The sequence below is a fragment of the Tympanuchus pallidicinctus genome, unplaced genomic scaffold, assembly GCF_026119805.1.
Source record: "Tympanuchus pallidicinctus isolate F22 unplaced genomic scaffold, pur_lepc_1.0 scaffold49, whole genome shotgun sequence".
NCBI lineage: Eukaryota > Metazoa > Chordata > Aves > Galliformes > Phasianidae > Tympanuchus > Tympanuchus pallidicinctus.
In genome coordinates, this window is record NW_026294768.1 from 378,419 (window position 1) to 439,366 (window position 60,948).

The 60,948-nt window shown below is 39.3% G+C and overlaps 1 long non-coding RNA gene across 1 annotated transcript; it reads left to right on the plus strand.

The window, feature by feature from the left end:
* Positions 1-19,344: 19,344 nt before the first annotated feature.
* LOC128090685 (uncharacterized) lies at positions 19,345-36,383 on the plus strand. The gene is made up of 3 exons (XR_008211059.1): positions 19,345-19,413; positions 35,894-36,006; positions 36,330-36,383. It is a non-coding gene; the product is annotated as an uncharacterized LOC128090685 (long non-coding RNA).
* The last annotated feature ends 24,565 nt before the right edge of the window (positions 36,384-60,948 follow it).

Below are 60,948 nucleotides of genomic sequence, written 5' to 3' on the forward strand. Positions count from 1 at the left end.
GAGAGTTTCTATGAAGATTTTGCTCCTGGCAAATACGTGAAACAAAATACCAAAACATCAATTTCATAGAGAATGTTTCTATAGAAAACAATAATGAGACTGAATTGCAAAATTCAAAATGGGATCAAAACTTTGAGAACATGGCTGTTTATGTGGTCTTCATTAAACAGTAATTGCATTTACCCTAATAGCAGAGGTGAATGTTCCAATAAGCAAGTGAAGCTGTCATGGTCTCTTGGATCCAAAGAATCTTGAAGCACTTTTACAGAGAGAATTAACTTTGCCAGTTGTCAAGAGAAAACTCCTTCATAACAGCAATGAAAAACAGCCATTTATAAACCTTTATAAGTAATGTGAGACTGATTTAAAATCTCTGCTCCAGGAGGTTCTTTAACTTGGGCCTCACACTGATAGGCAAAGTGTTGACAGTATGATGAGAATTATAAGGGTATAATTGGATATTAAAACATCAAGGAAGGAGGGATGCTTCACTTTTTTTGACTGGACTGGGTCCTACAGTGCTGAAACGTCTTGTTATATATTCCCACTACAAAGTAACTGAGCTTATTTATGACAGAGCCACCTACTTCTGTTTTGAAGAGGTTAAGTCTTCCACGTGAGCATAGTCCTGAAGGCTTCTGTGAGTTATGGAATGTTTTCAATTACCCATGACTTCAGTAGGACTTGACAGTATTGAACATCTCACAGGAGCTGTTTCTATTGCATCAGTTCTCAAATTTACATAACGCAGAAAGTGCTAACAGAGCGCCACAACATTCTGACAACTGGGTCAACTATATACCAGCATTTGAGTGTGCAATAGATTAGGCCCACTTGGTTTCACTAAATTAAAAAGACAAAAAAGAACTGGATAAAAAGCACCGCTTCTACAGAGTGACTCGTTCATTTCACAAGGACAAGTTGCCTTGCTTTGGGTTAATTAATATACATTTATGTAGCATTTTGCGTACCAACAATAGTAGAATAGTTATGAGTGGTATTCTGTAAAGCCTGTGGGAATCCAGAATAAGAAGTATAAACAAACAAAAAAAGTCTATTCATGGTTGAAATATAAAAGCAATTAAATGAGCAAAATGCAAACCAAGGTTGAATTTTAAACAGACAAGTTAGAATTCATCATATTACTAGGGTGAAAATAGCATAGCCAATTATTTCTGAAGAAGCTAGATCTTCAGTGGTTATAATATTTAATAAAATGTAATTTGGCTCCATCACACTGTGAAGCTTTAGCAGTAATGTGGACTTTCCAGTAATAAAGCACAGCTGATAATAAGCATTCGTTTACAGCTGCGGTCATTCATTTCTATCCAGTTCTTCTGTCTTAGTGCCTGAAGCTATTCAGCTAGACCAAGAGACACATTAGCCACTTTATTATTTATAACTTTTTTTTTCCCTGATAACACCGCAATACTGTAAACGCTGTTTCCATGGAAACTCAAACAGGAACTAATTACCATGGGTATTTGTGATTTATACCCCTAGGAATATAGGTATCTAAAGTTTCAACCTGTCTCTGATAACAAGAAAATACAGAAGTGAATGATATTTTTAATTACTGGATAATATTGGCTAAGTTGGAGAATTTCTTGACTCGCAATATAGCGTGCCATAATCATGCTGTCCAATTGCATGTCACGCTTTTCATTGAATTTATTTTCTCTGAAAACTATTCTTTAGAAAATATTTAGAAAATTAAAAGGAGTTCCTTTTTTCTCTAGACTTTGGTAATGCTAAATTTGCATTACATTTATGTGCTGTAGAGTGATAGCCTTCAAGGACTCAATAAGTAAAAAATGTCTGCCTGTTTTGTAACGCAGATGGATAAACCTGAGGCTGTATGAGAAACTGAAAAAAAAAAAAAAGTGAAGTGATGTGAGCTGTAGAGGTCATCCACAGGTTACCTAAGGCATAACTGAAAAGGAAATTATTTCCGTTGAGTTAATAGCTGTCTGGAAGTGTGAAGAACTTTATAGGAATTTTGACATTCCTTTGTTCCTTTTTGAATTTTGTGATCAAACCATGGGGTCTATAATTCTGTAGTCTAATATACAAATATGAAACAGTTGTAGCAATACCAGAAAGTAACAGTAAAGACTTCTGCTCTTATTTCGTGAAGTATATCTGTGATAAGTTCAAAAAATCTATGTATGATAGATAAAAACTGCACCACTTCTAAGTTTTGGGAATGAATGTTAGAAATACAGATGTAATCCTTAGACTGGAATTGCTCTATTACTACTAAACAAATATGCCCTGGACTCTCCACCAGCCCTGGGGCTAACTGGTGTGCAAAAATTCCTGTTCAAGCTGATGAAGGAATTCAGTTGCCTGCAAAAGGTAGCCACACACAAAATGTTCACTGACAATGTATGCAGGTGTGTGCTGGCTTCCCAGACGAACAGAACAAAAATCTGGGGACACTCCCAAGCCTTTCTGCTTCCTTCCTGTATCCTTTTTTTTTTTTTTTTTTTTTTTTTTAGCTTGTGGCCATTTGCATTGCATACCTTTGGCATTTTTTCATGGCTTCTCAGGCATGGGGAGAGAAATCTGCTAAGGTCTGGGAAAGAAATAACCTGAAACAAATAACATGACAAACTAGTGAAGAAGAGAGGATGGAAGTCTCCCTTTTTTTCATACTACAGCCACGTTAAGGAGAGCAGCCTTGAGATCTACCATTTTGTGTTTAGCTGACGAGTTGTGGTAGGTTATTCCAGCAAGCCTTAAATTCTTTGTTTTTTAATTCTCATTCTTAATCACGTGTGCTTTAATGTCATCTTGGTACATAATCATGAGCTGCATACCACCAAAGAGGATTTCTTCCCTTACCTTCTGTGAAAACATGCCATTTCAGGTCATTACTTCCTTAACAAATGTCAGCTTGGCTTCAGTTATTTCTTACAGAGGAAGAAATTTCATACACATGAAATGTGCAATAAGCTGGACTGCATTGTTTCCAGCAAACAGAAACAGAAGATTTCAATCACTTACTCATCTAATTACATTAGAAAAAAAACTAACAAAGGAGATCTCAGTCCAGCCTTATCATTTCAGCTCCTTATTCCTTCATACTTATCACCCATCCCTGAATCAGCAGTCCCACAAAGGCCCCAGGAGTGGCAGGGAGGAGATCACATTGGCTCTGGCCATGACTCTGGGCTTGGGCAGGGTCCAGGCTCAGGAAAGTGCCAGAACACATTTTTTGGTGGTGGCAGGTGAATCCTGAGGTGGCTGCCCCCACAGTGCTGCCCCAGCCTTGCAGCCCTGGGCAGACCACACAGTGCCATTGGGCTTGGTGTGGCCTTGGAGTGCTGCTGTTTGTATGCTGCCCTCTCTGGGGCTCTCTGTTCTCTGCCCTATGTCTCCTCACCAGCGCACACAGTGCCAAGTTCCCTCCAAAGGAGCAGCAATGTTCACAGAAACAAACGAAAAAGAACAACTGACACAAAAAATGTGCATTTGTGAAAGAGCAGCTTGCCTTTACTTCGGGATGCATCATGTTCTCACTCTTTACGATTTTCTTTCAATACAAGCGGTGGTTTCTTGGGTTTCATGTCAACGTGGTTTAAATTGTCTCTGTGGAAATGATTTAAATGCTTTTCCATCTATAGAGAAGGTCCAAGTCGTACTGGAGATTATGATACCTCATCGGGTTAGCCTCCATTATTCAGATTAAATAAAATATGATGTGACTAAGGATTGGTTTGTTTTCCACAAATTGATTTTCATTTATACTGTATATCCTCCACCTTGTTGTATCTCAGTGCTTTTGTATTTATATATGGTGAATAATGTGTAATTTCCTATGGCAGAATGGAGTTGGAGGTTGGGAATGTAAAACCTTTTAATTAATATTTTGAGACATTCAAAGAAGTTATAATTACAGAAAAAAATATGAGTTCTTTCTCATAACATTGCTTAAAATCTAAAATCCTCATAATTTTGTGGAATTTTGGGACAATTATGACCAATCGTTTTGATATACAAATTATCATTTTCTTACTGTCATCATGTTCCCTTATTACAGACAAAACAAGACACAGTTTTCAATGAACAGGCACCTGAGGGATATAGTACGCATCTTAAGAATGTTCCATATAATATTATTTCATTTAAGTCACTAAATTTTTCAGAAGGCAACTATGAATATTCCTGAATAGACAGCATGGCTCTTCCAAAAAGTTATAATTCAACTGGCAAATATTTAGAGAAGAATCAGAGATCTGGTCAAAAGTACGGTATGTCTTCCCCATAAAGATTGTCTTAGTGTTCTAGGTCTTTCCAGCATGCAAAGTAGCTTGCTGTTCTATCTTTTTAATTGCAAAACATAGAAGACCTCAAGTCAAGGTAGGAGAAACATTATCCAAATTAAACCAAGTAAGGTGTCTCTTTGGTCAACAGAGAGAACTCCTTGACAAGACATTCTACAATTTTGAACAGTTTGCAAAGGAAACTGAGGATAAATGAATGAATGAATAGCTCTCATACATAGCCAAGGAAATGCCAGGGATGAACATATTTGGAAGCTGATAGGTTAGGAGGAATTCTGATATGTACTTGACCTGTTGTTATTCTCCTACAGCTACTTGTTACATCTGCTGTAGAAGACAGTATTTACAGTCAGATAAATCTAAGGTCTATTCAGTACAGGCATTCTTATCTTCTCGGTTACAGATCTTATGAATTGTTCATTTTTTATTTTCTCAAGTGTCCTTGTACGGCAGTACAAATGACAGGGCTACTTTGGACACAGTATCTCAAGATTATTAAATACATAGTTCTTTTGATTCCTGAACATAATTGAAAATTGTATTTTCTTTACCCCGACTAAATGTTGTCTCACTTGTCTTTTGCCTCTTTTACTGGTATTTTCATGAGACCTGGAATTAATTTTTGAAATGCTTTCTCTAAGACAAAGAAGGAAGCTTTATAATCTGGGCAGCATTACTGTGAGGGAAAAGCTGTCATGGTATTTCTTTTCCATAATTGCCTTTCTGCTTGTTGTTTTTACACGGCTTTCCCCCCAACTCCCTTTTATTCGGGATTCTCAAGGTGTATGAAAGTCATTTAATAATGTGCACAGAGTGCACCCCTCTTTTTTTCATCCTACTCCACTGTGAATACCTTGAGTCTTTGAAGGTCATCCTAGCTGCCTTGCATTGAATTGTGCATGCTGCTACAGTAGACTTGTATGTTCAGTATGAGATGATTCAGAGGCTGAGCAGTGCTGCCATTGCTGTTGCATAGGTTCTAGGTAGTTAGCATGCATGATGGATGGGAAGTCTTTCTGTTTCAGTGACCTCTAATACGCATAGGGTAGAAATGGGCCTCATATGAGCTGTGTAAAAGGCAGTGATTTTTCCACCTGTGATTTGTGGGTCCCTGGAGGTGAGTGAAAAATTGCAGAAGTGCAAATTCATAGCACAGAGTAATACCCCTTCCAGAAAAACAAGGCTACACAATTTCCAGACAAGTTGAGAATCACTGAAATGGTCAGACTGTAGTTGGACGAGTTTCCCATAGCCCTCCCAAGCAGTTGCACTTATAGGTCTCTTTCACAGCAGTTCTTTGTCCGTTCATAGCCTCTGACAACTTCTGTGCAGGAAAATGTGAAAAGGACCAGAAAAAATGAAGAAAATTAGTGTACATTACAGAAATAGTGGAAGCAGAGATCTTTGTTAAAATGTGAAATATATATCTTGTTGATTCAGATTATGTTTAATGACATGTAGTTATTCAAAATTCAAGAGAGTAGAATTTTATATATTTTTATATATTGTTTTATATTCATTGTCATGACATCTGTCCTCCCCTCTCTGCTCCCCCTTTGAGGCTGTATGTACTTTGTTTAATAATAGAAATTTTGATAAGTTTTCCTGGAGAGCAAAACCACTGAGAGCACAGTTCATTCATAGCTATAACTGCTCTCTGAGTGCAGTGCTTTTTATTAATTCTTTGAAGCAGCAATCAATTATTGAGTCTTCAGATGTCTTTCCTCTTTGTCAAAGGACCACTGGAAGGCAGTGTATAAAGCATACCCTCTAACAATAAAGATATCTGAGCCGCTCTGTCAGAAAGGTTCTGTACCCAATTATTTGCAACCTCCTTGCAGATATGATTCTATGGAGTAAATGGAAACATACTTCACTCATTCTCTGCACTGATAGTAATTTAATAAAAATAAAAAGCGATTGATTTTTTTGTTAACTCTGCTAAAAGGCCACTGTAATATTGGCCTCACTCTGCTGTTGGCAGAGCATACACCTAGTAGATTTTTTACTTTTCCTAGAGCACCATATATTAAATGCCGTCTTAATGTGTACAGATGATTAGTTTAGCTGAAGCGGGGTAAGATTTATAATACCTTTCTGTTATTTAACTTCTCTTAGTCAATTCAGATATTTCACCATATTCAGCATTTGCAGAGATTTATCTCCTGTTCTTTGGAATTATTTTCTTCCATTTTTTAAGCCAAATGATTCCCTGAGATTCCTCAGCCAGGACTTTGTGAGCAGTATCTACTTTTGACATAAAAAATAGTATCCTACTTGTTATAATAACACCCTGGGATGCTAATATCTATCTTAGGTGAAAGAGGAATGTCACTTCGACTGTATTTTAAACCTCAACGTGAATAAGAGGTTTAATCAGTAAAGATGGACTCAGGGAAAATGATCTGATTTGTTTAAATGTGTGGCTCTACTACCAACTAACTACCACCAGTACAGAGACACATCTATAATTATTTGAAAGATTTTGAGCTGTTACTCAAGATTAGAGGGTCCATCTTTATTTCCATCCAAGATTTATTTTCCAAAGTTAAAATTAGAGAGGAAGTCCATGGGTGATCTAGGTGTCTAGACTCTATTATAGTCAGCTGCTAAAATCAATGGAGTGCAAACCTGAAACTGTTTACTTCAGAGTGGGTTAAATTCTTGTTCAGGCTCCACTGACTAGATCTGCATGACTATATTGAAAACTTAGATACACAACTCTCTTTTATGTAGATACAGTCTGATTCTGTCCTGTACCTAGCAATCTTTAACATTAGTCACACTCACATGGAGCCGGCAGGAAACACAGAACATGCATTATTTATGCAGAACACAGAATCACTAGGATGAAAAAGACCTCCACGATCCAGTCCAACTGTTCATCCACCACCAGCACTGCCCACCAAACTATGTCCCCATGCACCACATCCAGCCCTTCCTTAAACACCTCCAGGGATGGTGACTCCACCACTTTCCTGAGCAGCCTGTTCCAATGCCTAGCCACTCTTTCTGAGAAGAAATTCCTCCCAGTATCCAGCCTGAACCTCCTCTGGCACAACCTGAGGCCACTCCCTCCTGTCCTATAGCTGTTACTTGGGAGAAGAGGCTGACCCCCACCTTGTCACAACCTCCTTTCAGGGAACTGCAGAGAGCAGTAAGGTCTCCCTGTGCAGGACCATGCACTTTGTCCCACCAAAATTCATCCCATAGTCCCAACCCATTGACCCAGCACATTCAGATCCCTCTGCTGGGCCTTCCACCCTCAGGCAGATTGACTTTCCCCAAGCTTGGTGTCACCTACAAATTTTCTGAGGGTACACCTAATTCCCTCGTTCAAATCTTCAATAAAGATATTAAACAGGATGGACCCCAATACTGACTCCTTGTGGACACCACTCTGACCAGTCGCCAGCTGGATTTAAGTTCTGTTCACCACAACTCTGGGCCTGGCCCTCCAGCCAGTTCTTTACCCAGAAAAGAGTGTTTCAGGCCATGGGCTGCCAGCTTCTCCAGGGGAATACTGGAGGAGACAGTGTCAAAGGCTTTGCTGAAGTCAAGGCAGACTACATTAACCAGACTACATTAGCCTTTCTCTCATATTCCAGGCAGGTCACGCAGTCATAGAAGGAGATGAGGTTGGTCAGGCAGGACCATGTGAAACCATGCTGTCTGGGCCTGATTCCCCAGTTGTCCCACACATGCTGTGCGATTGCACTCAGGATGATCTGTAGCACAACTTTCCCAACACCAAGGTCACATTTACAGGCCTGTGGTTCCCCAGATCCTCCTTACAACCCTTCACAGAGATTCTTGTCACACTAGCAAGCCTCCAGTCATCTGGGACCGCTCTGACTGACCATGACCACTGCTGCACTGTGGAAAGCCGCTTGGCAACCACCTCTGCCAGGTCTCTCAGTGCCCTCAGATGGACCCTATCTGGCCCTATCTGTTGCTTTAGCCTTTCAGATTTTCTCCTTTTTACATGCATATTGCATATGCTAGCAAGTTCCTGGTACTTTCCCCTAGTTTCCCATTCCTTTTTGCAAAGGAGGTAAACTCTCTTTTTCTCCTAGAGTCTCAGAAAAAATTCACTGTTCAGCCATGGCCTTCTTCTTCACTGCCCGCCCGCTTCATGGCATGTGGAGACAGCCTACTCCTATGCCTCCAAGGCTTCCTTCTTGAGGAGTGTCCAGCCTTCTTGGACCCCTTCAAGACTGACTCCCAAGGGACCCATCTGCCAGCGTCCTGAATAATTCAAAGTCCACCTTCTAAAAATCCAAAGTAGCAGTTTTGCTGACTCCCATTCTGACTTCACCAGGGATTAAGAACTGTGCCATTTTGTGGTCACTCTGCCCAAGACAACTCCGAACATATCTCCCACCAGTGCTTCTCTATTCACAAACAGCAGGTCAAGTTGAGGCACCTCCCCTTGTAGACTCGCTTACCAACTGTGCCAGGAAGTTATCTTCCATGCACTCCAGGAACCTCCTACACTGTGTCCTCTGCTAGTTGCTCATAGAATGCCTTGTCTGTCTCTTCATCCTGATTTCGTGATCTATATCAGATCCCCACCAGGATGTCTGACTTGTTGGCCTTCCAATCATTTTGTTAAATGCAGGTGGATGTCCCAGGGTACCACAAATAACATCTATGTATGGTTAGGCAGCTGAGCTGTGCCTATGTTACAACTCTTAAACTGAACAATTTTCAGCCCAGAGCTGAATCAAACTCTTGCTTGTTTTGAAAGAAAGGAATTTTTCCATGGGTATATGATTAAGTTACATAAACACAGCTGTGCACTGACATGGAAGATTAATATCCAAAGGATATCATTCCTCATTTTCAGCTGCAGAAGGTACAGGTCTGCCAGCCTGTAAGGTAAGTGTCCAAGGTGGCTTCGGACATCTTAAATGCCATGACAATATTCATGTAACTAAATAATATTCTGAATTGAGATGGATTTAAGTAGAAAAAAATATTCAAATTAGGAAATATCTTGTTTGTATATTTTGAGAACTACTAGTTTGTGTGGTTTTACAGGCAACGATCCAAGGTTTTCTGAGCCACCAGAGCACTAGGAATACTTGTTACCAAAACAACACAGTAAGGCAATATTACAATTGTCTGATGCACTTTGCTGGTCCTTAGCAGATGAATTCTGGTTGTGAAGATCTGGTGGCTAAGGTAGAGACATTTGGAGTAAACCCTTGTCCTCCAAATGCCCATCTATTTCAGTGGAACTAGAACTGTAGTTTGTAACTAGGGAAGTAGACAATATAATCTCGTGTCTTAGTGAGATCCTGTCCAGGAGTATGGGAAAATAATGCAGATACAATAAATATGCAGAAGTGATAGTAAAACTAGATCACACCTAAAGATTAAGAGGATAACAGTCCTACTATAAATGAGGAAGTAAGGAAGATGATAGGAGTACGTAACTGAATTTCTTGATACATAAAATTGGGAATAGTGACTACTCTGCACAGCTCCTACAGAGGTAGGGTATGTAGTTGCTTTTGCTGCTCAGAAAATGAAGAAGTAACCGCAGTTATAATAGCCAATTCACAGCTGACATTTCTATCTGTCTTCTTGCACATGTTTAAGGAAGTACATATACTAAGTTGACGGGGAACTGCATTGTTCACTGGGGCAGAAAGAAGTCTCTCAACTGTGACTAAAAATGTGCCAGTAAATCCTAGAGTAGATATAAAATTATTTTGTGTTGATATTGAAGCCAGCAGCAAATGGCAAAGGTCACATCTCGAGTGTCACATGACAGATCTGAAGCCAGACCTTCCAAATTGGATCTACTTCAGTGCAGCCACTGCCTTCACAGGGGGGTCTGACACATCTCATCACTCAGTGGTCCATAGAGTTTCAAGAAAAGGGAGAGGTACATCTAGCTTACTAGCTTAATGTACATGACTAGCTTAATGTAAGATACCCAGTCATTCCATTGTATCAGGAAGCTTCTGGTCATCTCTGTATGGAAGCTGGCTCCACTATTTCTCTTTTCAGCTGTGGCATAACAGTTTGTTACTAAAAAGCCTGCTGGGATAATTGCTGTGATGAGTTATTCAAATTCCTATTTGTTGTTAGACCTGAACTGACACCACCAATGTGGCCACTCATATATTCCTCTTTCTAGAAATGTGACGTGCCCGACATCATATGGTCATCAAAAACTCCATCCAGTGCTCTCTGAAAGAAGCCAAGACCATTGTAATCATAAAGATTACCTTTGTGTCTGCCTTTGGGACATCAGCATTCACAATAGAATTTATGCACACAGAAAATGCACTTGCAGATCATGTCTGTACATTTTGGAAGCTGGACATTTTCCTCCAGAAATTTATGAGCACCATTTCCAACCACATTATTGATATCAGTGGAGCAAAGTTGTACATAAATTTCTGCCAGAGTGCTCATATCCTATGATGACTGCATCCCCAGTGAAAAGTCCAGTTATAGTTCAGTTCCAGGCAGTTATCCATAAATACATCCCATGATTTTACCCCTCTTACAGAAATGAGGATACTGTTACGACACATGGAAAGCAGTCCAAGGGCTAGTTGCTGTGGGTGTTGCTAGAGAATGTAGGATCTGACGGACAGTCAAGAAGGTTAAAAGAGAGAAGAATCATTTGATCTGACAGTAAAATGATAAGAACACCATTCTCAGTGTTTCTGGAGAAAAACAAAACCAAGAAAAACATCAGCACACCAGATGAATTTTGTACCAGCAACAGAGGTAGTACAATATTTTGTAGATATGGTGATTCAACATCAAATTTTGCTCTGGCCCTGGATCACGATTGCTATTTTTTACTTCTTCTAACATTGCCGGTTTGAAGAAAGAAAAACAGTGAAGATTTTAATAAATAATATGCCAGTGGTCAAACTATGAAATTTATACTTACTTCAGTCAAAAACCTAACAGCTTTTGTAAAGAGCTGCATTCATCCCTAAAAGTACATTAAAAAGAAGTGAGAAGCGGTTGGAACCTTTCCGTAGGCATTTCAAACAGAAAGCAGAATTTTCTTTAACTATTTCTGCTGGCTGTTTACTTCACTGAGGCAGATTACAGCTTTTATGAATGACGTACAAAGAAGTGCCCGTGATCACTACTGATCGGTAGCAATGATGTGATAGCCTTTTTTTGCCCTCTTACTGTGAGAGAAGCTGTGAAAACCGCTGCAGTGATAATGAATGACATACTTTCCAGCAGCCTGTAATTGTGAGAAGAAAGCCTTTCCAATAACTGCTCAAATTCACTGCTTTCCTTTGCTTTAACTTAATTTTCTCATTACTTTGGTCCCTGTTACTCTGGTTCTTGTTGCACAGTATATTTTTATAGCCCATCCCTAGTTGGGAGACAGTGTATTACCCTGACCCTCCTTATTGTTCAATGTTTTTCTCAGCAATTTTCCTTTGATTGCACCCAGTAATCTACCAGCAGTACCCTGCTTTGGTCTATTCTCCTTTCATTGCATACACCTATTATGTAGCCAAAGGGCTTTTAAAATAAATAGAGTTAGTTATTGTTCAAACCTTGTTCAAGTTCTAGTTAATAACTTTTAGCTGTCAGTAGAATAGATCACTTCTGCAAAACTTCTGACCCAAAAGTAAATGCTGCATTTTGGTAACCAGTCACTGAAGTCGTCATACCCCTTTAAAGAATGTATTAAGAATGTTTGCTTTGTTTAGAGGATCTCACTTATATTTAAAAATATATAATGTGGAGAACATTATTTTTTCACTGTTAATGAAACAATTTATGCTACTTTCACACCCTTCTTCCCAGAATGAGAAGGCAGCACTATAGACACATCTGACAAGATTCAGATCACCTAACTATACTTCAGAAATGCAGTTAACTAATTCAAAGGTACTCCCCTTCATCTCCCATCAAACTCTATGGTAAGAAAGGGGCATGACTCATCTGACTTACTTTAGACGTCTCCTTTGGGATGAAGTGAATCACACTGAAGTGCGAAGTGCGAGGGCTCCCGTTAACGACCCAGCAGTGGGGCGAGGGCAGAGCCAACGCTGCCGGCAGCAGGGCGGTGCTGATCAGGCACACCTCATTAAGGCTATGCGGTGGTGTTAGTGTGCCTGCTGATGGCGATGGCTGCACCCTGCAGAAGGCTATGGCCACGGAAACTGTGGAGACCCAGATGCTGCCTAGGCACTGAAATACTGGCCAGTTTACTTAGAAACTCATTTCCAAACACAGGCAGGTTATAGACATGAAAAATTCATTTGGGATTGTGTCAGTGAAAGTGCCTGCAGTTATCACACACAGGCATAACTTATTGTTCAGTTGTTGCCATGCCCAGTGGGCATTGTATGAAATGGCAACATTTAATGTGAACCTAATTTCTGTTTCAATTAGTCAAGTGTGTTTCTTTTGTGGATAGTTCTACTTGGAAAATTATGATACTAACGATTCACCTCTTTAGTGTGACTGTTTTCCTGCTTCCATATTGCTTCTCCTGCTTCCACATCCCTTTCTACAGAGTTTTAGTTGTTTCTTTGAGGAAAAGTCTGGATGAAGAACTGGCTGCAGGACTGAGTCCAGAGGTTGGTGGTCAATAGCTCAATGTCTTGCTGGGGATAAGAGACAAGTGGTGTCACACATTGCTGGGACTGATATTCTTTTATATCTCTGTCAATGACATTGACAGTGGGGTTGAGTGCCCTCAGCAAGTTTCTGATGACACCAAGCTGTGCGGTGTGGTCAACACACCAGAGGGATGGGGTGCCACCAAAAATGGACCTAGACAGGCTTGAACATGGCCTGGGAGAGCCTCACAAGCTTCAACAAACTCAAGTGCAAGGTCTTGCACCTGGTTTGAGGCAACATCCACCAGCAATACAAACTGGGGGATGAGAGGATTGAGCACAGCCCTGCTGAAAAAGACCTGGGAGTATTGGTGGATGGGAAGCTGAACGTGAGTCAGCCCAGAAAGCCAACTGTATGCTGGGCTGCATCAAAAGTAGTGTGGCCAGCAGGCTGAGGGAGGTGATCCTTCCTGTCTACTTTGCACTGGTGAGACCTTACCTGTGTAAGACATACTGTGTCCAGATGTGGAGTCCTCAGTACAGGAGAGACACTGACCTGTTGGACTGTATTCAGTGGAGGGCCATAAAAATTATCCAAGGGGTGAAACACCTCTGCTATGAGGACAGGCTGAAAGAGCTGGGACTGCTCAGCCTGGAGAAGAGAAGGCTCTGAGGTGACCTGATAGTGGCATTTCAGTATCTAAATGGGAGCTACAGGAACAAAGGTGACAGGCTCTTTATCAGGGTCTATTGTGGTAAGACAAGGGGAAATGGTTTCAAGCTTAAAAAGGATGGATTGAGGTTAGATATAATGAAAAAGTTTTTACATTAAAGGTGGTAAGGCAATGGAACAGATTGCCCAGAGATGTAGTGGATGCCCAGTCCCTAGTGACTTTTAAGGCAAGGTGCTGGATCAAGCCCTGGGAAACCTGATGTAGATGTAGATGTCCCTGTTTCATCGCAGAGGAGTTGGACTAGATGACTTTTAAAGGTCTGTTCCAACTCTAAGGATTCTATGATTCTATGATGAAAGACACTATACATACTCTCTTGACTTTGATTTCTATCTCTTGCCACTAACCCTTCCTTTCCTCCTGTCACTAATATAAACATCTCATTTGCTTTTCTCTATTTTGTTTCCATGTAATCTTCTAGTATTTTCGGATGCCTTTCTTGCACTCAGTTTCTTTGTTTCCTACACATAGGAAACCCACCCATGACCCCTCCCTCCACCCACCCTTCTAACTTCTTTCAAGGCATTCCATTCCTAAACTTACTGGTACTCTAAACTCTCCTCTGATTTCATCATGGCTACAGTCCATCCTCCATCCTTCTCATATCTCTAAAATTTTTCTCACTGAAGCCTTTAATGACTGCAGTTGAATCTCAGTCCACATCAGTATGCTTAGCTTTTTCAAATTATCAAACACCTGCCTCACATTTAACCAGGCTTTCCATACTGAATTCCTGCCCTTCCTCAGGGACTCTATCCTCTCTGAGCTTCTCTCATTATTCTCCAACTTTTTTTTTTTTTTTTCCAGTTTTTTTGGGGGGAGTGGGGTAGGAACAAGACAATTCCTTTAACTTCCTATGGGTTTTGCATAAATATTTTACGTCTCTATCTGCACGCACCGTCTTTTGGGTAATTTTGTCAGAAAACAAAGTCCGTTCCAGATGCTAAGACAGAGAAGCAGAATAAAACTTGGTGTTCTCTCTTTGGCACTTTCTTCCAAACATTCAGCAATCCACTCTATATAGCTGTGACTAAAGGTAAACTCATTTTCTCTTGGCCACCTGGCAGCTTAGTGTCCTGTTTGTTCAGTCCTTGGTCACTGAGGTTATGGCCTGTGACTTGAGTGCTGCAGCACTGTGACAACTAGAATAACAAACAGCCACAGAGTTGAATTAGATAGAAACAAGTCAGTTTTAAAATGAATGTCACGTTACCTTGAAGAACTCTTACGTGAGGATTTATTGTCATTAAAAACTAAGTGTTTGACTCCGTTGTTCAGCATTTGCATGCGTGCTGCATGGCCTGAATTCAGTGCTCTAAAAAAGTTTCTGTTGTTTGGCATAAAAGAGGTCTGGATCCTGTTCTTTGCCACCCTAGTAAGTCCTGGTTCTGCTGATACATCTCTTGTACCTGGAGCTGGCTCTCCATCTAGCTGAGACATCATCTTTAACTCTTAAAGAACAAGCTTAAGAAAAAAGGTTTTGGCGATGTGACATGAAAATAAACAGCACAAATATAGACCAGCAGTAACAGAAGATGTACATGCTAGGTGTTGAATATAATTTGGAAACCAAACCACAGATGAGAAGTCTTATTTTATTTGGATTATCTTTGCTAATCTCCTGGAGAAGTCAGTAGATGTAAACTAGAGCTGCATCACAGGGATATTCAATCAAGGTGATGCAACATGTATCTAATTGTTTTTTCATAATTACAATGATTAACAGATATTAACATGATAATGACTCTCTTCCTAGCTTAATGTATGTTAACACTAAATTTGAAAGTGGCATACTAATAAATAGGGCTTCTAAAAGAGGCGTGTTGGTAAAACCACAGTTCTATCTACTTGTTTTTCATTGTAATATCAATATATTGAAAACATTTGCACAGGTCAAGTAAGTAATTGTGAAGGGATAAAACAGCATATGAGGTTATAATTACTATGTTAGGTAAAACAGCATCTTCATTGTTGGTTTTTTTCCTTCTAATTAATTGATAGTCCAGGAAGTTTTTCACAGCTGAGCCATTGTGTTATCTTCAGAAGTTAGAAATAAGACTGGCAGATTTATGTCCGTATTCAGCCATGCAGCAAAGTACTGGAAGAACTGCATTATTTCATTCTACTGTTCTGTGAGTTTCTATTATTTACCATGTAAGAACAACTTCTTTGTAATGTCTCCCCTGTAGAAAACTGACAAGTTCATCTTCATTGCCAACCCTTGATTTCCAGTGTATGTTCAAAATAGTTGATGGGTGAAGGAATGCTGGCTGGTTTTATGCTAAGAAAAAAAGCCTCCTCAAGTTCACATTTAGTACAGTACATTTTTTTTTTGCTAGATGGTCTGTTGGTTTCTCCAGTCTTCTCATGTAACACAAGGGAATATTTTGTTTGAATTTCTACAACTGCCTATTTTCTGTGTTCAAAGGAATAGATTCCCTTACATATGGGGTATTTTAAACTGGATAATGTAACTCAGAGTAATAACATATAAAAACAATCTTCTGTGTTGGTTGTTTGAAAGAAAGTTGTTTATGCATTAGAAATATTAGAAACATAATAATCCCATTTGGTAGTTAGTTTTTCATTTGAATATTAAGTTCCGAGTAGAAAAGAAAATGGCACTTAAGTTTAATTGCATGCTTTAAAGAAGTTTTAATAACATATACACCTTTTTAAATATCCCTCAATAATGTGTGCTCTTATTGTCCTCAGAACTACTGGATGTCCTTGTCTTAATGGTTCAAAGCATGTGAAAAATCTTTATCTGGAGGAAACTGAGATTTTTTATTTGTACGTGGTAACACATTAAATTCTATCACCTTTAATTATCTTGATGCCATAATTCACTGCTGCAGATCTTAATATAAAGATTGCTGGGGCAATGGTTTCAGGGCCAAAACTTCAGCCAGACTGTTATGTGTTTTGAAGGAATTATGCAGATACTTACTATCTGAGGGTCTGGCTTTTGGCTGTCATCTTATGAAGTCATCGCTTTCTGTGGACTTCCTGGCATTCGCCTTAATCAAGAGCTGGTGAGGGATAAAAGCCCTTGGCTGATCTCATATCTGCACTTCTTGCATAATCTTTGTACTATGTGTCATCTTTAATCTAACATTGTAAAACAGTTTAATTTATAATGATTTAAAAGATGCAAAAATACATCAAGCTTTACATACATTTGGAAGATCATAGCATCATATAATGGCTTAGATTGGAAAGGACCTTACAGGCCCTCTGAACCCCTGCCATGGGCAGGGCTGCCCCCCACCAGCTCAGCTGCCCAGGGCCCCATCCAACCTGGCCCTGAGTGCCTCCAGGGATGGGGCACCACAGCTTCTCTGGGCAGCTGTGCCAGTGCCTCACCGACCTCTGGGTACAACATTTCCTCCTAACATCTAACTTAAATTTCCCCATTTTTAATTTAAACTCATTTCCCCCTGTCCTATTGCTAACAGACTGTATAAAAACTTGTAAGCTCCCTTCAAGTACTGGAAGGCTGCAGTGAGGCCTTCCCAGAGCCTTCTCTTCTCCAAGCTAAACAGGCCCAGCTCCCTCAGCCTTTCTTCACAGGAAATGTTCTCCAGCCCTCTGATCATCTCCATGGCCACCTCTGGACCTTCAGGAGCTCCACATCCATACTGTAGTGGGATGCAGTACTCCAGATGGGGCCTCCAAGGTCAGAGTAGAGGGGAGCAATACCTTCCCTCTTCTTCCTGGCCGGCTCTCTTTTTATGCAGCCCAGAATGTAGTTGGCCTTCTGGGCTGCAAGTGCACACTTGCTGGGTCATTTCCAGCTTTTGGTCCATCAAGACCCCCGAGTCTTCTTCTGCAGGACTGCTCTCTATGAGTTCTTCACCCAGTTTGTAGTCATATCTGAGATTGCCTTGACCCAAGTGCATTGCCTTCCATGTTGTAGCTCATTAGATTCCGATGGGACAGCATCTCTGGACAGCATCCTTCTCTTCTACTGTATCAACTGCACCACTCAGCTTTGTGTCATCAGAAAACCTGCTAAGGGTATGCTTATCCCACTGCCTGTGGCATTGATGAAGATGTTGAAGAGCACTAATCCCATTATGGACCCCTGGGAGATGCCACTTGATCTTTAGATGATGTTGCTTGCATTGTCCTCACTAACATTAAAAAACTGTGTACTATCTGAAGAAATGAATAATATTGAAGATATTAAAAAAAAAAAAAAAAAGGAATCTGCTACAAATAGCAATTTTGAGCATCACCGTTTTTGTGTTCCAATCAGTTTTTCAGGGAGAGTAATATAAGAACACAAAGCTGCACAGCACAGAGGAAATACTCTTTCAGCATTTTTCTGTTGACTTATACCACACTTTAGCTCCCATTCTTCTAAATCTAGAATGATTTTTTATTATTATTATTATTATTTTTGTTATATCAGCCAAGAATCAGGTAGAATCAGGTAGTATCATTAGGCCTTGTGTTGTTTTTTTTTTTTCTTTCTTTCTCGTTTTAATCTGGGAGAGGTATTTTGAAGAGCTCGTAGCCATAGCAACCAAACTTGTTTTAAAGGCTGCAAAAGGTTCAGCTGTCTGTAGAACTGACAAGATGGCACAACTACAGACAGTGGCAAAATGAACTGTGTGCCTTTTGGGACTGCTGCATGGAAGGACAGACTGTTTTTGTTTGAGTCACTTTTGAGCATGTGTATGGAAATATTCTTTTCTTCCAGATGTGAGTATGAAATAAAGGGTCTCTAGTAGTAAAAATGAATGACTGCTGCTGTGAATTACACTGTAGACTATATTGTGAGCCTTAGTTTTGTGTTACTGCAATCTTTGCTGTGGTTGTGTTTGAGCCGTGAGGAAAAGTGAGCCCAAGTAGGGTGTGGAGGGCACCTTGAAGACAGCTTTGTCTCCCACTAGTAACACTGCAATTGAGTCTCAAAGGTTGTACAGATGAGTTCAGTCCATGAATGCACACAGTGCTCCTTGCACTCACTGTTTGGCTGCTGCTGGAGGAGCTGGGTACAGTATATACTGTCTTTCTTTTTGTTCTGTTGTAACGTACTCAGATGTGTAATGAATGTAAGTCGTCAGTAAGCCATAGCTCCTCGAATGACTGTAATCTTGAGATTTTCTGGTCTGCAAATTTCTGTGATTGCTTTTTTCTACTTGGATGGGAGTATTTCAGGGAGGGTCTTAAGTCTCATTAGGCTTCTTTCCCTTTTCCTGGCTAATATTTATATTTTTTCTAATCTCCTAGCTAAAATTCAGTATTTCCACCATATTTTTCCTTTTCTCTATAGGGTAGGATTAACTCCCTTTTTCTGATTCTAGTTCACCAATGAAAATTGTCCTGGAAGCACAGAGGAAGGTTTAAGTGCTGGGCCACTGAGCCCACTTCGTTTCCAGAGAAATAGTATGTGGTAAATGTAGTGTTGCAATCAAAAGATGCTTAATAAAAATCTGTTTGGTCCATTGCTTTCTTGCTCACAGGGAATTTCATCCTCATTTTATTTTCTTTTACTTTATTTTATTTTATATCTTGGGATAAAGATCAAATCCTTTTCTTACTTGCAGAAACTGTAAGGGGAGCAGAGGTGCAAAAAAATTAGTATTTGTATGGAAACTGCTGAATCAAAGCCTGAACCTCTGATTGATCACCTGAGATGAGCAATGAGCCAGCACTGCAAGTACAGGTGAAGGCAATTCACCTGTGCTGCTGGAAGGGGTGGAGCCTGGCTGCACCCCTCCTAGACCCATTTAAGAGCTGACTACCAGTGGGGAAGGGTCTCTTTTTCTGGACATCCATCCTTTGGAGTTTTGTAGGGAGCCCTGAACAGGGGTAAGTACTCTTATTTATTCTCTTTTAGTGTAATAATTGATTAGCTGAACTCTCTTTTTTATTTCATAATTATAACATCTGTATGTTCATTGATTATGAGGTATCATACCTCCATTGTCAATTTATCTTCCTTAGCTTCTTCTGAAGTCCGTTGTTACCCCCAAGTACCAATGTGTATAGGGCAATATGTTCTCAAGGGTAAGATGTTGAGCATCCCACTAGATATGTGTTTATATGTTGTGTAGATGGGACTTGCGAGGGTTGAACATACAGCAGTTTAGGTTCCCAGCAGACATTCTGAACTCAGTCCTTCTCCAGCCTGTTAGGGTTGCAGTGATGCAGTGACCCAAGTTCAGGTTGGTTAAAACCCAGCATCCTGGCTGAGAAGTGCCTAGGCCATGGAAGCAGTGTGCTTACATGTATTTCTGAAGCTGTAGTTTGATTGTTATGGTATATGTAAGTAAGGTTTTCCAGCACATGTTCACTGTAGTTGAGAATTATTTGAGGCAAACATGGAAGCCTGGCAAACTGTAGCATTGTGGAATAAAGAGGAATCCTGCAGTAGAACAACTTCAAAGCAGAGGAATCTAAGCAAAGAACGAGTCACTTGATTGTACTTCTCTATCATTTGGTTTCTTGAAAGCAAGAAGGAAGAACTGAGGACAAGAAGTAAGAATGAACGTCACTAAAATATCACTAAGAATTTTTGTTCTAAAAGTAAGCTACAGAAGGAGACTATAAATTCTTATGATTAGAGGAATGTGGAATTGTAGATTATTTTTCTTGAGTTCTTATATTCAAGTTTATTTAAATAAGAGGTTGACATAATCTCTATTATGCTTGTGTGTGCATAGCAGTGTATTTGGATATGCTCAGGTGGTAGAAAATGATGGGCCAGTAACTCAGTCACTCTATTATAGCAAGAAAGAATTCAAAACATCCCTATAACATTATAGAAATAGTTGCTAGTCAAAAATGGATTTTCTGGTTTCCAGTCCTGTCAAGTATTCGTTTCAATGTATGTATCTCTGTGTGTGTCTATGTAAATATAGAGATAGTTGCAGATACTTTTGTCTTAGTTCAGGATTAAGGACTCTATGTCCATAAGGCTTCTGGCAAGTGCTTCCTTCCCCCCCAGTGCCTCCCTGCCTGCTCTTCCTCAGGTGTGCAGCAGCACTCTACACTTGCAACAGGAGTGTACACTTGTGGACTTGGTGCTCATCTGAAAAAAAAGTAAGCTGGAATATTGACTTAAGACCTAAGCTAACATAACACAGTAGGTGCAGCAAATACAGTCCCCCTGTATGCTCAGAAGTGTTAGTCTTTTATTCTTGTCTACTTTAGCTTCAATCCTGTCTGCAATGGATTTGTACCAGCTATTTGCAATTCAACTGGCTTCTTGCAGAACACCCTAGTGTCCTGATTGTGCTGATGAAATTAAGGCTGTTCTTGGGAGATAGATCAATTGCCTGCCTCCCATTCCTAAGTAGTTCTTGAGACCACAACAACTGCTGCAAGCATAAGGAGAGCACAAGTGGACATTTAAAGAAGCAGATTTTAAAGGCCAAAGACAGAGCAATGCATTTCTCTGGTCTGGTGCCAGCAGATGGGTCATTCATTACAAGATGAAGAAAATTCTGAAAAACCGTGTGGAACAAACTGAGGGCACAGCACAATAAATGGATCATCAGTACCAGATGGATGCATGCATTTCTCAAAATTCTCATCTTACTATATAAAAATATAGATGGCTGTACTTATCTTGTCCTTAGTACACTTCAAATACTTTGATTCCAACCTGTTCTGACTTCCTTGTCAGTGTAAACTGCAAGTACTAATCGCCTCACTTGACATCAAACCCGTAACACTTAGGTGTGAAGTTAAACTGGCTGAAGATCAGGTTGGCTGCTATGGACATTTTAAATGCATCTACAGAGGAAGCTTAATCTTTGCCATTCCAGATAGCTGTCTTAAAAAGGGATGGATTGCTATCCTTAATCACTCCTTTCTCCTTGCTGAATATATAGAGAATCTAAATGTTGACTTAAGATGATATGTCTAACTCTTAGATGGCTGACTCTAGAGAATGGAAATTCTATTTTAAGGAGGCATGCAAGTCCTTCCATGCAGTACTGTTCTCGTAGATAGCTTGTAGTTAACAGAGTGTAGCTCTTGTAGGCCTGGGATGTAGGTATCTAATGTATTTTGAGGAAGATAATTTAACTGCTCTGTCCAGTACTCTTGGTGTGTATGTTTGGTGCTGGAGGTCTACTGGTCCATTAGGATCCCAGTATGAAAGGCACTCAGAGTCTGTAAGATATTCTTTGAACTGCTGTTTATTAGATCTAATGCTATAAGGACATAATAATGAATAACTCATGTCCCTTTAGATGCTGAGAACCCCAAGTTATGCAGCACCAAAGAAGCATCTGACCCATGCCAAACACTGTGCAGACCCCTTTATTTGAAGGGTACTCCCATGTTGATAATTTCCCAACATGCCAGCTCTTTGCTGTACTTCTAGACAAAGGCAAGATAACCCGAGTGGCGTAATCACTGGTACTGAATGGAGCTGCCAGCAGGCTCCTCTGGTACAGTGAAGCAGCTGAGTTCATCCTGTGGCCAAGGATTTGGGCAGAACAACACAGACTGAAGGCCAGGTGGGATATGCAGTGCAGGAACGTCCTGCGTAGGTTAACTGTTGACTGCTTATGCCTAATGATCTTCCAGTCAGGATTGTGACTGTATCTTCAGAGCATTTTCTTAACAGGTAGCCCCATCTGCTTTTTGGGGAAGCTCTGCAAAGTGCATTAGCTACAAACATGCATTATTCAAGAGCACTTCTGTTCCTCATTGCTTTGCTGTATGTCCTGGTCTCCTTACTCAACAGTTGCTGTCCTGGAACAAGTTAGTGCATGCTGAACTGAGGCATTGCAGAAGTCCTGAACATGGAGTTTTTGTGAAGGAAACTTAAAGCATTGCAGTACTGAATCGACATTTGAGAATAATGCATAGAGCAGAGATCCACGGCAGTCCTAGCCTAGCATAGGAAAGTTATGTTAGCTTGTAACCTTTAATGTCAGGAAAGGAGTTCAGCGTTGAACTGTGCATGCTCTGTTTTTCTGAGAGTCTCAGCATGACTTACTGAGTCAAACTGACATCTCTTCCTGGAAGGCAGGTTCCACTTAAGACTCCTTTGTGGCTCACACACTCTAGCTTGCACACGCGCACATTTAAAGGTGAATGAATGGCTCTGTGTCTTTTGAAATGCTACTTTCCTACCTATCTACTTCAACAAGTAAATAGTTTTGTGTCAAGTTAAAGATCAGAGTGCATTATTCTGCACTATCGTATTCATGGCATGGAGACAATCATTATGGCAGATTTCCTTCTCTGAAGACTACTGCTATGGCATTTAGCTAGGACACAGAAATTCTATTGAAAAGACAGACTTCTTCTGTTACTGAGGCTTACTGTCTAGAAGTGCTTTTTTGGGAGAGCAATTTGAAAGAAATCATCCTGAGCACTTGAGCCATTTCTAACTGTAGACAGCTGTTTAGATCTATTTCTGACCACCACAGAGCCAACAGGAAAGCGACCCTGACTCCTGTGCAGGGGTCTTATGTGACTGATGATGGGGCCAGGCCAGGGGCCTGCTCCTGTTACCTGTCCCCCTGTCAAGGAAGAAGCATTGCTGCACTTGTGTTTTCCAGAAGAGGTGATGGGCCATGGCAGTGGGACATCTGGGATGCCAGCAAGGAAGTCAGGTTGGCCCTAAGTAAAAGTGAAAAACATCACCTGGATGTAAATTGCCTTTGTAACCTGGCGTTCACTTATTGCATCTGTTTGCAGAGGGACTGGGCTTTTTCTTGGTGATGGACTGACAAATTAATAAAGAAGATTCAGTGTGGATCAGATAGAATTGGAGCTGAAGGTTTCAGCAGCAGCGTGAGAGGCCTGAACAGTGCCATCATGTGAATTCAGAAGGCTCAGGGTGCATTACAGTCATACAGGAATTCATGGAGTTCTGTAAAAGACTCACAGTAGGGTTGCATGGTGAAGGCATTTGGCTTTTGATCTGAAATGTGCTGCATTTAACACCCTACTCAAACTGATGGTATGGGGCCAGAGCAATGGAAATCTGTGCCCTAATATGCAATTAAGTCATATTATGGGCCTTGCAGCCAAATTTAATGTAAACAGAAAGATCAGAATTTCCTTTTCCAATATTAGAAGCTTTTAGTAGAAAAGAAAATAAGGCCAAAAATCATACTTATTTTTAATTATTATTATTTGGAAGAGAATATCAGTGTACAGCATGGCAAACACAGCTGAATGAGAGGATTTTCATTTGTAATTGGCTTGAAGCTTTTTTTTTTTTTTTTTTTTTTTAACTAGGATCTCCTCTACCACGGTTTGGTAGTAGTCAGAGGCTGAGGAGTGAGGAAGCTGCCCATGCTTTTTATTTACAGTAGCATCTGTAGCGTCAATTTAGTAGATTAGTAGGTGAAGTCTGTGCTCTCAAATCCCTGGGTACTGCCTGCCTTTTAACTACATTTCTGGCTTTTCATCTGATATTCCTACCCTTGTTTACAGATTCTTGATTTTTATTTTGGTAATTCATTTTGGCTTCAGACATTATTCTGGACTATGAGCTTTGATCTCTTACTAGGTTAATAAGAAAGAAAGCATGATTTTAGGTTTGCTCAAAGAAAGCTTGGCCATGATTATGTGGGGACGTCTTAGAACTCGAAGTTTTAGTTTCATTTGATGTTTTTCTGTATTGCTTGCCATCTCTATCTGTATGTTTGGTGGCACAGCTAACTTAATCTTCCCAGAGTCACTGATTCATTCACAAGTTTATTGCTTGGATGAATCTCAGCTGTATTCACTCCTCTCTATGCCTTATTCTCAGACTTGGTCATTTCCTCCTCCTTTTTTTTTTTTTTTTTTTTTTTTCCCCCCCCCATGCATTTATTAAAGTGCAAACTTTAGTCCTTTCCTTCCTTTGGTGACCAGACAGTACTACCTCCTCTTCATACTGAGCTGATGAGATTTATTGCTGCCCTGATTCAATCTGACCAGGTAGTCAAGAGCTTTCTTGTTGTTTATGGAATTTTTAAAACTTTCCTAACTATACTTTTTAAGTGTTTCCAGTCTCTTGAGTTTACTTTTGCAAGATCAAGGTTCTCGGAATTCTTTTATGCCTATTCATTATGAATAAAAATATTTTTCATCTGTGAACTGAATACATGCTCAGATTGCTGAGTAAACATATACAACAAACAGCCAGAAGGCTAAGCCTGTAAAATCCCCTTCATTTGCTGTGGTTTGTGACTTTTGTCTTGTATTTTTTGAGTTTTGTAGGACTTGTATCTAACCCCCTTACCCCATGTCATTCATGCAGATGTTGTACAGGTCAGAGCATAAGTCTGCATTTGTATTTTTGAGATTTGCTGTAGATTGAGTCTAGCTTTAATATATTGATTCATTGTATGAAGTACTGATTCAACTTTGATGTGACTGTTAAACTGCAGTAGATAGAGACCTTGACTACAGCTTGCCCATGAACTTGGGCTTGCTTGAACTTGGCCATCAAGATCACTTAGGCACTACTCCTGGAAAGCTGCTGAATATAAACTTAGCCTGAGAAGATGAACCTGCTGAATTAACTAATTGTTAACAGATGGACTTACTTAAACACAGAAGTCTTTGTTACTCTATGGGAAACACCTTTCAAAATTGAGGAAGAATGTAGGAAAAGGAAAAATATGTCAAATTCCCATTTTTGTTTGGCTATGGGACACTCAGAACAACTTCGCAATTACAGTTGGTATGTATGTAATATGAAATAAGATGGATTTTCTTGAATCTGAAGCTTCCAAAAGCTCTTCAGAGATGACATAGGTGTTACTGCAAAATAGCATAGTGATTACAAGTGACATGCTTTTTTACCCCTATAACAAGCGGGGGAAAAAAAATCTTTTTTTTTTTTTTTTTAAGAATATTTCAAATAGAACGAGAAAAAATGCTTTATGTAAGCAAGAATGAATTTGGTATTCCAAGCACTATCATTCATTATGGAAAATTCTCGGTGCTCATGTACCCTAGAGATCTACTGAGGTACTTACAAATACATGCACTTAGGTACAAGACATAATATTTGCAAACTAATGAAGATCATTTAGTTCAGACACTGAAACCTAGTGAAAAGCTATTAAATAAACCTTAATAAAATAGAATAACCCCACAATTATCAACTGCTAGGAGTCTAATAGGCTTTTATAACAAGTCTTTGTCTTGGATTCTAAAAATAACTTTGGAAAAGACAGATGAGAGGCTATCTGTCTGATTCTGTGAGAAGTCAAAATGTGCTATGAAAAGGAATTTCTTCCTGTATGACCTGGTGCGCTGATGTCCAGCTGCAGCTCATTTCAGAAGTGTTGCTGAGCTTGTTAATGGTGCTTTGAGACAGCTCTTCCTTATCTGAAAGCACTCACTAATGATACAAAGGGTCTAAATAACTTTCATTGCTTTCAAATACCAGTATACTGTGCAAGCTCAATTACATAAACTTGATTTCTCTTCATTCTTTGGAGATAATTTGATTGGAAGTCTTCGAGTTAGCTAAAATGATCCCATTCACCCCTGCCAGTGTAGGTGTTGCCATGCATGTTTCTTAGATAATCATAGATTTCTGTGAATTGCAGTTATTCAGGATAAGACAGCTATTACATTCTCCGAAGTGGCTCATATTGCATGGTGTACCTCAGTGTTTTTGAAACATTGCTCATACTTCTGCTGACAGCACTTTTGTATCTTCAAGATTAACCTTCTGTTGAGCGCAGTGATGCCATGGTTTTCGTACTGCTTTACCTCAGTCTATGCGCATCTGATTGCTATTGTGGGTCATTCCTTGTACAGGTTTGATTTCACACATCTGTATCTGCCTATATTAAATTATATAAAACCTTTTGCTTGAAGAGAAATAAATGACTTTACCTCAGAAAGAACAGAAATCTCCCTCCCTCGTTCCCTTACTGCTTTGGCTTATTTGGAAATGCAAATCTCTGGAGATCTTATTTCAAGTGTTTCAAATATTCTCTACAATACTTGTCATTAATTCATGTTATTACTTTTTTGCCCACATTCTATTTATTATATGGAGCTGGCCTCAGTATGAACCTTGAGAGGTTGCCATCCAGGAGCATTAAAGAGATTTAAATCCCTTAATGTTCAATGCTTTAAAAACTTTTTTATGATATGGCAATTAAAAATGACATGCTGCAGAAAGCAGGATCCCACAGAGTATGTCACAGGTATGGCTCAGCAGAAAATAAGCTGTATGTCCAGTTTCTTCCCTTGGCCTCTCTTTATCTCATAAAAAACCATAACTTTCAAAAAATAAAGGAAACAATACAGATCTCTACTGGGTTGAAGGATGTTTTGTTGCAGCATGGAAAGTTGCAAGTTATTAGAAAACGATGACCATTGAAAGTGGTCACTTCATGGTGCAGAAAATCTGATTTCTGGAACACTGTGTGCATGTATGTTCTCACTTCATAACTGTTTCCAGATAATGGGGCTACAAACTCAGGCTGTAATGGTAAGGCTGTCATCATTGGTCTCAAAGTTCAGATCTTCTTTCTGACTTTTTTTTTATAGCTCATGTGAGGTGTTTGTGGCAATGGTCATGGCATTCTCTGTTTGGCTGCAAATCACAGAGTCAGAATCACAGAATTGTAGGGGTTGGAAGGGACCTCCAGAGATCATCGAGTCCAACCCCCTGCCAAAGCAGGTTCCCTACAGCAGGTTGCACAGGTAGGCATCCAGGCAGGTCTTGAACATCTCCAGAGAAGGAGACTCCACCACCTCCCTGGGCAGCCTGTTCCAGTGACTAAATGGAATAGAATGGAAGGAAAATACAGAAGCTGATATTCTCTGGGCAAACCTGCATACCAAATCCACCTTTAGCAGAAGAAAGATGCAACTTTTCAGAACTCAGGAGAGCTGTACCCGCATGTACTACAGGCATATTTGATGAGCTTGCTTTCCCCTTCTGTTGACTTAAAAATCTGGGCTAAGAAAGAACTTCAAATGTAAGGAAAAGAAGAGGATAGAACACATTCCTTTCAAGGCTTGCTTGGGAAATGCTAGGTCTTTCTAAAGGCACCATTCAGCCACGGGCCTTTTTTTGCCAAAAAAATAACCAGACAGGCAGCACTGCAGAACTGAGTATTCTCTATGTATTTACCTATAGCCTGAAGTAGACTATGGCAATTGTCTTTAAGATCATCAGTATACAGTTAAGAAGTAAGCAGTTGGCAAAGGTAAGGGCATACCAAAGAGTCTTTCCATTTTGAAAGATTTTCATATAGTCCTTGCTCATCTCTAAGTATTAAAGATTTATCACAGTCACAAATCCCATCTGTCTTTCATCATCACCATAGAATATTCCATGGAATATGGAATATTCCAAAAGCTATTGAGCTATTGGAAATTGACCTTATCTGAGGCCTGTTCTTTTTCTTTTTTAACTTGAACTTCTTATTATGTATTCACGTATCTCTTATTTTTGCCCTGCCTCAAGCTGGAAGTCACTTTAAGAAAGCCATCTAAAAAACTCTCTGTATCTCTATTTTGTATGTCTGTACATCTTGGTTTGAGTTGTAGGGTATGCCTATCTTTGGTTCACCTCCTGTACTCCATAATGTGGCAGTATGGCTTTACTCTTTCCAAAACAGTATGCCTTTTCAGAAAGCACTTCACTGCAGCTGAAGTTGTTCCTGTGTTTTTGAAATGTAAGGGGGATAAGAAATGCCATGTGGAAGGAGCAGCTGTGGTGGCTGCATCTCCTCTGTTGTCTGGGGAACATCTGATAAGGTGCCCATCTTGTACCTTATCTGTGGCTCCAGTGGAATGTAGCAAGGCAGAAGCAAAAGACTTGAACTTTGCAGCAGGGAAAGAAGCCTACAAAATAAGACAATTACTCACAGATTGAGATAAAAGTGACAGATGTGAATAGTAAAGAAGTCCACGTAATATCTAACCTTCTTCCTCAAAGCAGAGATTTGCTGTCAGACAGGCTGCTTCAAACACTGATCTCATATTGTCACACAACTGAAGCAATGACAGCGTTTGCTTACTGCTTAAAGGGAGACCTCTAAGGCAGAACTCCATGATAAAACACATTTAGTAAAGTCTGTTTAAGAGGTGAATCCTCCTAGTTTCTGATTTCCATGAAGTTTGTGACTCCTTAATAATGGAATTAAAATTTGTATTATTGAAAACCATATGTTTGGTTACTTTGATCCAACGATTCAGTTTTAATATTTACCTTCTTGTCTATCAGGGTACTTGAGTAATTTTAATCTGCTACAACATTATACAGCTCCTCCCTTTAACAGAGTGGTGTAGACTGTTATCAACTTGGCTGAGGGATCTGGGATTGTTCAATCTGCTGAAGAAGGGGCTCAGGGGAGACCTTGTAGCTTTCTCTAACTACCTGAAGGAAAGTTGCAGTGAGCTGGTCTTGGCCTCTTACTTATCCCATGTAACCAGTGACACGACCAGAGGAAATGGCCTCAAGTTGCACCAGGGGAGATTCGTGTTGGGTGTTAGGAAATACTGCTTCTCTGAAAGGTGGTCAGGGACTGGAATGGGCTGCCCAGGTAGGTGGTGGAGTCACCAATGCTGGAGGCATTCAAGGAATGCTTAGATGTTATGTTGAGGGACATGGTTTAGTGAGAATTACTGGTGATGATCTTGCAGGTCTTTTCCAACCTCACTGATTCTATGATTGCAGGAGAAATAGTTATTGCATATATATTTTTTTTCTATTCTATGTCTCTTCATATTTGGGCTGCTGCTTGGGATCTGCTCAGGAGCATGGGTTATCTTAGGTACTTTTGATCAGTAAAGATGAAAATAAGAATGAAGATCATGTGGATTTTAATATTAGCTATTGGGTGAATATCAAGGATGTAAAAAGCGATTTGAAATATTTTGATGGATTGAGATAAAAAAAATCTAGTAGAGATCATAGTGAATTGTCTTCCCTTCTTCATGCCTCAAATTTCTTAATGGAGAAAGTGCTCTTCAATATCAAGTGAAAATGACAAATTTTAACTAAATCATATCTTTACAGACTTCCTTTGGTTCTCATGAAATCATCTAAAAATGTTATACAGAAGAATGCAGCATTTAAGAGGAAGAGTGAGATTCCATTTCTAGTTGATTATTTTCCTGAACGTAGGTGTCCACATGAGAGCTAGGAACTTGACTCAGTTTCCCACGTAAAGGTACCTGATGAAAATTGAGGTGCTCCTGAGTGCTCCTTGTTTCCTGCTGCTGGTGCAGATGAGTCTGGGTGTTTCTGGAGCTGCCTGTCACGTTCAGCAGTCCTGTATGTCTTGAACTGCAGCACAGTTCTGTGCACTTCTAAGGCCATGCTGTTGGATAAGGTGATGAGAGCACTTGACCAGTATAGGACAATACAGGAACACAGGATTCAGTATTGTCTTGAGACTTTGGAGAGAAGAAATAAAATTCAGCTACAAATAAGCCTAGAACTGGGAAAGGGTCTTCCTCCCAGGCAGATCCTGCTGATGAACTGCTCAGCATAGAGTTGTCTCATGCTCACCAGGAAACATCAACAGGAGCAAAGCTGAAAGCCTCATGGTCAGGGACTTTGCCTGAAAGAGAGTTAAAAGTTACTCTTAGTCTGAAAATCATATCAACAACTTATTCAGTTATTATTTATAACAGAAGTAACTACACAGGCTTACAATCCATACAGGCTCCAGGAATGTCTTCTATTTATGTGGATTTTTTTTTGTTTGTTTGTTTTCCCCTTGATCTCCAGATGGGTTCTTCATTTGCTACGTGAAGAAAAAAATGAACGGAAGTAGAGAGGTGTGACTTGAGTGTGTGTACATACTTTTACATCCCTTTCTTCCCATCCTCAAAGCCCTGTGCTTCACATCCTCTCTGGGAACGTAGGTGACCTGGATGCAAACTCTATAAGGCTACAGGGGAAACTGAAATATATCCCTGCTCCCTGCGAACTAATCTATCTGTAGATTTTTGCAGTAAAAATGAGAATCATAAACATTACCTTCAGGAATACTATTTCAAATATTTCTTAACATTGTTGTGTTTCCTGGTTGTAAGTGAGATTGGGGAAAAGAAGTCTCTTTTTGGTAGAACATAAATGCAGTGATTTGAATGAAATCAAATGAAAGAGTTTTCTGCATTGGAATAATACTCTACAAGTCGTTTTGCTAAAGTGTTTAAAATATCTTGAGCTGGCCATATTCTTTTATCTGCTTGGTTATACACAAATTAATTTGCTCCACGTCCCCAAAGAGTGCAAGATCCTGCCCAAAATGCAGGGCAAGGAACAGCTGTGCACTGCAGTAGAACCTATTTGACAATAAACCTGGATTTCTCACCTTTGAGACTAAACAGACAAATACTCATGAAAGAAGGCACTTCAGAAATGTTTAAAATGTATATATCATGGATGTGAAGTCAGAGAGCCCCATGGCATCCAATTCTCCAAGTTTAATATTTGCAGAATTACTTTGTAGACTAATGTTACTAGAATGCCAATGATACTAATTACAGATCAGTACTAGTACCAATGAGGCAACCAGGTGTATCAGTTCATCAGCCAGAAGCTACTCTTCTGTCAGAGGTGAATTATATCCTAATATTGATGGATTATATCTCCTATAAGAAAAGAATATATATTGAGCTGTTTAGTTTAATCAGAATATCAGTGATTAAACAGATGCTCTTCAAGGTTTCTTTGAGTAGATCTGTGAATGGGAGGTACATGTGAACACAGAAATCTTTAAGGATATGAAGAATATACTAAAATTCCACATGTACAAAGCTAAGGATAGTTAAATTGTTGTATCTAGTATTTTCTTTTCTCACATCAGGACAAACTGAAAGTACAGTTAGCAATGAAATACTGAACTCTAATGTCAGAACCTTGAGAAACAGATAAGGACTCAACAAATCAATCAACAGAATTATGCTCTCCTTTTACCATAGCTGTCCCTCCTCCTTGATAATAGCAGAGAAGGGACAGTTTGTATTAGTGTTTAATCAGTAGGTTCTCTGACTTGGTCTTGAAATGTCAGTTCTTAATCTCCCTTACCTTGAAAAATGAAGATATTGGAATTTGATGTAATACCTTTGTATGAGAGGTATAATCCTCCTCCCACTATTCACCTCATAAACTGTAGTGTAGTGCATTTACATTATCCTGACAGAAGACTCAGTGGTAAACTCAGAAGTGTTCTCTATTTATTTTCTTCAACTTTAAACACATTAATTTTTAGTCATTTAACTTAAACCTTGGTTTCAAGAAAATGTTACCAATAAAACCTAGTTAGGAAAAACACATAAGATTATTCACTGCTTCTGCTAAAAGTTTTCAAATTATAAAGACAAATGAAATCTCATATTTTTGAAGTTCTGTTAGAAATACCCAAGCATTTTCTAATGACAGTTCTGTAAGTCTTGTGGTGAAGACAGATGAAAGGCAAGTAGGTTGGTATATTAAATGATCATTCTTCATATTGAATAGCAATTTCATGCACTTTGAATCCAAGTAATACAGCCTCTTGTTGTTTTGTAACTTGATCACAGCACAGTGACTCCTAAGCTAATTTCTTAAAGGCTCATCTCTAGTCTTAGCTGATTATCCTCCTACAGTGAAATGTTTGGGATGGAAAACAGCAGGAAATATAAATCAGTGATCTATTTTATTGCAGCCATTATGTCTACCCTAGGAGGACTTATGAGCAAGTTCTGTTTTCCATGTATTCAAGCTAGAGTAAACCTTTGCTCCAACTGTACTAAATGTAACTATCTGAAATGCTTTTTAGTGTATCAGTAGTTAAGAGTGAGCACTCTATTCAGAGTCACTGAAGTCAAAGACTTGCATGTAGTTGTCAGAGTTCAAGACATGTGGCTCTGTAGGCATGCTGAGCACAGCCATGGTCCCTCTTGCATCCCCTTCTGGCTTCTGCACTTTACTTTCCTTCTCAGGGAATCAGAGTGAGAGATCAAAGGCAGAAATAACGGGCACAGTGTTTTGCCCACCTGTGTTATCCAGAGAAGTGCCTTCAGATGTCTTGGCACAAGTTTTCCCTAATGATTTCGTAGGGCTTTGCATATGGCTGCAGACTAGCACTGCAGGCCACGTTTGAATGCACAATGTAAAGTTAATGTAGGTGCCCTGCTCACAAAGAAGCAAAATTGCTTCTGATGGATTCTTGAAGATACCAGGGAAAGTATTCACAAGTAGACCAGTAATTAGAAAGATAAATCGTATTCACCCTGATAAGGTGATAAGGCTGGTGATAAGGCTCTATGGCTACACAGCACTCCTTCACAGGAAGCATCCTAGGTCCAAGAGATACTCTCTTGTCCTGGTTTTATGATTTTTTTGGTCAGTATTCCACATCATCCCATCACGCAGTGCACTGGAGTTAAAGGGTTAGTATTGCAGTTCTGTGGCTTGTCAATATTTCTGGTTTCCTGGTCTCAGAAGACAAGAGTGAACTACAACTCTCAGTAGACTTCACTGTTCCATTTGCATTCAAACAAAAAGATAAAACTGACGGAGTCTCACGACTGCCTCTCTTTGCTCTCTGTGCTCCTGGCTGTCTCACTATAGCATTAGAGTAAGGAATGCAGTTTTGTAAAATCTCTCCTATTTTATTTGTGCTATTAGCTTCAAATCCCATCATATTCTATTATCTCACATTCCGCTATTATATTTTGTAAACAAATTTTTCCCTTAGTTCACTGCTGCTGGTTTTCTTGCCTAGGCCTATCTTCCCCACCCTTTTCCCAGTCCATAGATCCCTTAGCTCCCTATCACCAAACCTGGCCAAACTACAACAACTTCCTTCAGTGACTGGCCCTTACATGAGCCCAGGCTAACAGAAGCGGTCTTATTTTCTAGAGAACATTTCTGTTCTTTTATTTTTCTTTTAAGAACTGTGCAAGCTTGGGGTAGTAATGTCATGGTAGTGAAAGGAGAACCTGTGTACTTACCAACAGGTAGGACATACTGCCACCTGCAGAGCCTCAGTTGACTTCAGACAGAGCACAGAGGGCACCTGAAGAATGGGGGGTAGGGCATAATGGATATACCTCATCTTGCTACAGGATCAGTAGATGAGGTAGGTAATTGGGGGTAAAAGGTAAAGGAGTTTACACTAGGCAGCAGAGATTTATCTGAGCATCAGCTTGGTAAGGGCTGTGCAGAATATCTCATTATGCCAACCTAGCTTCTTCCCATTTCACTTGAGCACTGCACAGACTTTTTGACGTGCTGTACATTCTGACATGGTGGGACTCAATAGTCAGGAACCAGAGGAGACAGACCATACCCTCTCAGCCCACCTGGAGAGTTTGGTTTGGAAGTGTCTTGCACTGATGCAAGTGAACAACTCGGGAAATAATTTTTGCTGCTGTATCTTCAGTTAGTGAGCAGGTGTAGCTTGTGAGCTCACAGGGCCAAATCAGACAGTGTTCAGGAAAAGCAGCATTACCTTTAGAGTGAGGGTGTAACCACTCATGTGATTAAGTTCTGAAGTGTGGTCTAGACTACTTAAAGTAAACTCCAGATTGAATGAATATAGCTTCACTTAAAAAATGAAGATGTGTAATTGCTTACAACATGACAGTCTTGAAAAATACAGCTCTCTAGGTGTTAGATTATTAGATCTTATTGGGGAAAGAAATTGTGTGATTTCCTAATGATTTGATCTGGGAGCATCCAAAGGTACAAAAAGAGTGATTTCAGAGAATTTCAATTGGAATCACTTAATTGCTAATTCTGGAAGGGCACCTTTGGAGATTTTCTAGTCCACTACTTGCTTAGGTAGGGTATTGCTCACAGACGTGTCCAATTGGGCTTGAGCATCTCCAAAAATTCCATCACCTCTCTGGGCAATTTGTTCCAGTGTTCAACTGCTCCTGGAGTAAAACTGTTGTTTTGTTTTTCCTGTTTATATAGACTTCCACAGGTGTTCACTTTGTGTTCATGACTTCTTATCCTGTTACTGGGCAGTATCTGGCTCCCTCTTCTTCTTTCCTTCCTATCAAGAATTTGTATCATCAACAAGATCCCCCTAAGCCTCTTCTTTTCCAGGCTGAACAGTCTCAATTCTTTCAGCTTCTCTTCATGTCAGGTTATCCACTTCCTTTGTTATTTTTGTGCCCCTTCACTGCACCTGCTGCAGTAGCTCCCTGTCTCATAGCAGTAAGCCCACAGCTCCAGATGTATCACACCAGAACTGAGTACGGGAGAAGGAATTCCTCTGCTGACCTGCTGTCGGTGCCTTGCCTCTCTGGAGGTCATTGACCTTCTCTGCTGTGAAGGCACAGTGCTGCCTTGTGGTCAGCTTTTTGTCCTTCAGAACCCACAGATTCCTTTGTGTAGTGCTACTTTCCATCCTGTTGTTCTCTTTATGTACTTGGGAGTCTTTCCTTGACAGACACTTGTTGAATATCATGGGATTCTTTTCAGCCTAATACTGCAGCCAATCCAGCTCCCTTTGAATGGCAGCACAGCCAACTAGTACATCAGCAGCAATGTTGTGCCATCTACAAACTTCATGAAAGTGCACTTTGTCCAAACATTCAGGTCATTAATGAAGGTAGATAATATTGGCCTGATATTGTCTCCTGTTGTACTTGTTGTGGTTTCAAGATGTCTGTTATTGATATTCCATATCATAACATCACGTAATGTACAGTGAGTTAAAGAGTTAAGGCTCCAGTTCCATGGACTGTAGATAGTTCCAGGTACATTTCACAGAAGAATGAACTATATCTCCCAGAAGACTTCACTGTTCCATTTCCATTTTCTGTTTAGTGGGAAAGAGAAAACTGGAGTCATGAGACTTCTTCTGCAGTGTATGCTCTCTAGTTGTCTCACCTTCAAAATTAGAGTAAGGCCTTTGGTTTTGGACCATCTCTCTCTTGTTCACTTGATTTATTAGCTACAATTCCAGTTGTATTGTATTATATTGCATTCTCTCACATTGTGCTATAATATTTAGTAAATTAATTTTCTCCCTTAGCTCATTGCTGCTGTTTTGTTTTTAGACCCATCACAGGGCGTGAGTCCATGGGTCCCCCTGTGCCATTTAGTCAAGGAACCAGGTTGAACCAGGCCAGAAACATGACAATGCTGTATCTAAATAAGTATGTAAAAGGCACTGACTGCACTGGGCAGGACTTCTGCTCCACCATATGTTTTTGTTGAGTTTGTAATATAGAGTTGGTTGTATTGAAATGGAGCTTAATTGTAACTTTCCTAAAATCAGAATGCTGAATTGTCATAATTCCAAAGATGTTCACTGTATGTTTCCCATTTACAAGTATTTATAGCTGACCTACTGTTACTGAATCCTCGCTAATTTTATATTTCCTTTTATTCTTTAAGAAATATAACTGTTAAGTGAGAAGATGGAAAATTCATTGTGCTCTGCAGAGAAGAAAGACAATTTTCTTTGTATGAATGGCAGAACAGCCCAGCCCCATGGAAAGATTTGTAGGGTGAGTTAATACCTTTTTCTGGACTAACTGGAAAAATATAGAGAAGACATGAAAGCTGCTTGCAGTTCTGAAGTGGGGGATATATGGCAGAATAATTACTGTTGACCTCCAAAGGTAAATACAGACTGAGAACAGTTGTAATGACTGCAGCTGTACAATGTTGCTCAGTTAAGGAAAAAATAAATGTAATGCAGTAGAGAAAAGGGGAAAGGAATGAAGAGTTGAGTGATCAGATCACATACACTGAGCCAAAAATTTCCATATATCACATGTGAGATGCTTCTGCCAATTGGAAAAGTATCACTGATTTTTACCCCTACCAGACTAATGGCAGAAGTGAGAGGAAGCACCATCAATTTCTATCAAACGCTATAAGTATTTTTGCTTCATCACTTTTTTTTCCACTCTCTGTCAAGGCTAGTGGGGTAAGAATCCTCAACAAGGGAAAAACTGGGGCAAAAGTACTAAGAGAATCTCCTGGGAAAAGGTGAAAAGGAGTTGGGCAGTGTTGCCTATAAGAGTGGATGCGATGATGCCCCAAATTGCAGGTGTATTTTGTGTTGGATGTTGGCAGCAGTGTTTTCTTTGTGTAACTCTGCTTCATGGTATGAGTGGTGAAAGGCAGTCAGAAAGCTCACCTGGCTGTCTGTCAACAGGCATCACTTTGAACCTCTATTTCAATGGCAAAAAAAATGGTGACTGTATGATGTCTGCTAGCAGTCAGTTTGGGTATGCAATTTTTGTGGGAAGAATGATGGAACTGAGGAGACAGCTGGCCTTTAGAGAATCTGGCTTTCTAGTTGTCCCTGGAAAGCAGCTTATGCCACCATGGCACAGAATCATGGAGTCATAGAATGGCCCAGGTTGAAAGGGGTCTCAAGGATCATGAAGCTCCAACCACTCTGCCACAAGCAGGGCCACCAGCCTCCACATTTAGTACCAGACCAAGCTGCCCAGGGCCCTATCCAACCTGGCCTAACTCCTCCAGGGATGGGGCATCCACAACCAGACCTTTCTGGAAGATCTGGACATTCACTGCAGGGACTACCTGAGTTCAGTAACTCTTCTGCTACACATAGAAGTACATGAAAATTGTGAGTAAATGATACTACAGCACAGCAACCAGTATTAGTACTGCTACTAATGCTGATGAAGGTAAATGAACAGATGTAAGAAAAAATGGGAGGTTAGAAGACAAAGTTCTCCTAAAATGTTTGCTGAGAAGGAGTTTTTACTTTTAACATAAGTGTTTCTGTGTATTAAAGTGGGATTGTTCACATGAATACATCTTTGAAGGATTCAGTCTTTAGCAATGTCATCTTTTTTTGACTTTAGAATATTTTAATGTGACTGTCACATGAAAATCAAACAGATATTTTACTGTAGTATTCTTTTCTACATTTTTTTAGTTAAGTTTTACATAAACTGCTGTACATATGTGATTTTTGGGTACCTTTTATGTTTCTCTTACTGTGTGATTGTCAATTTCTATATTTGATTCAAATTAATGAGTTTTTTTAACTGTAATACATTCTATTGGTTATATTGCAGTGAGTCACAAATGTCTCATGCTCCATTTCCTCTCATTCCCTTTGATCACTCTGTATGACTGATTTCTCAATATTGGTGTGCTGCCTTTCATGGTTTTTGTCTTTTCCTTTTGCAGAAATTGCTGACCTTCACACAACCATTCATCCATACTCTGTTCACGTAGAAGTTAATATAACCACAAGCTTTAGGCTTCTTTTTAGCTTTACTCTTTCTCATCTATCATAGATGATCTGCATTTAAGCTACAGCCAACAGTACCTCCTTGCAGGTCCATGCACTGGAGGTAATGGAGGTCCTTGCTGTGAAAAAAGGGGAACAGCTGGAAGGGAATGATGGAGCTGAAAAGAAGTACGATATGAGAGTTTGGCAAACTTTTCACAGGACAATGGTTGATCACTTTGCTCTCTTCCATTTATGAATCATCTGGAAGTGGGCTTTGCCACAGTGTATGCTTTATCTCTGAGTTGCTTTTGAATTAATTACTATGACTATCAGACTTTGTATTAATTTGTAAGGTGTAATCATCCAAATCACCTGTGATACCTTTTTCTTGGTTCAAAGATTCATTAATCCCACAAATGGGTTTCAGTATAAATGTAAATATGTTGATATAACTTTCTGTTCACAAATTTATGATCAGAGAAGAGTAGTAGTCCTATCTTTAGCTTTTTTCTGCTTACAAATTGCCATAGATTGCACTTTCCAACTTACATGAAAGGATCATGAACAATTTATTGAATGAGAATCTACAGATATCATTGTGCAATATTTGCCCACATTTAAAGTGTTCATATAAGTATCATACATGAGGAAGAACCAGAAACTCATTAACAGAATTTTATGTACATTTGATGTAAACAATATCTACGAAAGACTCCAATTAGGAAAGCATAACATGGTGAATGTACGTGACTCGGCTGAATCCCAGTGTTAAACTTGCTGTGATTAAGTAATGGATGTGTTTTGGGAAATGAATTGCTGGTCTCAGGCTTGTTCCTGCTGGACAGTTATCACCATCATACACATGAAATTGTTATCCTACTGCTTTATGAGCTAAGGAGAAAGATAATGAAAAGAATAGATAAAACAGCATCTTTATCTAAAACAACTATTCCTCATCCTCAAAACACAGTGGCATTTAATCATCTGGATGATATGGTAATAATTTATATTCCCACTGACCTTGCTGAAATCTTTTGGGGCAAAAAATATAACTTCCAAGGTCTCTAAATCTTTCTTATCAGTGACATCTCAGATATAAATGTTCATGCAGGTTCCTACATTAGGTTGCTCTCTTTACTGTCAAAATTTTACACACAAAGTTTTCTAAAAGCTTTACTACTTACTAGGAAATGAGTCCTCACTTAAAAGGACCCTTGAAAACCAAAATGTTAGTTAAAATAAAGCAAAATAACTATATGCAATAATGTAACATTAATAAGTTTTCTTGGAGAAAGAGTTCATAAAGTATTTTTCATCAGCTCACAAAGGTTCAAGAGGAGTCCATTCTGTTAAAAAGAGCTCAGATACTTTCAGTACTTAGCTGAGGACACATATTATGAAGTATGAAATGTAAGGAGATGCCTTAAGATACCATCTACTCCATCAGTGCCTAGCAAGACAGGATCAACCATAGATGTATCATTCTTTACCACTTTCTAACTTGTTATTGGAACTCTCAGATGATGTAGATCCTGTTTGTTGAACAGTATACCTCATTGTTTATTTGGCTCTGCTTTATTTTTCCTCGTGTCTGCTTAGACTCTTCCGTACTTCAATTTAAGCCATGTTTTGTCTTACTGTCAATGGATTTATGTAACATTTGTATGTATGATGCCACGGTCTTCTCCTGCCCTATTCCCTTCTAAGCTTTCTCCTCTCTATCGTATAAACCATTTGTGAAGATTCTCTTTAAATCCTAATGATTAATATTTTTCTTTCTCATCTTTATTATTTTATCAGTCTTCAAGGAATTGAGGAAATGACATGACATAGAACTAGTGGCTTAAACTCTTCTCTAACAGCTGTCACTAAACCAGCTAACTGTACAGTATCTGTAAGAATTCCTAAATATTCAATTTTATTTTCTTCTTTTCTAAAAGATGATGGCTGTACCACGAGACACAAAGGACCTGAGGAAAGATGAAACAAAGTTCACTCATCTCTGGGCCCAGCAAACAATGCAAGGCAAAAAACTCTTACCATCCTGAAGGCCCTTTGTTGAGCACACCACTGATGAATCATCAAATATCCAGTGTGGAACCCTGCAGATGTTAATTGGCACACCTTACTGACAGGATAATGATGTAGATTGCTAATAATTGTAATAACTCATTAATTTTCTGCAAACTTGTAATACAAATAAGACAGTAGCTATCCAACATCTCAATCGCCTAGGTTTCATATAGTAGTTTCCCTCCAATGATTTTCTTCCTGTTGGGAAACTGTCTTTGGATTATTATAAAACCATTTTTCTTGTCTTTCATAGTCCCTCTGCTTCCACTCATTTTTACAGTTGTCTTCCCAGATGCTTCTACTGAAAATGTCAGTAGGAAAAATGAAGCAATGATAAAGCCAATGAGACTTCTTGCTTCCCTGTGAAAAACAAATAACAGATGTAGAGAATCCCTGTTACTTATCCCTGAAGAATAAAACTAGGAGATTTAAAGTTGGATGAAGGGTTGCTTTCCTCAGTTCCTCTAAAAAAAAAAAAAGAAAGAAAGGGGTGTGTGTGTGTGTATATTAGCATTAGTGATAGGGTACCACTTTGCCACTTAATGCTTTCTCAGAAACATGCCATTGTTGCTAAGAATCGTATGGCCCCTATGGGTTTTGGATCAGCTACATCCTTGAGAAGTCTCCTCCAGGGACATCCGAAGCAGATATTCATGCAAAGAGTAGGAGTGCTGCAGATGGAATATCACACGTGCTTCAGAGTTTACACATTGCATAGTACTACAGGCAAAGAGCATAAGGGAGGAGATTATGCAGAGCAAATTTCATGTGGAAGTTTCATGTGAGATTTGGAGGTGGCTGGGGTAAGTTTGTCTATAGACAGACTCAAGTGTTACTTCAAGCCTTTCTGTGAATGCATATTAACTGACAATCGTGTGTTCCTGCAGAGCAAAAATGTCAGGCTCTGAGGTTTGTCTGTGCATACAGAAGCCTGACCAGAAGTAGAAATGAGGATCCTGAAGCGAAGTTAAGATAAAACCCCTGTAATTATCTTCCCCTCTCTTACCAGACCACCACTAGATTAATTCTGATGTCTCTTGCTGATAGGTTTACAAATTATCTCATTAGTTCCTGTGAGTCTGCATTCTTCCACTCAACATGTGAGAACAAATAAGCAAAGACAAAAGCAAAACCAAGAATCACAGCAGGCTGGAATTCCTATACCAAGTACATGTCAGGCAACACAGCAGTGTGATAAAAAGAATTCTCATAACAAAACTGAACCAAAACCAAACCAAACAAAAAACACCTTAGTGAAGGGTTTTAGTCAGCCATAGAAAGAGGTGTCTGGTTCAGCTTTATGGGAGTGATATATATTGATCAGCCTTATCACATTTTCCTGGAACTCAGCACTCAAACTTTACCCATAGGTATTCTGCATTGCCACTAGTTGCTACTGAAATATTTCTTATTTTTCTGTAATCTTCTTTCAGAATTATGTTCCTACTAAAAAATCCAGTTTTGTACAAGTACCTTTGTTAAGTACTCTATATTAAACATATGTACATAATATATTTAAAATTTAAAACAAAGGGTATAATTATACATTTTTGAAGTGATAAAATTAACCCTTTTCATTTATAGAAATATTTTAATACTATCTATTTATTGACTGCTTACAAGTCATCTTATTTCTAGGTGAGCAAAACTATTTTTGGAGCATGATGTTGCATGTGTCCTTTTTATGAAACACTGTGTAGTTTCTAGCTTTTAAAGTCTTATAGGTCTTACAATCCATGCTTGCAGTATATAGTTTTGAGGCATATGGTTTTTAAAGCTCATTTCCTTACTGCTGTTTGTGTGCCAAGTTTACAGATTGGCTTCCAAACTGGGATTCTCTTCTTCTTTGTTCTGACAAATGTGAATGCCTGAAGCCCTAGCAAAGTGACTGAAGAATTTGTTTCCAATAGCACAATCAGCTGCTCATATAGAAATTAGTGAGCTATTTTGACACTTGTGAAATAATACAGACCACTTTTTAGAGCTTAAACATGGCTTTTTTTTTTTTTTTTTTTTTTTTTTTGAGGGTATGGACTTGAACTGGAATAAGGTAAAGTGGGTTAAAGACAGCTTAGGAAGTAGGTGGAAGGGAGATTTTCAGGACTCTACTAGCAGTGCACGAATCACATAGGAAGGACAGAGAACAGAGGCTCATGGAACAGAGGCTGAATAAATTACAGAAAATATCGGATATTATAACTGAAGTAAGATGCCTATAGGTGGAAATTCCACACCTAAGTAGGTAAGCAGAGCATTAAAGCCATGTGACTGCCTGCCTCTCCTTATCCAAGTGATGCCAGTGACTATGGAGAGCAAGTGACCATGAGATGCTACTGCCTCACAGTAATCTGATTGGAAGGGGGCTTCAGGAAGTCTCTGTCCCACTGTAGGACCAGCTTTCGGGTCAGACCCAGTTGCTCAGGACTTTGTTCATTTGAGTGTCTAAAGCTATCACAGCCACATCATTTGTATAGTGACACCAACACGTCAGGGCAACCTGCTCCACTTTTCCAGGATAATTAAGAGGCCTTACCATGAGCAGCTCCCTTCACTAGGCGTATCCCATCAAGTTCCTTGGGCTCATGTCCTGTTTTATTCAAATGCATCCTAACCTGATTGTCATCTACTAAGGGTAGGTCTTTTTTGGCTTCTGACCTTCTCTCTTTTCTTGGGAGTCAGGAATTCCTAAAGACCAGTCTTACCAGGAAAGACTGAGGTAAGAACGGCACTGAATAACTCAGTCTTTTCAGTGTTCTTCAAAGGCTTCCTTCTTCATTCAGCATTGGGCCCATATTTTCCATAGTTTTCATATTCCTGCCTGTATACCTGTAGAAGTCTATACCTGTAGAAGTTTTTCCTGTTGCCTTTTATGTTCCTCACCAGATTCACCTCCAGATGGGCTTTGGTTTGAATAATGACTCTGTGTTTGTCCTGAGTCATCTGTTGCTGTTTATATTTGAGTTTAGTCAGGATGTCTACACTTGATCTTTTGATGATCACTAATGTTCTTCAGAAATCTGGATTGTTTGTGCTGGACTACATTGTCTCTTTTGCAGATATTAGGATGTGCATACAAGAGTTTTCTTCCAGTTATCTAATAGGCTCTAATTATGTGAGCTATCCCCATGCATTCTGATGAAGTCATAGCCCTTTTACTGCATACAGGCCTCCATTTCATCTTTTTGTTCCCATTACATGGGCATTAGTGTAGAGCACTTCAGCAAGTCACAGAGATGCGCTGGTTTTCCAGAAAGAATGTGAAAGCCTTCCCCACACGCTGAGAAGATCTTTTCAGTAGACTGAAGCAAAGAAGAAAACAGATGAATAATGTCAGATATTTGTAACTTCACTAGTCCACTTCTGATTCAGAAAAGTTATATTACTATGATGTCCTTGTTATGTATTCAAATAACGTTACCTCTACTCCTTAGAGCACATTGTCCTGCAGGCAAAAAAACACTTCATGATTTAATTATGGAATCAGATAATTGTTTGAGTTGGAAGAAACTTTAAAGGTCATCTTGTCCAACACTCCTGCAATGATCTGGTGCTCAGTGCCCCATCCAGGCTGACTTGGAATATCTGTAGGGATGGGGCAGCCACCTCCTCTCTGGGCAACATATTCCAGTGATTCACTAATTTTATTGTAAAAATCTTTTTCCTTACATGCAATCTAAATCTCTCCTTTTAGTTTAAAACTCTGCATGTCCTATCACAACAGATACTGCTAAAGAGTCTGTCCTCTTCTTTTTGATAGTCCTCATTTAGATACTGATAAGAATGGCTGTAAGTCCTATTATCAGTTTCATCATGCTAATTATTCACCTAGATAATTTATCTTGACATAAAATGAAAGATGACTCAGAACTGAGCATTACAAATCTTTGTGTTCCCTACCTGTCTCATGTTGGCACTTTTACTCAGTTGAGCAGTGTAGAAATCAACCAAGAAAATATTTTCTTTTTTTCCAGTATCAACATAATTTCCAGTACCAACATTATCAACAAAGATAAATCAATATGTTTTGCTTATGTATATATAATAAGCAATATATATACAATATATAAACAAAATGTATATATATATATAAGCAATATATACATATATACTATATATACATATACATATTCTTGGGATCTCTGTTCTCAAATTAGATGATTGTTATCTGGACCTATGTTTGATTTTTATTTGGGTTCTTTCTTTTTTTTCCCCTGGAAGCATTAGTTTGTGAGCTCTTCTCTGCAAATTTTCCCTTCTTGTAGGAAACTAGGGAGGATCTTCTTGCCCTTCTCAAAACTCACTGGCCCTAAAGTGTGATACCTGTGGGCTGGAATATCATCTGGTCTACTTGGGTTAGTATACATTCTACTTTGCTGAGCATAAATGTTAGCATCTTTGGTAAAGCAGGAAGGTGCCTGCCTGGAGGCATGTACTGATACAAATAGGAAAAAGCCTCACTCTTAACAAAACCTTTGACATCACTGATAACCTGAAAATGGCTTCCATTGCTAGCTGAGAGCAACATATAAAAAAAAATGCAGTATTGGTGTTCATGGAGAACAAAAAAATCAAGTACAGTTCCTTTTCGTAATGCCCAAACATTCCCAAGTCTTTTCCTCTACCAGCAACAAAATTGGTTTGCTTATTCACATCAGCAGAAAGTTTCGTTAGGTAAGTCTAATAATTTTTAATAATGTTAAATAATATTATGCCATAACTGCATTTCACATATCAGCATCTTTCAATCAAAATAAATGCGATAAACTATTTCTTTTGTAAATCTAATAACTAGTAACAAGGTTACTGATTACCTTTCCTACACAAAGGGAGACTTGTCTCTGTGAAGACACTGGTTGTCTTCAAATGCTTGTTAGCAGCAGGCAACATAGGGTGGTCAGGTATTCAGCAAGTATTCTTGTCTAAAACAACCCATGGCCTTGCTATGTTCTGCCCTCAGAATGAATCTATACCTGTTCTGCAAAATGGAAGTCTGCACTGGAGTTCTCAAAACAACTTTACACATGTAATTTCTCAAGGACAAAAACCACCAATCCCCAGGAAGCTGATAAAGGAGTCAAAAGTTCATTCTGTTGCTTTTCCTCTCTCTGAATTATGCCTGTTCTGTTTATATCCAAAACTGTGCTGAATCTTACAGATATTGCTATTTATGTAGGGTATGAGGACTCTGGGAAGCCAGATTTGCAATGTTATCACAGAATCACAGAATGACCAGGGTTGGAAAGGACCTCAAGGATCATGAATCTCCAACCTCCCTGCCACATGCAGGGCTACCATCCTCCCCATTTAGTACTAGAACAGGCTGCCCAGGGCCCCATCCAACCTGGCCTTGAACTGCTCCAGGGACGGGGCATCCACAACCTCTCTGGGTAGCCTGTTCCAGCACCTCACCACTCTCATAGTAAAGAACTTCCCCCTGACATCCAACCTAAATCTTCCTTCCCTCAACTTAAAACCATTTCCCCTTGTCCTACTGTTATCAGCACTTTCAAAGAGTCGATTCCCTTCCTGTTTGTAGGTTCCTTTTAGGTACTGAAGGGCTGCAATGAGGTCACCCCACAGCCTATTTTTCTCCAGGCTGAACAAGCCCAGCTCCCTCAGCCTGTCTTCATAGGGGAGGTGCTCCAGTCCCCTCATCATCTTTGTGGCTCTCCTCTGGACCCTCTCCAACAGTTCCCGGTCTTTCTTGTACTGGGGACTCCAGACCTGGACACAGTACTGCAGATGGGACCTCACAAGAGCAGAGTAGAGGGGGAGCCCACAGATGGAAAAAATTCTGCCAATTTATTTAAATAATAGGCATAATTCACTACATCTGTATTTCAGGAAACCAAACTTTGTGTGATATTAAGTTTTCAAAAATACTATAATTATATTTCATCTATTTTTTTGTTACCAGCTGTGTGGACTTCTTCTTTATTGTTTCTTTTGATACTACTGGGAAGGAACCAGACTTTATCTCTTGGTTGTCGTGAACTTTGAGCTGCAGGGAGCCGGGGCAGTGCCTTCTTAATTTGTATATACATGTTCCAGTCCATGGGTGAATGCTCTGTAACAGTCAGAAAAATTACTAAAGGGAATGGAAGTGATTCCTGTTGCACAGAATACAGTCTGACGTTGCTGACTTAGTGTTTTTCAGAAGTGTTGTCTATAGAGTCTTTCCTGACCCGTGACTAGGATCCCTGCCTCATTTGTAATTTTATCTTTGCTTCTTTTATGCCAATACTGTGGGGATTTGAGATGCAGAAATATTATTTAGTCATCCACCAGACTAAACTCAAGTCACCACAAAGTGACCCAACCCAGATCCATAGAGTGGTGTCTAAAATTGTCATTTAATAGCAGATGTTTGGACATGGTGAGAGACATAAGGGTATCTTTGAGAATCTGGGCACTTTTGGTAGGTTTTCCTTCTCCAGAGAGACTTCTCCTGTCTTTTTGTATCTTCTCTGGAAATGAGCTGTACATGAGCCTAAATGGAGTTAGTCTGGTTCCAAAGGGGAAATAGAAAAATGTTGCCTTTTATACATAGTCTGGCTCTTAATGCACATAAGAATACAGGAAGAATTTATAAATATTTCAAGAATCCATGAAGGAAAAGAAAGCAATCCAAATTTCTCTGCTGTCAGAATATCAGCAAATAACAGAAAGTCTTGGTACCTACATTTTCCTACCTCTGAGTCTCTAATCTATTGAAAAGACCAGTGGCACAACTTGAAACATCACCTGAGGAACAAGGCCTAACTGGAGATTAAACTCAGGATGTTATTAAGATGAAACTGAGCAGCAGCAAGACTCTAAAATGAGGCTCTTTGAGGAAACAATTTTAAAGATTAATTTATAAAATGATGGCAGTATTTCTGAAGCTCCCACTAAAAAAAATCCCCAAATAAAATGGAACAAAAAAAGCAACAACCAAACAAAAGCCAAACAATAGCAATAAAAAAACTCCCCAAACCATCTAGAGAAGATGCTAAAAATAAAAATAGAAGAGTTTTGAGATTAATGTTTCCAGCTGAGTGAGTACCTGGGGAGAAACATTTGAAACATACACAGTTGCCTGAAACATACACAGTTATTTGTGCAGATTTAAAATTGAGGATCTGTGGTAGGCTATGGATTTCACCACTCAGAGAGCTTATCTGTAACACAGCTTCTGAATGCCTTATTTGCAATGCTGAGGAAATTATCTTCATTATCTTTAACTTGATTTAGTGCCTGATGCAGTGGCTGGAAACTGATTGTGCCGTGGGGGTTGGAGCCAGATGATCTCTGAGGTCTCTCCCAAGCCAAGCCATTCTGCGATACTATGATTCTATGATTATGAAAAAAAGGCACTCAGGATTCTTCTGAACTAGTTAGAAAGATTGGATTAGAGAATTAGCTAAGAAGAACAATCACTGTACTTTGAGGGTCCAATTTTCTCCTGACTTAAAACTGCTCAGAGCTAGAAAAAAAATCTTTTCCCTTAAATGGGATTTAAGTGGTGTGAAGGAAGTCATTGTTTCACTTAAAGTAAAACTAGACATGCAGTAGTTGAAATGATCTTATGAATGGTACTAAGTCCTACCACCATCTCAAAGAGATACACCAATACTTTTGTGTCTGTCAAGCATTACAGTAGATCGCAATCAAACCTAGTGTCCACACACTGGTATTTCTGTATTTGCATGTCATGTGTCTCGGTGTCAAGTGGGATCACAGCTGTCACACAGAATGAGAGCATCAAAGATGATTCAGGTTCAGGTTGGATTTGTTCTACTCCCAATCCCACTGTGGTACACTTTGGGAGGCGTATCCTAGTAAAGTCTCTGTAAGTTGTAAGAAACCCCAAATTTCTTTTCTCAGTTGACTTGGATGAAGATCTACTTGGGCATGATGTTATTCAGTAGAAGCAAGTATGGCAGAATCTGTCCCTGAAATGTTTTAAGGACACTGTGCCCACCCTACCCCTGCAATCCTCCCCCCCCCCCTTTTTTTTTTCTCCTTTTGAGAAGTGCAACAGAACCAGGGAACTTATGATGCTGATAATTATCAGCCTGGTGAGTGACTGAGACATCAGCTCATTAATTAGAAGTCCTTACACTTGTTTTGTGTTTTGTTCTTGTGCTCACAGTTCCGTGAAGTGTTTGATATATTCTGAAGAATGGAAGAATGAAATGGTGTAGTGACTGTGATTACCATTGAGAGCAATTAAATTACACTCTGAGACCTTTAGCAGTAATCATTTCCTCAAAAATCCCCTTTCCTGATAATTAAGGGCCCACTGGAGTCAGTGTCACTACTCTTAGTGATTTATGTAGGAACAGAGCAGGCCCTTGTTTTCTTTTCTAGGAGGTTCCCTTTCCCATCAGATCTATGCAGATGCAGCAAAGTGTGGGGAGCAGTCTAAGGAAAATATAAGGCTAGGATATTGGTTGTTCCTCCCCAGTTCAGAGCTAAGTTAATTAATTTGGCAAAGCAGCCTCTGGAGAACTGTATTTTATAACATAGGAAGAAATAATCTTACGAAATTTACATCTTGAGTAGCAGAAACACATCTCAGCTCCCCTTTTTTCATCCACATATTGCCTGGATTCCCAGGGCTTTTCACTGGTATTTCAGGCATATGGAAGGAGATACAACACTTCTCACAAGTTCTTGCCAGTGTTGGATTTTTCTAGGCAGAAACCTGCATTAAAGTTCTCTGGGTGCTCTGAGACTGTATTGCATCAATTATATGTACAAGAGGTATCAACGGATTTATAAATCCGGGAAATTAAGGCTTTTACCACAATCTTTTTTTTAAGACTTTATTTTATTCTTTCTCTGTTTAAACATGGGCATTTGATAGATTATTTTTTAAAAAATAAGTTTTGGTGGACAAAGGTACAAGTTGCAGATCATGTCCTGATTGTGAACAGCTGTGAGAGGTGATGAGTGCTTCACATTACTCTATCAAGTCTGGGATTTTTCTCTCCCATTCCTGTGTCTCACTTCAGTGCTGCTTTAGTTTTTCCATTTTGAGCTTCTCAGAGTGGTCAGCAGTCGCTTAAATAAAAATGCTTGAGGCAAGATTCACTGAGCCATCACCAACAAACGGCATCAAAACATACTTTTTCCTCACAATGAACACTTCAGTCTCGATCTTTCTGTCCATCCCACAGCCTCTCTGGCCCCATGCCTTCCTGCAGTGCAGCAGCCATTCTCTTCTAGCGATCAGATACTCATTTCACCGTGTTCATCTCTCCAAGCTGGTTACCCTTCTGCTCTTGTTCACTTTGCACCTTCCCTCATCCACTTGATTGCCTTTTTTCTTCTGCAGCTTGTGCTGAGATGTCGCCATGTGGATAAAATGCTTGCCTTGAGGCTGTTTCTGCCTCCTGTTCTTGTCTGGAACTATGCTGTTACAAGTGGTACCTGAGGCTGCTAAGGAAGTTATCCGGGGACATAAGGGTAAACAGGGCTGTGTCAGAAGTGTCTGATTGCAGAGAAGCTGTGGTGCCCCTTCCCTGGAGACACTCAAGGCCAGGTTGGATGGGGCCCTGGGCAGCTTGAGATGGCTGGGGTTGGGACTGGATGGGCTTTGAGGTCTCCTCCAACCCAAACTGTTCAGTGATTCTATGATTCCAGCTCCCAGTTTCCAACATCTCTACTATTCAAGGATTTCCAGTAGTGGAAGAGTAACAGCAGAACTTCCTCTTTCTTTTCTGCAATTATAAGCTTTTGTCACGTGTGCCCAGGGTTTCCATGTGCAACCATGGGGCTGGGAGACTGGATTTGGTAGGGCACCATAGCAAAATTCCTGTCTGTATACCAGCAGCTATGGGAACAAGGGATATAGCTGTTACAGCTGCATAAGGTAAAACAAACAAAAAAACTCAACAAAGCTATTTCTGTGCCAGATAAATGTCACAGAGATCACTTTTTTTTTTTTTTTACTGCTTTATGACTGTACTATCATGCTATAGTATAAAAATAAATATCCCTGTGGACCTGTGCCCTTATTTTAATATAGGGCTTTGTATTTATGTTTGTCAGTATAATAACTTGTCCTTGACTGAAGGAGCTCTGTGATTTTTCTTGCTCTTTGTTAAATTTATTTTTGTGTGGTACACTTGCTGCTATTTTAATACTTAAATTTTTTTTTAGCATTGTGCTGAATTCAACCTGATAGCAGCCAGAGCCCTAGGCAGAAAATACCAATTTTATGATTGTATGGTAGGCTTATGACACCTGAGTAAAATTTCCTAACTTGCTATTGCTATTGTCATACACTGCTACAACTGAGCAAAAGTACTTTGGATGTTCATTGTGAATTCTTATTAATAAGACCTTCTTGCGTCTGAGCCTTGCAAATCAAAGGTTATCAGTAGGAGATAAAAGGAAATATCAGAAAGGGATATTCTTAAGCAAGTTCTATGAGATTATAGGAATTTTTCTCACAAAGAAAACAGATCATACATTTGGCAAATTATGAGGTTTTTTTTCCCTATGTTCAAAAGTTTTTATTAAAAGTAATCAAAATAAGCCTGAAGACAAACAGCAAGGAGAGCACTCTTCTTTTCCAGTGGAGATAGTTCAGCTTTTGATTATCGCTTTTCACATACTGTTAGCCATGAGAAAGCTATGGAAAAAACAGAGTATGATGACTGTGTGCAGTGATTAATGTAATTGCCTGCAGAACTGGGCCCCAGATATGTCTCCTATTTTCATCTTGTAGGCACTGTTGGTTTAGGAAAGCTATCAGATGAGTGGGTTTCTCTTCCAGATTTGTACTAGAACCACAAAATTATATAGGATGTAAAGAACCTCTGAAGGCCATTTAATCTAATGTCCTGTTCAAAATCAGGTGCAGGCTAGATCTGGTTGCTGAAGGCTTATTCAAGCTCTGAGTATCGTCAGGGGTGGAGGTCTCACAGCCTGTATGAAAGAACCTGTTCTAGAGTTTGACTACAGTTTTTGTTACAAGATTTTTTTCCTAACACCCAGTCATAATTCCTCTTCTTGCAAGCAGTGTCTCTTGTCCTTTGTCTTTTTCTCTATGAATCTTCAAGAAGTGATGAGTCTTGTTCTTCCAGCCTCCCACTAGCCAGTTGAAGATATGGTCTGGCCCCCTTCCACCTTTTTAGTCTCTCATCCCAACACTGAACACAGTTCTGTCAGGCTCTACTACATGTTTCTGTAGACAATGGCATAAAAAATAAAAGAAAGGGATTTTGGAAATATGTGGTAGAAGGGAGAAAGGTCATTGATGGGCTGCCCAACATTAGATTAGATATATCCTTAACATACATTAACATATATCCTTGACATTAAAAATGTCAATATATGTTGAGTGCAGGTTTAATCTTTCACTTGTTAGAAGTCTGCAGAAAAGAGAAGGGCTCTTCAGCCACAGTGCAGCCCAGTGGAATACAGATTTTCATGTCTCCTAGTACATGTTCATATCTTCTAGGTACAAAGACAGGGGAGAACTGATAAATCACATGAACAGTATTCTGCTCTCAACAGCTTTTCACCTAAAACCATCAAATCAGCTCCTCTTATTTTGTCTTCCCCCAAATCTTCATAGACAACTTTCTTCTGCAGAAATGGTTGGATATGTATGCAATTTGGTAGCTGATTTTTGTCATTATGATATACAGAAGAGTTGAACTCCTTAATGTGCAATGAGGCTATCAGTTCCCACAGTCACAGTGCTTTATGTATCAATATTGCACTGCAAGCAGATAGCTATTTTGATCTTCAGGCACAAATTGGAATATTTTTACCCTACACATTTTAAAATATTCCAAACAAATGAATATTTATGTTTTGAATTATTCTCCCCACAGACATCAGTCTACATATTTAAAATCTAACCTCTTTCTTTTTTTTTTTTTTCTTTCCATTTCTCAATCTTCTAGATTCCCTTTCCCTGTATTTCATTAGTGACTACAATCTTTTCTACTTGAATGGAACTTGCAGCACACTGTTGGCTCTTTCATCAAGTTATGGAAGAAGTCAGTTGGGCAGTCTTTCTTATAGTCAGCAAGAACATCCCTCTGCACTGTGCTGGTCTATAGTGACATCCTGCCAATATTGCTCCTCTCTGCTTATAGCCCTTCACTGAGTTCATTACTGCTCTAAGCTGCCATTCCATGCAAAACAAACCACAATACATTTCACTCTTCAAATAAACTGTTAACCAGTATTCTTAGAGAGAGAAACTTTTTGAACTGCGTGCTACAGGAAACAATATAGATTGAGAATATCAGTAGAAATGAGCTCACAAAAGTATAAGGAAATATTACCAAGAAGTTAGGAATTAATGTTAAAGCATTCCATTTCCTCTCCAGATCAATGCAGCTATATCCCACTTAAAATGTCAGTACATATGCAGGCACCATCTTCAAAGAACTTCTAAAATATACATACATGTATATATAAAATTATGTTAATAAGACCAGCCATTTCTGTCTTTGCTCTGAATACTTTTGAGAAGTATAGGTGATTTTCTGTAGAATGATGAATACCTTTTCAAATTAAGAGACTGTAAAAAAAATTAGGTTCACCAAAGAAGGGCCATCAAATGATATCCAGACAAAACACGGAATGACTGTATTTCTTTGTGCATGGTTACTTCTTTTCCCTTTTTTTCAAGATACCTTGCTGTTTGTTTAAAAATCCCACTAAAAGAGTTTTTCTGTTAAACAGACAGAAACCATACTGGATTGGACAGAAGATGCCTTAGGGTTAAGTCTTTATTGTCTTCTGAGGTAAGCTTTAAAGCAACCTTACAACCAGTGTGCTGTGCCGCATGGACTCACTCATGCTCAGCCACAGGCACATCACACATCAGTTTTTCTGGGACGTGCAGGCAAACTGGGAGCATGCCTCTGGGTCCTGCACCACTCACTGATTTAGAACAGGCTGTGGGATCTAAAGATGTGCAAAGCAGTTGGTATCCCATCTCTTATGCAGTTGGTGTTGGATGCTTCAAAGGAAGATTCCTGACTACACTAATGGTGAAGAATTTTGAAATCAATTAGAATCACAGAATCATTGAATAATTTAGGTTGAAGGAGACCTTTGGATGTCATCTAATCCAATCTGTTGCTCAGAGAGGGCCTAATTACATCAGTTTGCTCAGGGAGGTTTCTAATCAAGTACTCAACAACTCCGAGGCTGGAGATCCCAAAAGCTGTCTGAACACATGTTCCAGTGTTTGACTACCCTTATAATGAAAATATTTTCCTTATATCTAATTGGAATTTCCTGTGTTCCAAACTGTGCTCACCTTTTTTCCCCTACTGTTCTGCACATCTGTTAAGGATTTTGCTCAGCCTGGCTCCACCTGCTCTGAATCTGCTGTTCAGGTACCAACTTGGTTGTCCTCCTAATCCAGTGTTGTCTGCAGACTTGCTGAGAATGCATATTGTCCTGCCGTTGGGGTTAATAATGAGGACATTAAACAGTGTGAACATTAGTGCCAGCCCCTGAGGGGTGCTGTAGTTTCTGGCTGTCAGTTGGACTTTGCACCACTGATCACAACATTTTGCTCTGCTGTCTTCCCAGGGACTGAACTGAGACTGACTAGCCTTTAAGTGACCTGGATCCTTACGCCTGCAGTTCCTGAAGCTGGATGAGGAATGTTCTTGCCCTGTAGGCTCCAGTGGTTAATAATTATTTTATTTCTTATGCGTAAGAACTTACAAACCTCATAGGTAGTATATCTAGACTTCCATTAAATAAAAAATGCTGCAGATTTCTTGGCCCTAAGAGTAAATTGGGTTAGCAAATTCATGGGGCTGAAATTGTTCCCTTCGATTGTTGTTCCTGAATATCAGCCAGTACCAATTTTTAGATGTTCTACTTCTCACTAACACATCTTTATTAGGTCCCTTCAGAATCCCTTGCAATCTTCTCTCATCTTGCCAAATGAAATAATTTTCAACCATCTGCAAAATTAATTGACTGACTCATTCACATTTTTTTTTCTCAGTGATTATACTCATACAGAACACATGGGGTGCTATCAGACGTTCGTCCTATCATGTTCCCTCAGATGCTTTAAAAGACTATTTTATTTAATTTTTACAAGATTAACTTATATTGAAATAAAACTCTATGACCTGCGTTTCTCCAGTTCCCTACCTTTTCTTTTTTCTTTCTTTTTTTTAATAGCTGGAATGGTTGTTACTCTGCAGGTCTCTGGTGTAGCTGCTGATTTTAACCAGAGACTGCATATTTGATGGCTGTTAAACCTTTCTGTCTTCAGCACCTGCAGAGCTTTGGATAGCTACCAGCTAGTTCTAGTGAGTTGTTGTTTGCCAGTTTGTTCTAGCCTCTTTTCCTGTACTTTTCATCTTAAGTCTCTATTCAAGGCCTATCTTCATTACTTGAAATTACTGATCCTGCATTGGTGAACAAATACTTTTGTTGTGACATGGAATTATTCAGAGAATTCTTTAAGTTCATTTATGTTTTTGTTGTCTTTTAGTTTGTGGTCATCTTGGGCTTGGGGATAACTAATTCACTTCTAACTTCCTGCTTCTGTAATACCTAGAAAGTTTCATTGGGTTTGTTGTATCCCTTGCAGTTATTCTCCAAATTCCTGCTTTTCTATCTTCTTTTCTGCACACTGTCACTAGCAATTTTCCCTTTTCCTGTTACTTCTCTTGCGTCAGATTTCTTTCTTCTCAATGTGACTAAGTGCACTTCAGTAGATATTTAACTTCTTTTACTTATCTAGCTAATTTCCTCAGCTACCAGCTTGTATTTTATATTAGTCTTTCTTATATATATATGTATGTAAAATTCATTATATCATTTTTTCCCATGAAGTAAAACTTCTAAGATACTTCCGTTATTGCACAAAAAAAAATCCAGCTTTAATTAATGGTTTGTGGAAAACCCAGCTAATCATGAAATCTTTAGCTGTCAAGAAACCTTGTTGCTCAGTCCAATAAAGCTACTTCCGTTAATTAAGGATCAGCATTCACTTCATCAATGGAGACCATAGTAGAAATGTCAAGAGATGAGGAAGTGAGAGATTTTCCAGCAAGAAACGTTTAAAGCAGTAACCCTGAAGTCAGCTTTAACAATAACTAGAGACAGCAAAAATTTCAAGGTGCTTGACAATGGCCTTTAAGGTGAAGGATGAATACTGAGGGAGGAAAAAAGAAACCACACACGTGTAAAAACAGGTTTTGGATTTATAGATTGCTACAGGCTACTAAAGGTGCTGATGTTCTTCAGTTTCTGTAAATCTTTCTGTGTGAACTTGTTTATCCAGATGGAGACTCAATAATGGTACTGATACTGCAACCTGCAGAGTAGAATTGGAGATTACTTTCCTAAAGATTCCTTGTGAACTTTTGTTATAATTTCACAGAGATCCAAGTATATTCATGATTTTTAAGAGTGAAGAAACTTTTTATTCATACCTAGAAGATAATACTTTCTCAGCACCAACCCTCACGCAGCAGATCTATTTTTCTAGCTTTGTTATTCTTGGCAGCAACTGAAACCCCCAGGGACTTCTTCTTCATAATCTGCAGGTTTCACTAACCTACAACAATTCTGAGTACTTAACAAGTATGTTTCTAAGCCAGACGTAGGAAGGAGATGTATTTACAATAAAATGAAATTGCCAATGGAATTCTGAAGGATATCACTTTTTTTCTTTCCCCAGTTCCATCACAATATGATGAATCATAAATCCAGTTATCTTTTATTCTCTTGGACAAGCTTTTGTAGCTACAAAAGATAGTGGCTATAACACAAAGACAGCTCATCCCTCCTACTAGCCTTTAATTCAGTTGACACCTGTACCACTGGGTCTCACATAAAAAATAAAGCTTGGTGGTGAAAATCACAGAGATCTCATCATTTGTAAGTTAGCAATAAAAAGTTAACTGTTTGCATGAATAATCATGCGTGCATGAGCTTCTTGTTCATTTGCCTTTTTTTAGTAAGTCAGAATTCTGAAATGCTGAAGATTTATGACAATCGGCTTCACTCATTAAACGCTTTGAATGTGCCATGAACCACAGCCTGGACTGTGAAACCACAGTGGTTTCCCCAGCTGTGTTCTGGTGCTGTTCCCCAACATACTCATGCTATGCTGACAATGGTAAATGTTGGCCTGTGATGCCCTGGTCTGCAAAAGCGAGTATATAGGAGCTAAATCCTTTCATGGGCAGCCAGCGAACAGCTGCTGCTCAGAAAGAATGAACACTCCAATATTCATCAGCTTGTATCCTGAATCCTCGTCATATTTGTGCAAGATGCCCTCTGTACTCATGAGAATATGGAAACTGAATGTAGCTAGCCACTCTCCATGATTCACAGTCTGGGAGTCTGCTTTTCACACTGGGTCCCTTGAATACATCCCTTCCCTCTGGAAAGTGGCATTTACAAATGTTTTTTTGCTGATTCTAAAGCAAATAGAAATAGAGACACTATCAAAAAGAGAGTCCAAGTAGTGTTTTATGTCCAAATAAAATTGGAAAATTTCCTGTAGAACTGTTTTCACCAGTTTTCTTGGTGATATTTCAAGAATGATACTGGCCACAAGGGTGAGCTGATTCTGAAAAGTTCTCTCATGGGAAGAAATGTTTCAGAAGAGGTATATAAGAAATAGCAGACTTTCTGCTTTTACATTTCAGAGTGAAAAACTCCCTATTCATTTTGCAGTAGTAGTAGCTTATGCACAAACATTAAAAATGCAATCTGAATGACATTCCTCACAGTTTGGAGTTTTTTCCCCCCCAAATTACTGGCTTGTAGAAATTACATATTTTGAGATTTTCTTATTTCCAATCAGGAAGCGACTCATGTTTCTTTCCAGATATCCTATTTCTTCTCCTTTACAGGTGGAATCACACAGCTCCCCTTTCCAGCCTCTGCCGTCTGATATGTGCATGAGACAACAAGCAGAACATTTTCTGTGCTTCAGGTAAAATTACTGGGATGGCTGAAATGAATGATGATTACTAGGATTTTCACTGTGAAGTCAAGTGAGCAGAAAATGCTACAGTAGAAAGAATTCTTCAAGCTAACCTAAGTGCTAGGACCATAGCTTTTAAGGGTCCCTCTTTTATTTTCTAATTAGTCAACTACAGCAGTAATAACATTTTTGTGGATTTAATGGTCTCAGGCTGGGGAATACTAGAAGGTACCTATGAAAAATCTTTCAGCGCGTATGAAATATCTAATTCAGAAAACCATGTTTCTGCAGAAACAGCATGGTGTTTCCATGCACTGTAACATCACTGGAGACCTGAAGTGACTGTGGTCAACTGGAAGAGCAGTCAGCTGTGATTTCAGTGGAAAGAAGAAGAGATGAAGAAATGAGACTGCAAGAGCACACAGGCAGATGCCGTATGCTTCTATAAGCACGGGTTGAATGAGCATATGCTTCTTCAGTAAAGCCTTCCAGACTCTGATTGTTTTCAAGCAGACACTCTCTCTCTTTCTTTAATTATTTAATATTTTAAAAAATATTTCAATATGTCAAATCAGCTTGTCTTTGTGTCTATGTCTCAGTAAGGGCTATGTACCTTCCAGTTTTGTACATAAAATGAAGGCTTTCATGCCATTCTTAAAGGGGACAATCAAAAAAGAAGGGAAATATTTTAAAGTATTCTCAGTGTTGCATGGTTTTAATTTTGAAAAGGAGCTTCTCAAAGCTCCTAGTAAGAAGGATTCTTTAATTTTTAATTAAAATTTTCATTTTTTATTAGTTTTTAATTTGGAAAATTTGTAACTGGGGATGCGCAAGGTCAAGATTCCTCCCCTCCTAACACATTTCCCCCATGGCATTTAATTGCAGGCATTTCTACTGTAAACTTGTTCCGACAACTTGTCTTCTGAGTGACCAGAATCAGTGGGCTGATTCACACTACCATCTGTCATTTAAGATGCCGTGTCCACCCCTCCTCAGAAATAGGGCAGCTTATACAGCCTGTCAGGAGGAATTCCCCAGACTCTTACACACTTCTTGAAAATCGATTATTGTATTGATTCGTTGTTCCCCCAATGTGGAATGTTTTCTGCAAAGCGAAAAAGCAGAATATACTATGACCTCTTGGAAGTTAGAAGGAATTTCCTACCATTTAGTATTTACTCATTCACCTCAAATTATTTGCAAACCTCTAATTGAAAACATTTATGCAGTGTAAATCTTTATGATACACAGAAGAGTGCATCACATGAGCTGGAAATGTTTCTGTTGTTTTATCAACGTTTTATTAGTTTCCATCTTTTTAGTCCAGAGGTTTTGAATTCAGAATCTGCAACAGCTTTTACAAGAGTTTTACTGAGGGCACAATTTCAAGGTGTGGTTTACTTCAACTCCCACTACTTTTTAATCCCCATGAAATAGTTCATGAGAGTCTACAATGGACCAGTGCAATAATGTATCTACAAACTTGTGCAATGGAAAAAGACAGCCTTTAGTTTCATGCCTTTCAGACATCTGTCTGATTTCCAGAAGTAGAATCACAGAATCATGAAGGTTGGAAAAGACCTCTAAGACCACCTAGTCCAACCTCCATCTCATCATACCATGTTCCTCAGTGCTGTGTCCATATGTTTCTTGAACACCTCCAGGATCAGTGACCCCACCACCTCCTTGTGCAGCCTGTGCCACTGCCTCACTGCTCTGTTGGAGAAGAAATGTTTCCTAGTAGCCAACCTGAACCTCCCTGGAGCAACTTGAGGCCATTCCCTCTCATACTATCATTGTCATCTGGGAGAAACAGCTAACCCCATCTCACCACAGCCTCCTTTCAGCTGTGATATAATGAAACTTGCAAGTAAAAGATCTCAGTAGTGATTTCTCAGCCTGCCTTATATTTTCACTGGTATAACAACAAAACTCTCATCCTGACTTATGCTGGATTCTGAATAATATTAAAAAAAAAAACCAACCAGCCTTAAAAAGAGAAAAGGGCAAATCTTAAGAAAAGTGGAAGGAATGGGCTGAGCTGGTATTACATGCTGAATCTACTTTTCAGAGAAATTGATGCTAGCCTAAGGGAAGCTGACACAGTTGCAAGTTATTTGCTTTTTCTACAAAATGGATCAACGTGCACATACAGAAATGAAGCCAAAATCACTAACAAACCTTCACCGAGCCATCCTACCCAATTCAGATTTCAAATGTTTTCCTATTTAATAAAAATCATCACAGAGAACATGCTATTAAAAATCAAGCCAAAATTAATGCTGATAAATGTGTGATCAGAGAAAGACAGAGTCCCCAGATAAAAAATTAATAATGGCTGAATGCTCTGAACATATTTTCTTTGATTCATGGTAGCATGGCAATAGCATGGGGAAATGCCACTGCTTTCAGATGAAACAAATGGCTCTGTATTGACTATTGAAAGCAACAGATGTTCTGTAAACCAGTCCTTCCACAAAGGGACAGTCTTGGAACTATTTTGTAAACAAGCTAGCTTAAATTTTAATACATGCACTTTGAGGATGGCTGTGTGACAGAAGCTTGTACAGATGGGCCCGGGAAGCTGTGCAATGCAAAGGGCATCGAACTGAATTTGGAAAGCCTCAAGCAGCCTCATTTGTTGTTCAAAAAAGAAAGTCTGAGTGCACTTGGCTATGCTCATATACTTGCATGTGTGTGTAATTCTCTCTAGCTCGCTCTCTTTCTCTGCATGATAAAATGATTTTTCTTCTTCAGAACGTTTGAAAACAGCAATTATTGATTAGTGTGTATATTTAAATCCATATATATATATATATATATGCTATGTACTTTTTGAAACATTTTTTCTCCATTTGACTGTGCTTCCTTACATTAAGAGATGCATTTATGAATGGGTATTCAACCACTGAAACATGGTTGAGAAGCAGCTGGAAAACTCCAGTGGTACTGTGAACTCATTTGCATCAATGTCCTCAGGGTCTGTCACTCAGCTGTACTTCCCGCCCTGTGCAGCTTGCTAAGATGCATCAGAGCATCACAAGATCCTTTGCAACTGAGCATTTTCTGATAGTTCATACTGAGAAATGGTGAAAGAGAGGTGTCCTTTCAGAGAAAATAGCTTTGAAGGATGGACATCCAGTGTGCAGCAAGCACAAGTACATCTGAGGCATCTATTTTTTGCCAACTCTGCTTGCTTGCTTTCAGAGTACAGAGAGGATTGTCTGACTGCTGAGGAGGCAAATGCTCTCGCTGGCAGTGGGCAGCCCTACAGGATCTACAGAAGGTTGGGCAGAGCCAGGCGCTGATAAAAGGGTCATTGAGAGCCCCATGCAGAACTAGTAAGAAGCCATCCATTAGCTCCATTAGGAGATGGGATCAGAGACAAAGATGGAAGCTGGCACTGCAGTGACATCATGGGAGCAGGGATGGACAGCCCTGGGCTGGGGTGAAAAGGGTGCCCATGGGTGTGGTGGCTGTGATGGAGAACAGGTACTAAGGCCCTGCTGGTGTCTGCAGGGCCCTGACACTTGCAGTACCACTGTTTGCTTTTGGAGAGTTGCAACAGGATGATCACTGACTAACAGAAATCAGTAGCATTGGACATTTTTCTAGTATGTCCTCTTAGAATTTACACATTTTAAAACTACAAACAGAACCGTAAATACATTTTCAGTGAATTTTCTACATTTTTTCCTTTCTCTGTTCCCTTACCTACGCAGAGTGGAGAAGGCCCCAACCTATGCTGCAGCAAGACACGGTATTCTGGGGTACACAGTCCCTTAGGCTGTTGAGTTGGTAGGGCACATTGGCATGTCCCCAGGAGAGCTGGCAACTTTATATTTTAAGGATCTTAGTGACTACTTACCATCTGTATCATAAGTTAACAGAAAAAAAAGTATATAAACATTTGAAGACAGTGGTCTTTGAATTTGCTTATTTCAGCAATTACCATCATGGAGTCTCAGTTTCAGGCAATATCTGCTCTTCTGGCACACATATGACCCAGGTCAAAATTTAGCAGTGGTTTTAGACAAGTTTTAAACAGGAGAAGTAGTTGTTAATTGAGACTGCATACAAGCATGCACAGTTATCTAGACTTAGAGTTAATGCTTTCTTTAATAGCATAAATAATATTTTTAATCTCATCGAATAAGTGGGCTTTTAGAAGGTACCTATATGTCTTTCCAGATCATCCAGAGTAAGAGCCATTAAGAATTAATG